The following is a 72,089-nucleotide window of genomic DNA, read 5'->3' as shown; positions in this document are numbered from 1 at the left end:
ATGGCTGCTTATTCTAGACAAGCAGCTTATGCACCAGATGAGTTGTGGAAGATTGATCAGTTCCTTATGGGGCTGAATGCTGATATTGTACACAGTGTGTCTCAGAGGGAGTTTACCACTTATGCTGAGTGTTGAGGCAATGCTATGTTGCTGAAAACACATTGAAGAGGGTTCAGGAAGAGAAAGAGCAGAACAAGCCGGTTCGTAGGGATCAAGGGAGATCGGGACAGCATTTGAAACCCCGCAATTCTCCATCTATGAAGAAACCAATTTGCGGGGATCGCTCTAATCCACCTCTACAATGTGGGAAGTGCAACAGGAAACATTTTGGGCATTGTAGACCGGATGCTGGGGTCTGTTTCAGGTGTCATCAGCCAGGACATATCGCGAGGGATTGTACTGCCCCAAATGTTCCTGAGAAGACTAAGGGTCGTGTCTTTACCTTGGATGCTAGGAAGGCTCAAGGAAACACTAATCTAGTTGCTGGTACGTATTATGTTAATGATCAGCCCTTGTTTGTGCTATTTGATTGTGGAGCAACACATTCTTTTATTTCTTATCCTTGTGTGCGGAGGCTTGGTTTTGAAACGAGTCTTCTTCCTAATCCTATGATTATCTCGTCGGCTACGGATGATGTAGTAGAAGCTCGAGAAATTTGCAGGGAGTGTTCTATTACCTTCAATGGTCGTAGATTCGTGATTGATCTCATTTGTCTACCTCTTAATAAGATCGATGTAGTACTTGGAATGGACTGGTTGTCAGCTAACTCAGTGTACATCGGTTGTAAAGAGAAGGCTATCTTCATTCCTGCTGAGGAGACTACACCAACCGATGCCATTGAACATCTTCTTGAAGGTACAATTAACATGATCAATTACCTTTTTGCTCAAGAGAAGTCTTTCCTTTTGGTTCTTACGTCGGACTCCAAAGATAAGAGGAGTATTTTGGAGATTCCGATTGTGTGTGAATTTTCCGATGTATTTCCGGAGGATGTTACTTCTCTTCCGCCGGAGAGGGAAGTTGAATTCTCTATTGATCTTGTTCCGGGTACCGCTCCAGTTTCTATTGCCCCTTATAGGATGTCTCATGTAGAGCTAAGAGAGTTGAAGAGTCAGCTAGAAGAGTTGTTGGCGAAACACTTCATTCGTCCTAGTGTTTCTCCATGGGGAGCTCCAGTTTTGTTAGTGAAGAAGAAGGATGGTAGTATGCGTTTGTGCATCGATTATCGTCAGCTGAACAAGGTGACCATAAAGAATAAGTACCCTCTACCGCGGATTGATGACCTTCTGGATCAATTGAAAGGAGCCTGTGTGTTCTCGAAGATTGACCTAAGGTCGGGATATCATCAAATTCGGGTTAAGAGTTCGGATGTATCTAAGACTGCTTTTAGGACGAGATACGGTCATTATGAGTTCTTGGTTATTCCATTCGGGGTAACCAATGCTCCTGCTGTCTTTATGGATTACATGAACCGGGTGTTTCAACCATATTTGGATCAGTTCGTGGTAATCTTTATAGACGACATATTGATATACTCTCGGACTATCGAAGAGCACATGGAGCATTTGAGGATTGTGTTGTCGGTTCTCAGAGAAAAGCAGTTGTTTGCAAAGTTTAGCAAGTGTGAGTTCTGGATGTCCGAAGTCAAGTTTCTTGGACATGTCATATCAGGCGGCGGCGTAGCTGTAGACCCTTCAAAGGTAGAAGCAGTGATAAATTGGGAACGACCCAAGAATGCAACTGAGGTCCGTAGTTTCCTAGGCTTGGCAGGCTACTATCGGAGGTTCATTATGGGATTTTCCAAATTGGCATTACCTTTGACCAGACTTACAAGGAAGGAAGTTTCTTTCGATTGGAATTTAGAATGTGAGAAGAGTTTTCAGAAACTCAAGGAGAAACTGACTACTGCTCCAGTGTTGGTGATTCCAGATCCAAACCGATCTTACGAAGTGTTCTGTGATGCTTCTAAGAAAGGCTTGGGTGGAGTGTTGATGCAAGATGGACAGGTTGTAGCTTATGCATCTAGACAGTTGAGATCTCATGAAGAGAATTATCCTACTCATGACCTTGAACTCGCTGCAATTGTGTTCGCGCTCAAGGTGTGGCGACATTATTTGTACGGAGTTCACTTTGAGATGTTTAGCGATCATAAGAGTTTAAAGTACCTCTTTGATCAGAAGGAACTCAACATGCGTCAGAGGAGATGGATGGAATATCTTAAGGACTTTGACTTTGATTTGAAGTACCATCCCGGTAAAGCTAATAAGGTAGCGGATGCCTTGAGTAGAAAAGAGATAAAAGTTGCAGAACTGATGATGTTGGAGTTTGGCCTTATGGAGAAGTTTAGAAATTTGGATTTACAATTTGAGTGGGCGCCAACGAGTGTGTTGATTAGTAACTTGTGTATTGAGAATGAGTTGCGTGAAAGGATCCGTCAAGCACAGTGGAATGATGTAGAATTGCAGGCTAAAGCAAACCTTCCAGAATTCGTTCGTACATCTGATAGACTCATTCTTTTTGGACGAAGGATGTGTGTGCCAAATGACGCGGAATTAAAGATTAATTTTGGACGAGGCTCACAAGAGCAAATTCACCATCCATCCCGGATCGATCAAGATGTATCAAGACTTGAAAGGGAATTTTTGGTGGCCTGGTATGAAGAGAGATGTGGCTGATTATGTAGAGCAGTGTGTGATTTGCCAACAAGTGAAGATAGAGCACCAAAGGCCCGGTGGTATGCTGCAACCATTGGATATTCCTGTTTGGAAATGGGACAGTATATCCATGGACTTCATTGTGGGACTACCGCGGGTATTAGGTGGGCATGACTCGATATGGGTGATAGTGGATCGTTTGACTAAGTCCGCGCATTTCTTACCGGTTAAGACAACTCACAAGGTTTCTCACCTTGCGAGGCTTTTTGTAGTAGAGATTGTAAGATTGCATGGTGTACCTTCAAGCATTGTGTCGGATAGGGATCCGAAGTTCACTTCCCGATTTTGGAAAGCTTTTCATCAAGAGATGGGTACAGATCTGAATTTGAGCACTTCTAACCACCCTCAGACAGATGGACAAACAGAAAGGACTATTCAGACCATTGAGGATATGCTGAGGGCATGTATCTTGGAAATTGGTGGAAGTTGGAAAGATAACTTACCTTTGATAGAATTTGCATATAACAACAGTTATCATGCGAGTATCGGTATGGCCCCATACGAAGCCTTGTATGGAAGGAAGTGTCGATCACCGTTGTGTTGGTCTGAAGTTGGTGAGAAGGGAATCCTTGGACCGGAGATAATTCAAGAAACCACGGAGAAAGTTAAGATGATCCGAGATAAGATGAAACAAGCTCAAGATCGACAGAAGAGTTATACGGATAAACGAAGGAGACCGTTGGAGTTTGATGTAGGAGATCATGTTTTCTTGAAGGTGACTCCGAGGTTGAGGTTGAAAGGACCGTTTAAGACGCGCAAGCTTAGCCCGAGATACGTAGGACCTTATCAGATCATGAGACGGATAGGTGAAGTCGCATACCAGTTAGCGCTGCCTCCTTCACTATCCGGGCTGCATGACGTTTTCCATGTGTCTCAGTTGCGGAAGTTTGTGCCGGATTCATTTCATCCTATCCTACCAGATACGATTGAAGTAGAGCCAGATCTTTCTTTCCAACCGAAACCTTGTCGTATCTTGGAGTATGCTAGCAAGTCGTTGAGAAGCAAAGAGATACCTCTTGTGAAGGTATTGTGGGAAGAGTCACGTCCTGACGAAGCAACATGGGAGCTCGAATCAGAGATGCGGGAGTTGTATCCTCACTTATTCTGGTAAGTTTTCGAATTCGAGGACGAATTCTATTTAAGGGGGGGAGAATGTAATATTCTAATTTTTCATTAAGAGATTAAATGATAAGAATTTCATTTAGTTGAGATGGAACCAAGTGGCATTGTGGTAAATAAAGTCTACTTGGGGGATATTGTGGTCATTACACCTAACACTAAGACTTAAGGGGTTGTTTGGCTGAGTTCATTTTCTTGTCTTTGGAACAAAACAGAATTTTGGGAGAAAGAAAAGGAAAGAAACGTGAAACAAGAAGGAAGAGGAGGAAGACCCACATCACAACTTCACCTTCTACCTTGCATGCTCCTTTGATTCAGCAATATCCTTCATCTTCTTCTGATTTTCGCAGCTTCTTCTTCAGCTTAGTCAGGTGAGTCTCATAGATAGAACCTTGGGGTATTTTATGGGGTTAATGCCATGATTGGGGTTAAGGGTTTTTGAGAGTAAATGTTCAATGATCTTACAAATTGCATGTCTAACCCTTCATCCTAGTAATAATGAGTATATGTATGTTTACTATAGCTTGTTATTTGATCATCCATGGCTACATGTAGAAATTTGGGGATTGGGGACCCCAAATGCGTTTCTGCATTTTGCTGATTTTGCAGAGTTCGCTGCAGCAAACTTTCATTCGCTGTAGCGAATGATTCGCTGTAGCGAACTGTGTAGCGAATAAACCTGGGAGTTGAATTGATTTATTCGCTGTAGCGAACTTTCCTTCGCTGTAGCGAATCGGGGCTTCGCTGGAGTTCGCTGTAGCGAACTGACCTGGGTTTGAAGAAGTTTAGCTTCTGTTTGAGTTCGCTGTAGCGAACAGAAGTTCGCTGTAGCGAACTAGTCTGATGCAGAATTGATATTTCTCCCATTTGAGTGCAGTTTCGTTTTGTATCGGAATCGAAGGCCTCTTATGACTTGTATGGCATTCTAATATGTGTTTTAATTATATAAGACCATGATATGACTAAAATCCCTTGGATATGCTTGTATGTGTGAAATACAAATTGTGTGGATTATATTGTGGTATTATTATTATTATTATTATTATTTATTTCGTTTGTTCCGGTTGAACATTCGAATGTGTTTGCCTGTGTGATGGCTGATACCGTGCTATGTGATCTCGGTGATGTGTGATTATGCTTGAATCGGAGTAGGCCTATACTATTAGGGGGTAAATCGCATAGAACATTATTACCGTTGCGATGTGCTTGTGAGGGCCGTAGGGGGCATTTCCACACTTGCGTTACACATCAGCGTTCTCGGTATGTTCTACACACCTGAGCTACCATTGCAATGTGCTTGTGAGGGCCGTAGGGGGCACTTCCACACTTGCGTTACACATCAGCGTGCTTGGTATGGTGGAGAAGTAATGCCATGTAGGCGACATTACTTCCGATTCACCTCTAGTGATGCCACGTAGGCAAGATCACTAGGCTTTCGCCCGGTGGGCTTGTATTGTCAAGAAGGCGTGTTTGCACTCGGCGTAACTCATCTGCGTGTGGACAATGATGGGGCCGGACGCCATTTAGGCAATGTCACGGTGACAACTCATCTCGGATGGATTCCATTTAGGAAGAGTATCCGATTGGTCTTGCGATGTGCTTGTGCAAGTCTCTTGACGCTATGTACTTGGTTACTCACCGAGGGTGTGGATGGCGTGGCCTAATGAGTGGGACGTAAACTTACTCCTGGATTCCTCGTACCTGGGTACGGGTCTGCATACCTGTTTGTGATGGCGTTAAGCCTAATGTTGTTGATGCCTCATTGGATAGTTATGGGACTTCCATTGATGGTGTAATCTTGTTTGTGCTTGTACCTAGCCGCGAGGACAACCCGGATTCTCGATGAATCCGTTGATTGCATGTTCCCTGTAGAACCGAGTGAACCCGTAAGATAGGGAGACTCACTGAGATTTAGTAATCTCACCCCATTCCAATTATTCTTTTTCCAGGTGGTTCGAGGCAGGATCGAGGCAAGGGTAAGATGGCTTAGCTTCGAGTTGATGCTTCTTGGCGATGCGTTCTTTTGTAGTTCATGATCTTTTGTACTATCATCTTTTGTACCATGGATATGTATTTGTACTAGTTGGAACTCATGTATTTTGGCCATGACAGTTTGGGCTTTTGTACTTGTACTTATACATTATCTATTCCGCTGCTTATGTTTATGATTTTCGAGTACCATTTTAATGTCATATACGTATATCCTAGGCAATGTATGTATGGGGTGTTACAAGTATAGTGATGGTTAAGAAAGTATATAAAAGATATATAAATTAAGTAATCTCGACCCGTAAAAAAATGTATAGTTTAGTTTAAAAATAAATAAAATAATTAATTAGTCATCTCCACGTGTGTTCGTACAGGTCGCACAATATTGTAAGAAATATTAAATAAATATAGTGCTTTGATGGTTAAAAAAATATAATATTTGAAATTCTAAACGTCATAGAAACATAACATTAATTTTAAAGTGTTTAAAAAAAATTCACTTTGATTTCATATTCTTGTATTTTATTTTATAAGTTAGTTGTTTAAAAAATTTTGATTTTTAATTATAAACAAATTGAGTTAAATGTTTTAAAAAATTCAAAAAAATTAATATATGGATTAAAACCTATATTTTGTCGGCCCGTTACAACATATGATATATAATATTTGTTCAATTTAAGTCAATATTTTGTCGGCCCGTTAGAAAAATAGGTTCGGCCCATCGGACATGCCTATAATTTTTAAATTTTTTTGAATTGTAAATTTATGGATTCTATTGATATTATATGATTTTATGATCATATATTAATTAAATATTTAATGATATGTTTTAAAAATAATCATAATGATTGTGACAATGAATTTAATTTATAAATAATAAATAAATATATAACGATGGTTAATAAATATATATAAAAGATACGCAAATTAAAAAGAAAAAATATTTGAAATTATAGTTTTCATATAAATATTAATTTAATCTACTTAGAAATATATACTGTAGAAAAAATAAATGAAATAATTAAGCAGTCATTTACCTGTGCGTTCGCATGAATCATTTTTTTTTGAAGAAGCTAAAAAATATATTACCAACAACCGAAAATTCCTTCAAGCACAAGACGTTCGCATGAATCATTCACCATCGTTATAAATCTACCATGAGTAATCATCTACCAGTGTATTCACATGGATTGTACAATGCTATAAATAATAAATAAATATAATGTATGTGATTATATTGATTTGGTAACAAGTATTAAATGATCTAATTTTTTAAGTATAAAAACAAATTGTCATCGTTAAGAATAAATATATTATCTTTCCCAAAATAAATATATTATACTTATAATTATTAAAAGTCAAGATATTTTAAATCATAGGCTAGTTTATATATTAATAAGTGTAAATATGATTTGCATATTGTTAAGACCAAATCAAAATATAAAATTAAATACTAAAAAGTAATTTGAATAAAATAATTTGAATAAAGTAATTGGAATAAATTAATTTGAATAAAATAACTTATACTACATATTTTATCGTTATTTTATTCGTCAGAAAAAGCATTTGGGACTGTAATTAATGATGGTTAAAAAAATTTAAAATATTCAAAACATTCAAATTTTTGTTTTTGCAAAAAGAATAATAAATGTTTGTTTTTGCACTTCTTAACATTTAAGACCACTATAAATACAACAAATACACCATTTCTTAATGATTTACTATTCTTGTATCGGGTGGTCGAAAATGTATATTTTAGTAGAACAAATAAATGATATAATTAAGTAATTATTTATCCGTCGTTCGAACGGGTCACATAATGTCGTTATAAATAGTAAATAAATATAGTATAGTGATGGTTAAGAAATGTATATACAATATTTAAAAATTAAGTAGTTTCGGCCCGTAGAAAATGTATATTTTTGTAGAAAAAATAAATGAAATAATAAAGTATTCACCTATTCGTACGTTCAGACGGTTAGCGTAATATCGTTATAAATAGTAAATAAATATGGTATAGTGATGATTAAGAAATACATATAAAAGATATATAAATTAAGTAATCTCGACTCGTCGAAAAATTTATTTTTAATATAAAAAATAAAGAAAATAAAGATATATGCCACTTTCAAATCAAAGTCAACATTAAAAAATTGAACACCTTTTTAAACAAATATGCATTAAAACTAATATGAATTAAAATTTATAGGAATCAATTCAGATAAATTGTAATAAAAGAAAATACATCAAAATAGTCTGGAAAACAAAATCAAATTCATGAATGCCATCAATATTTTACCTTTCAAAGCTATCAATAAATTTGTACAAACTTGTATATGACACACAGTAAAATCTTAAACAATTATATAAAAGTAATGAATATTGGGTAAATCAATAGTCTAAAATATTAATAAAATCTGATAATTAATATACACTATTAATTATATTGCAATTCAGATGAATATTATATTAAAAAAAGTTTTAAAATAAAGAGAATAAAATTTATGTAATTGAAATGAATATTATAATTAAAAAAATTATATTAAATAAATCACTTATCTTAATCTTTATTAAAAATAAGATAATTATTTTATAATAAAAAGTACATATTTTTTCATTTTTTTTTAAACTAGTTGAAAAATAGTAGTACTAATGAATAGTCTAATCTAATTTTTAGATTAAAAATTATATAATAACACATAAAATTAACTTTCTTAAAGCATAGTTTTTTTAGATAAATAAAACTTTGTAAAATTATTTTTATTGTTATTGAAATAATTTTCTTGTTTTTTGTTGAATAGTATTTTATTTTTGGAGAATATAAAAAATAAATTTACCTAATAATTTTATAATTTTTTATATATAATGTATATTGTTTTGTAAATAAATCAATAATTTTATTAAAATGTTTAGTTGTAAATAAAAATTCAAAGCGCATGGTGACTTTTCCTTTTCCTCCATCTTACCTTTTCCTGACTTTTCCTTCTCCCCGCGTGACTTTTCCTTATGTATCTCATTTTCCCTTATGTATCTCATTTTCTCCTAATCTCCTTGTACGTTTGATATTATAATCCATTGTACAATAATTATAAAAATATGTTAGAATACACTTTAATGTGTGAAGAAATTTCAAATGTCATAAAATATTGTTGGAATCAATGAATACTTTGGTTAATGTGTGAAAGAAATATGAAAAGGCATAGAAATGGTTGGAACCACAAAAATTTAATCGTGGAATTGGTTAAAAGTTAAGTCTCTACGTTTTCCACTGCAATAATAATTATGCAGGCCATGTGGGAAAATGTAAAGATCAATATGGCTTAATAGTATTTGCCCAATAAATTCGTGTACCTGCATGGGTAACATTACAAAAATCTGAATTTATTTGCACTATTAATTAGCCTGCCATTTTAATAATGATTATAGCAGATTTTTTAAATTAATTTAATCTTTAACATAAAATGACATTTAAGGGTACTAAACGAGGCTATTAAACTATATTAATTAAGTTAATTACGTAAATTGGTAGTATACTATTTTATTATTAAATTTGAAGATTTGATATAATAATAAAATATTAATTATTAGTTTTTCATAAATATTAAGTACATAATAAAATATAGAATATAATTTATGCAATTCACATGAATCATTATTGTTGTGTAAACAAAAATGATATAGTTAATGAAAAATGGGATAAGTCATTATGCAATTCAAATGAATCATTATTGCATTATAAACCAAATATATATTAGGCGGGTATAGGAAACATCTGATAAACAACATATCATAACCAAAACATTTTTTTAATCATAATTTCATCATTTAAAAATAACAAGTGAAATGTAGTTAATTCGAATTTGCACTTTTTCAATCACATCCTCATATAGCTATAACTTATCTAATTTAACATGCACTAATCAAAATATTATATTTTATATTATATACAAAGAAACAATTAAAATTTAAAAATGACATAATATTAAAAATGACATATTAAAAATGAAAAAATAATTCATTAATAATTCGTCTTAGACATGAATTCTATTAATATTATATGATTTTATGATCATATATTAAATAAATATTTAATAATCTGTTTTAAAAATAATCATAATGAATGTGAGAATGAATTTAATTTAATTTCTTATTTTTTAATTTAAAAATGTTTTAAAAGTAGTAATCATCACTGTTGCATAAGAACTATAAATTAAAGTTAATAAATGAGGATTTAATTAAAATATTTAGGGTTTAGAGTTTAAAATAAAATATATCATAAATATTAAAATTTTCGATTTTAAAATTCAAAAAATTAAATATTAATAATATTAATAATAGCATATTATTATTATTGAATAATAAGGATTAATAGTAATAAAAAATAGATATTAAACTTGATTATTATTTACTCACAATATTGATATTAATAGTGTATCGTTATTATTGTCACATTCACAATATCGATATTGATAGCATATTGTTATTATTGTCACTTTACTCAATTACATATTAGTTAAAAATTAAATCTAAATAATTTAAACAATATTTTTCCTTTTATAAAAATAAGGATCCACGTAAATAAATTTCTTAAATCAAATGATCCATTATTAAGGAAGGTTTATAACTTTGTATTAAAAATCTAAATAGATATTATTGTTCATTATTATCCACATATCACATAGATTAATAGTTATAGATAAATTTAAAGAATAAATTAGTATAAAAAGGTATGTTATAAATGAATTGTTATATAGTATTTTTATTGTAATTGTGAGTGAATATTATGTGAATTATTTTAGAATTTTATTGCTACTATATAATATACCGAAGAATCAAGATAGAAACAAATTCACATTAAAAATAATTCAATTGCATTAGAAATTAAAGTAATAACAATCATTATACAAATATTTAATATATCGTTTTACTATGTTTTTACACAATATCTCTTTCACACATAGATCATTTGATGAGTTAAGAAAACAAAATCCTTCAACTAAGGAACAAAAATCAACTTCATAAACAAATTTACACTCAGTCACATTTGGTTTCAAAGAGAACCTATAATTAACTAACTATAGTCTCTCCCTCCATTAGATACTAAAGTTACATAACATAGAAATCATGAAGATAAATTCCTGCACTTTCAGAAAACCAAAGAAACAAAATTTACAAAAGTTATTCAACTTGGAAAGGTTGGAACTTTTAAAAATGTTTATAACAAACAATCTATAACATGGCGGAAAGAATTGAATTGGAAATTATGGTCCAATTTCTTGGAGAAAACAATCTCAAGAACTTGAAAATGGAAACATCAATACAGTATAAAAACATAAAAAATATGAAAGAATGAAAAAAAAAAGTTTCATTAACGTTCTGAACTTGAAAACGAAAAAAGTGCTTGGATCATTCACAATATTATTTGATTGTAGACTTCTCTTTAAGCTCAACCTTCACAAAAAAATAAAGCAATTTCAACAAATATATTAATAAACAACCAAATTTCTGATTAGAAATAAATAAATTATCAAATGTTGTCAAAGATCTGGTTATTCTATAATTACCATCATTATTCTATAACAAAGATCACACCCACCAATAAAATTTTCAAAATACCAACAAAAAATGAAAAGAGTGAAATCTAGTAGATTTCAACTACCATCATTAAAGTTCGCAGTATTTGAGTTCATATCACTCAAATACGGTACTCATCGTCTCCAAAAGAAACTTCCACATTCTCTGTTCAATTCATAATCAACAACAAAAAATCAATTTCTTCCAAATCTATAATAATAATCACCAAATTCAGAAAACAGAAACATAAATAAAGTTAGAATCATTGAGAGAGATTAAAGAAAGAACAAAAAATTCAAAAAGATCTCACCCTGTTTTGAAGATGCAGAACTGGTTTCAAGAATGTAACATCATCATCTTCATATGACGATTCAACCTCAGCGATTCAAACCCACATCGAAGGCTATCGTTGCATGTTCATGAGAAAGTGAAGAAGAGTTGTGAATCGGACCAGAATCAAATTACAAAGGCTACCGTTCGGATCGGAGCGAGGAGATGGCCTGCGTTTTGAAGACGGGGCTTCCGTTTGACGGTGAGAAGAAGAAATTGAAAGAGGACGGTATATGCAAGGGTTTAGAAATGTTGGAATATTGGGGAGGGAAATGTTTCTTTCGAGTCATCAATATCACCAACGAAATCGGTTCTGCAAGACATGTTGCTGGGAAATGTTGGAATATTGGGGAGGGAGGGCGATGGCATATGTATGGGTTTGGGAATTTTTGAATTAATATAGATGAAATGCAGAGATCAAAGGTTTTGTATGAATTGAATACACCCACCTCTATGAATGTGCAGAGCCGCAAGCATGAATGAGTTTGCTTCATTGGAAAGTGCATTTTTTTCAAAAGCATAATTTGACGTGAATAGGGGAGATGTAGGTTTGTATCAAATTATTAATATGGGATATCTGAAAGAAGGTTGGGTATTGGAAAAGCCTATGTGATGATTGTATTAGCATTAATAATAACATAAATAATTAATAAAAATGTAATTAACCCGTAATGACTGTTTTAACCTTAAAATATCATTAATCTATGGATTATTATGGGATTAGAATGTAAATAAATGAGGCATTAGTTTTCTTAGTATAGTATTGATTCCTAGTTGGAAAATTAACAGAGCTACAGTATCATCGTTAAACCTAACCCCAATTTTCAATTTTCTTCTATGAATCTTCTTGCTCCCTAAATCGAAAACATAAATCAAACCCAGTCCAAATTTTCAATCTTTTTCCATGAATCTTATTCTCCCTTGAATCGAAAGCTGAAATTGAACCCAGCCCCAATTTTTCAAACGTATTTCCATTAATTTTCTTCTCGAACTTTAAAATTCACTCATCTTGAACGCACCGATAGTTCATTTTCGCCGTCGATAATTTCTCAAACCGCTTCTAAAGCTATAGTGTGGTTGTTGTAACGAGGAGAAAGACGAATTCGACAACGCATCACTGTTATTTCCTCAACATCAAGAAGAATTTAACCGATCAACTACAATTTCACGCCACCTTCGCTTCGACCTCAGTTTTAGAGTTATTTTGTATTTGTAGATCTGCACTTGCAGATGTGTTGTTGTTATATATTTACTTGTAAAAAAATATGAATATTAGACGGACTAGAGAGAAACAAAACTTGTCAATGACATTGGTTAAGGACTTGTTCAAATGTTTGTTGACATCTATTCTTATTATGTTTTAAAGGATTGATGATGCTACTACTTGGTAGTTTTTATTCTTAATAACACCAACACAATGGTGGTGAAGATAAAAGTTTAGTAGAGCCTATTAATTTTCAAAGTATATGTGATGTATATATTTTTTGTAATTTTATTATGGTCCAAAATTTGTTTGTGTATCATATGAGATGCATAGATTCTTATAAATAATAACTTATCTTTTTGAGTTATGGTGCTACTGTCAACTATTGGAAACTCAGTATTGTGATGTTACTGTCAAGGTCTCATATATTGCTGTTTTTTTCTATGAAATATTGTATATTTAGAGAGACCATGCTTCTTGTTATATTTTTTCATGGGAATGATGGGATATTTGTCCTTACTTATCTATTTCTAGTCCCTGTCTCTTGTATTGTTGCCTTAAATCAAGGCCGTCTCAATTTTTTGGAGGCCCTGTGTAGATTTGTCATGGTTCAACCATGACAAAATAATTAGAGGCTTTATTTACCACCATTTTAATAGTGGCAAAGATTTATGAGACCCTATTTAGTTACGATTTAATCGTAAAAAATTTGAGGCCCTGTGCGGTAGCCCGCCTTGCACGCCCTCAAAGACGGCCCTGCCTTAAATAAACAATTTAGTTAAAGTTTCAAATTGTGATTCTGTTTTTTTATCTTTTTGGTTATTTGATAGGTTCATGGGAGTTGTAATCCTAACTATAAAGTAAAACTTTATGAAAACTTAGAAATAAAATTTAACTATCAAATAAACAAAAAAATCAATATTATATTATTTACATAATGAATATCAATATCAAAATTCACTATTATATAATCTTCCTGTGCACAGTTAAAAGGATCGTATAAGTTTTATTAAACTTAAACTTTCTAGTCCAATTGAAAACTTGTTGCAAGTTTTAATCATTATTTAGGCTATTTTTTAAATTAACTAGACACATTACATATGCTTTAGATAAAAAACAAGATTCTGTGTATAGTAATTGACAAGTACTGTGTCATAGCATTGAAATATCACTCTTTAATATGAGAGCATGGTTCATTATAACTAAAAAGTTAGCAATTGATCACAAACAACAATCCTTCTGTTCATCCTATATCACGATATTTTACTTCTCTTTCAACAGCAATATGTATTACAATTACAACAATCCTGCAACCACTTATACAATAACAAAATAACTTCGATATCAGTCACTGCCACTTGCATTTAGTGATAGGAAACATAAATAAACTCCTGAATTCCTTCCAGAAAGCAACTTCGTAAACAAATTGATGATGTCTTCCATTGAATACAATGACAATTGCAATGCAATTATATTTGAAATGACGCTCACAAACAGCTTCCATTAAAAAGCGGTTCCTGATGTAAAGTGTTCTAGATAGTCCTTCCTACAAATTTTTGATTCAAGCTTTAGTCAAGCAATAATGTTGAAAAATAAATTAAACAAGAGAACAATTGAGAACACAAAAAATAGAAAAAATAAACCATCCAATATAACAGACAAAAACACCAACAAGACCAATCACCAAACTATAAAACACCATAAAGACATCACAATTCAAGACATTACTGCTACCAAGCTACATCTCTCGATCACTCCCCCATCTACGCAACAAAAACAAGTGATACAGGGGCCAAAACTTGATATGGAAGGCATAGTGAAAGCTGTAATGACAATCTTGATGGGAAAATAATTCTCAAAAGCACCAACTTCTCTAAGTCTTAAAGATACTAGGTTCTAGCTATGAAACAACACAAAACGAAAATGCCGGCCAAGAACAAATTATAACACAACTACAACAAAAAGTATAACAAAGAAAAAGCAAGAGCACATAACAGCTCCGCAAAAAGCAAACAACACCACACCAAGCCGCCCTTAACTCCCAAAGAATAAGGGATTGATAATCCACACCTCCCAATCTAAACAACCTATACCTCTAAACTTAATAGCTAATCAGTCCCAAGCCAAAGTTTGGACTAGAGAAATAACATCCTCCATCCTCTTCTTCCTATTATTGAACATCGCGTCGTTCCTAGTTATCCACACACTCCAGCAAACACAAAAAACGGATAACCAGAACAAATAGGGGGAATTCTAATTTACCAATCTAAACAGACTGCATTTGAATTACTGCAGGCAACCATTAATCAAATCAGATGCAGCAGGAACTGAGATTCCAAGCTAGTCTGTTATTCCCTTCCAAACCTGCACCATAAATGACATTAAAAAAAAAGAAAGAAATTGTGGCCTAGTTTTGTTTGTTATAGTCAAAGTTACATAAGTTGAACATAATTACCTTTCCGAAAAGGGATATGAATCAACCCTTTAGCATAAATAAATTGTAAAAGCTCCATATGTGTCTTCAACAAATTCTACAGTCATTTAAATCTTATATGAATAAGAACATCACAAAGTCAAATGATATGATTGTAAATCTCCCAAAAAAGAAAGAAATTATAATGCATTTTACCAATAAAATTAGGAAGAGATTTTTGTGGGACAATTTCTACTGTCATGGTATGCATATTGCTTACAAACTCTACAAAGTCTTGTTTTCTTTTGTTGTTGTTCCATTGCCATCTCTTTTCCGCCTTTAATTCGTTTTCCACACCCTTTAGTATTTGAAGGTTCAGGGGGAAGAACTTGAATTTCCTTAGGGACATTGGAACCAATAAAAGCCTCTACTTCATCTATAGTTATTGAAATAAGCTCATTGTTCATATTAGCCAATTTCAATTCCATCATAGAACCTTCATTTATTATGAAATTTAGCTTGGTTTAAATAACTGTGCCCATGCATCTGAAACCAACTTACTCTCACTTCCAGTTCTAGAACATCCCTCTAATACATTTCCATCACAATCGAAGATTGGTTTACTAGTTGCCAATTTCGTCCATCTATTAATAATGTAACCACTAGGAATCTCATTTAATCCTTTCCCCTTTAATACAAAAAGGATATGTCGGCATGGCATACCTTCAGATTCAAACATTTTACATGAACAACGTGCAATGTCATCAGAAAAATGACAAATCACTTTTCTATGTTTACTCACTTTGTTGTTATTGATCATATTATTGTCAAGTATGTAGAATACAAATCTGTCACTTTTCTCTTTTGTTCCTTCAATCCCACAATCCACACACGCACTCCACATTTCCTTTTGAAATATGTAAAAATTTTCATGAGTATAAACTTCTCTACCATGCTTTTCTAAATCCATATGCAACTTCAACTCCGGAATAGAATGAAGTGTATCATTATCCGCCAGAAGCTCTTTATATCTTTGTGAATCTATTGCAGAATCATAACGAATCCAAAATTCAACCAAACTAAGGTTTTTATTTAAATAGTTACCAAAAAAAGAATTTTCACTTTCAGATCTTGACGTCGTTCTCAAAATTCCACCCAAAAAAATATCATTAAAATAGGCCGGTATCCACTTATTGCGAATATCGTACATTTGACATAGCCAACCATTTTCCTCTAATCCAAATTCATTAATAATAGTCTTCCATCTTGATTTAAATTCTTTTGAAGAATCTGAATTCCAAACACACGACATGAAACGACTATTAAAATCAACATTACCATTTAAGGAAGCACCCACCTTTTCTGAAAGTTTTTTCAATATATGCCACATGCAAAATCTATGTGAAGAACCAGTAAAAACTTTTTCTATAGCAATCTTCATAGCAGGATCTTGATCAGTTATAACAACTATAGGTTTGTGACCTCCTATTGCTTTTAAAAATGATTCAAACAACCAAACAAATGAATCAACTTTTTCATCAGCTAAAAGAGCAGCCCCAAAGGTTATACTTTGTCGATGATGATTTACACCCGTAAATGGGGCAAAAATCATATGATACTTATTTGTATTGTAAGTCGTGTCAAATGAAATAACATCTCCAAATAAAGAGTAATTTTTTCGAGAAATACCATCAGCCCAAAATACATATTTCAACCTTCATTCTTTATCAACCTCAAAATCATAGTAAAATGAATGGCTAGTCTCTTTTTTTCTTCTAAAATTATCAATAAAAATATGAGCATCAGAGTCTTTGATCAACTCTTTCAAATTCCTAGAATAATTTTGGATATCTCTTTTAGTGCATCCTATATTGTCATAACTCCCGACTTGTTCTTTTAGTAATTGATATACTTTTGAAGTCCCCACATTTGCTCTATTACATGAAAACAATAAGTTCTTATGAACATTGCTTACACTCCTAGTTGATCTCAAAAATTGTTTCTTCCTAGGTGTGACTAAAGCATGTGTATGACCTTCGAAAATTTTGCAACTTCATATCTACCATCTATTGTTATCTTGAAAGCAATCCTTGCATTACACCCCTCCCTTGTCATTTTTCTTTTTCTAGTTTTAGGCAAACTATTTTCACTGACAATCAATTCAGGCGAGAAAACCATTTTTTCTACTTTGAAACCCTCTTTTGAGCAAAGAAAATACTTCCATTTCACACCATCTTTATCTTTCGTTTTAGATGAATTACGCACACTAAAACCAACACAATGTGCATACCTTTTATAAAAGTTCCCTCCTTCTTCTAATGTATCAAATACTTTTCCAATTGCGGGCTTGAACTCATCATGACACGTAGGATTCCATTCTCTTATTGAATTTTCTAGATTATTGATGTCTTGTGATGGGGAGGATAAACCTATTTCAGTATCACCAACTTCCATATATACAATGATTTCTGACAAAAATTGTAAAGAGTCCATAAGTAAGGTTTAAAACCACAAAAAAATTAATTAAAACATAAAAAGGCATGTCAATATTGCATCTTAATATAATTGGAGGAAATTAAAACTCAAGATTTGTAATATGAGTGAAATAAGTAACAAAAAAGCATACCAGCTGCTATAGAAAGCAGGTTCCTTGTATATATTGGAAATAACAGAGAAATCGAAACACACTTCGGCAGGAAAGAAATAACTCCTTTTCGTATGGGAAACGAATAAAGAAAATTACGACTCTTTCAATGTCGAAGCAAAGGTGGCATGAAATTGTAGTTGATCGGTTAAATTCTTCTTGATGTTGAGGAAATAACAGTGATGCGTTGTCGAATTCGTCTTTCTCCTCGTTACAACAACCACACTATAGCTTCAGAAGCGGTTTGAGAAATTACCGACGGCGAAAATGAACTATCAGTGCGTTCAAGATGAGTGAGTTTTAAAGTTCGAGAAGAAAATTAATGGAAATACGTTTGAAAAATTGGGGCTGGGTTCAATTTCAGTTTTCGATTCAAGGGAGAATAAGATTCATGGAAAAAGATTGAAAATTTGGACTGGGTTTGATTTATGTTTTCGATTTAGGGAGCAAGAAGATTCATAGAAGAAAATTGAAAATTGGGGTTAGGTTTAACGATGATACTGTAGCTCTGTTAATTTTCCAACTAGGAATTAATGAAATTAAAAGTCACGTGTTTCATTTAATCCATGTTATAATCCTAGCCATTCATTTTAATCTAAAGGATACAATTAGACCCTCTCACTCTCATATAAGAAGTATCATTCTCACTAAATACATTCCATATATATATATATATATATATATATATATATATATATATATATATATATATACTTCAAAAGAGAAAAACTATGTTTGTTTAGTAATTGTGTAAGTTTTATAATAATAAATACCTTATAAATTAAATCAATTACATGAACTTAAACACAAATAATAATAGATTGGACACAACGGTATCAGTACAAATGCACATGTATTCATATAAAAATTCGTGCGAACTTATGAGTTATTAATTTTTTTGTACGATTTAAAAACATATGCGTGCAATGGGTAAGTACCCGCATGTTGGGTAAGTACCTGTACACACGTGCAGATGGCCAGATCATAATTTCTACAAATTTACGGATTATTACATTTTTTGTACAATTAAATATTGTACGAAACCAAACAAGAGAAAAATGTTTTGTTTTTTTTAACTATTTATATTATCAATTGTTTTAAATTTAAAATATAATATTTATTAAGATAATATATCAAATTTTGAAATATATTATATTGATGTAAAACAATTTTTTTTTTTTTTAAATTGATAAAACAATGTTGTTTTTCTTATTTACATTTTTATTACAATTAAAAAACAAAAACATACATATCACACCACTCATTGACGGATCCACCTTTAGTCTTGGGGGTGCAACTACACCCCCTTAAATTTGAAATTTTTGTTCAAATTAGGGATTGGATCATCTCCTTCTATTATTTCTCTCCAATTATCTCATTCACAAATTTGTCTCTATCTCTCACTAACATTTTCCCTCTCTTCTTTTTTATATATTATATTTTATTAATGTTTATTATTATTACACTTGTTTGATTGAAAGAAAGGGATGTATGGAAGGAGGTGATCCAATGTGCTCTCAGTGTAAGTCTTATATTTTATTTTGTCTCTTTAACTTTGGTCTCTTTATTTTGTCGTTTTTTTTCATTTTAATTTCTCCATTTTAAAAATTATTATTTTAGTCTCTTTTTAAGTTTTCTGTTGAAAAGAGGACAAAATTAGGGACTAAAATTGTAGAAAAAAATCAAATAGGAGGACGAAAATTACACGACACACTTAAAAAAAAGACTAAAATAATAATTTTTAAAATAAAGAGATCAAAATCAAGAAAATACAAAATAGAAAACCAAAATTGCAATTAAGTTTTTTTTTCTTTCAAATAGTCTATTAGACTATTATACTCTCTTTCTCTCACATCTAAGTTTTCACTTTTCTTACGTATTATAATAAATTAACATTTCCATATAAATGTTAAAGCCAAAAAAATAGTGATATTTTAAATTAAAAAAATTAAACATTAACCATTAAGTTGATACATTATATATTATGTAATTTTGCATATTAAATATATATATATATATATATATATATATATTATTTTAATTAATAAAAATTATATATATATATATATATATATATATATATATAAATTTCGTAAAAAAAATCTTGCACCCCTGCCTTGAGGCTCCGCCACTGACCCGTGCGTTCACACGGGTAACACACCAGTACTCGTGCGAATGCAAGGATAACATACATCAGTACCGTGTGAACGCAAGGATAACCATATTAGAATTAGTGCGAATTCACAAGTTTTTTTTTAGAATCAAAGAAAATGAAAATAAATATATTTAAAATAATGTATGAATCCAAATACGGATAAAATGTATTATTTTTTAATTATTTATATTACTAATTTTTTTGTTTTGACATTTTTTTTAATTTAGGATACAATACTTTCTAAAATAATATATGAAAATTTGAAATATATATTATTGATGTAAAATAATTTTGTTTTTATTTTAAAAATATGTCGTTTTTATAAAAATAATAAACTTTTTAGGTAAAATAATTTTATTTTTCTTACTTATATTTTATTACATTTGAATTTTATAATATGAATTTTATTAAGTCCATTTTTTAAAAATTGAATTAATTCCAACTACCTTACAAGAGTAACTAGTAAGTAACCCAAGAGTAACCAAACATTCTAGGTGAGATAATCTCTATAAATACATCCCACTCTCCCCTTTTCTCTTCGTCCATTTTCTCTCATTTCCTTTCTCCTTTCATCTTCTCTGCACTCAACTCATTCACAATGTCAGTTTACACAAACCAGGATCCTCGTCTTCACGGTATCAAAACCAAAATCCGTGTCGTCCCCAACTTTCCTAAATCCGGTTAATTTCTTCTCTTCCCTTCTCTCTCACCCTTTCTATTTTCATTATTCTTTTAACCATGAAACTTTTTTATTCATTGTTTTTTTCTTCTGCAATGACAGGTATCATGTTCCAAGACATTACCACGTTGTTACTGGATCCCAAAGCTTTCAAAGACACAATTGATTTGTTCGTTGAACGTTACAAAGGCAAAAACATTTCTGTTGTTGCAGGTAAATTTTAAAACCATAAAAAAGATGAACAAAGTTGTTTCTTATTCTTTATTTTTTAATGTTGATGATGATGGTGTCATTATCGTCATCACTATGGTTAAGCTTGAAGGTGGTGGTGGTGGTGGGGGTCCATAGCTAGAAAAAAAAAGTTGGGTAGGAGTAGGACTATATATATAGAGTATAATATTATTGCATAAGTTTATTTGTTTGTGCTAGTGTTTTTAAGTGCTTTTAAGAGACACCATGCAATGGATGTTACTGTGTTTTGTGAATGATTTTTTTGTTTGACTATGAGGTCTTTGTATTTTATGGTTAGTGGTTAGTGGGTGGTGCCATTGATTGTTTTTCTCTAGTTTTTGTTCAGTGGTTCTCGTTTCTTGACATGGACCCACTTAAACGCATGTTCCAAACTCCATTATTATAGTATAATTTGTGGGTTTCACCATTTTGCTGTTTGGTTACTGTTTCTAAATGAAAATTAACAACAACAATAACAACACAGTTGGTAGTGTGTGACTTTGTCCTTTTGTGTGTTGTACTTATTTGGCTTGTGGGATTGTCATTATTATGTTAATGTTTCTTTTGTGACACTTACATACATACTAGGAAGCTTCTCTTCAATTATAGATTCCAATGTTGTATCAAGAGTTTATCTCTGTACAATCATTTTCCAAGTATTGTTTAGGTTTTTTTTTTTATGGGTCTATTTGAGTTTATATATTTATCTTGTGAAACACAAACACTTTTATAATTAAGCGCGTGCCGAACTATTTGACACGCATTGGTGTCTGACATTTCACACACGTTAAGAGTTTAACTGACCAGAACATGTACTTATAAGTGAAGACAATAGTCATTCCTATAAATGCATATGCAAAATTGTTAAATCTCGTGTTATGGTAAATTAATCTTCTTTTGCATATTCTTTAGGAATTGAAGCTCGAGGTTTCATTTTTGGTCCTCCCATTGCCCTGGCAATAGGAGCAAAGTTTGTACCACTGAGAAAACCAAATAAGTTGCCCGGTAAACAACATTTGTCATTCAATTTCTCTGGCTTTTGTTTATTTATTTATCGCCTAGTGAAATAAAAAATGTCATAAATTATGAGCCTTGAAGTGAGAACATTGTTACATAAATTTTGTGTCAGAGGCAAAATCTTATGGCAAAAAAAATCTTTTGTCAGAGAAAAGATATAACCAAAATCAACTTTCTGGCATGACCATAATGGTAACAAAATCTTGTGTGTCAGGCAAAGTTATATCCCAAGAATATATTCTGGAATATGGTAGCGATTGTCTTGAAATGCATGTTGGAGCTGTTGAAGCTGATGAACGTGCTATTGTTGTTGATGATTTGATTGCAACCGGTGGAACACTCTGTGCAGCTATGGATTTACTTGGTAAGAAAAATTCTACCATAAATTACACTCTGAATTTTCCTTCATTCATGTTAACGTTTTTTGTATTTTTATAGAACGTGTTGGAGCTGAGGTAGTGGAGTGTGCATGTGTTATTGAATTGCCAGAACTAAAGGTATATCTATTTCTCCACTTCATAGGATCAATATCTTTGAATAAAGATGTGTCTGATAACTAATTCATATGTGTCTAATGGACACGTATATGTGTCTGATGTCTGATATATCTATCTTTGATTAAAGATGTGTCAGATATCTATGTGTCTGATGTCTGATATCTATTTTTGATTAAAAATGTGTTTGATGTTTGATACTTATATGTATATGTGACACTGACATCTCTGAACAAAGACGTGGTTGGTACTATGTGAGGAGTAATGGACTAATGGTTGATATTAATGTGACTGACAGGGTCGTGAGCGATTAAATGGGAAGCAATTGTACGTGTTGGTGGAATACTTTTGATGATATATGAGATGAGGCTGAAGTGCATGGACCCATACAAATCAAATTTGTGGATTTTGGATATGTCATTTTGTGGACACAGTTTAGTCCCATCCTAGCTAGCTTGTAGTATGAACAATCAAATCAAATTAATTAATTAATCAATTTGCCTTTCACTCTTTCTATGACATCACAGCAACGAAAACTGGGTCCAGGACAGAGGTGCCTTATAATGTTTTTTTGTATGGGAAGTTAGTGCAGTAGAATGCATTTACTAGTAGGATCTTTAGTATATTAATGTCATGTAGGTTTGTTAGATACACATATTTATGGCTGGATACAGGTTGGGTTTGGGCCCAATACCTCTATCTGGCCCAATCTGCGAGTGAGACCTTGTGGTCTAATTTAAAGCAATTTCTCATAGCATCTTTGCTATTTCTTCTATTTTCCTATGTGAAATTTCTAAAATGGTATTCTATTTTCTGAGATCCAGTCGCACCAAATTCTATTTTTTTTTAAAATAAAATTTAGAGATATATTTCCGAAGTCTTTTGAAGAGATATTGTTTTTAGAGATATATTTTCGAAGTCTTTTGAAGAGATATTGTTTTTTAAAGTAAAAGTAAATTTATTTTATGTAACACCAAATTACAAGCCTCTACCCAGACTTCAACAGATTTGGCAGAGGCAGCTCGGGCTACTTTATACTTCACCAAATTCAAATTTTTTGCATTAAATTATATTATTTTGAATCATGTTTTATATATTTTTTTTTACTAAAAATGAATTATTTAATATAAAAAACCTAAAATGTAATTAATTTTACAAGCTTAAAATGAGGTTAAATAAGAGTTAAATTATTAGTCTATATAAGAAAACATTTTTTTTAGAAGGGTCAATATTTATGGCCATATTCTATTACAGTTAACGACAATAATATATGAATTATATATTAGTAAAATAAATAAATAAATAAATGGAAGAATACATGATTAAACAATAGTTTTATTGAGAAATTGATGGTAATTGAAATAAATGTGTCACTTTAAAAAAATTTAGAGATATATTTACGAACTAAATTTTTATAAAGGTATAAAAGTGTAAAGAGAAATTATTAAATTTTTAGAAGCATAACAAATAGGGGTGGAAATAGGCCAAACCGATAACAGGGACTTACAGAGGCCAGACTACACATTATTTTTAAATAGAAAAGGCTTAGGGTTTTTTTCCGAAAAGGCCAGACTCAAACCTAAAAAATAAACCTACGTCAGGCTACAGGCCAAACTTAGGCTTCCGTTTTTTTGACAGGTCAGGCTTAGGCTTGGCAAAGCCTAGCTCGGCCCAACCTATTTCCACCCCTAATAACAAAGGGTGATATTCAAATGTAATTAGTGATTGAGTCATGAAATAATATTTAGCATCAAATTTATACAATTAATGTAAGGTGTATTCTTAAAAATACTGTGTTATATTGATTTTGCCGGTTTGATTAAATATAGTTAATGATTTAAAAATTTGTTTAAATTTTTTATAATGTGTACATTTTTGGAGATGTATCTCCGAATTTATTTAAAAAAATCAGAGATACATCTATGAATTAAAATTTTACAAAAAAAATAAGAGTTACTATGTTTAGAGATGTATCTTTAAAAACATGAGATATTTTAAAAATTTTGCTAGGAACTTGAAAGAAAATGTAAAAACGTAAAGGGAAATTGTCATGTTTTTAGAAGCAGAACAAGAGGTGATATTCAAATTTAATTAGTTATAGGGTGATGAACTTATCTTTAGCATCAAATTTATACCATTAATGTAAGGTGTAATCTTTTTTTTTGTGTAAGCAAGATTCATTAATAATGGAGAACTAAATGTTCTCAATATCCAATTTAAGGTGTAATCTTAAAGATACTGTGTTATATCACCTATTCAAATTTAATTAGTTATTGGGAGATGAACTTATCTTTAGCATCAAATTTATACGATTTATATAAGGTGAGTTATATGTATTATATTGGTTCTACATGTCTATTTAAATATAGTTAATGATCTAAAAATTGGTTTAAATTTGTTTAGAATGTGCTTAATTTTAAAAATACATCTTTGAATTCATTTTAAAAAATTCGATGATACATTTATAAACTAAATTTTACAAAAAAAATGAAATTTAGTACGTATAAAGATGTATCTTCAAAACATGAGATAATTTATAAATTTTGCTAGAAATTTAGTAGAAGGTATAAAGATATAAAAAAAAATTAATTACATTTTTTAAAAGAGAATAATGTGTGATATTCAAATTTAATTAGTGATCGCGTCATAAACTTATTATCTTTAACATCAAATTTATAAGATTAATATAAGATGTATTCTTAAAATTTCGTGTTATATTGATTTTTCATGTCTATTTAAATATAGTCAATGATTGAAAAATTTGATCAATTATTTTTAGAATGTGCTCACTTTCACATCCACAAAGGTCTATTGAGAAATTCTTATAGCTAAGTACTCTATTTTATGCTGTGTTTTTTAAACAATGTGAAAACAATCCACTTTAAGACGTCTATTTAAGATAAACTATTAAGATAAACTATTAAGATAAACTATTAAATAATATTGTGCTTATAACGTATTTGTCATCTCTTATTGCTGTAGTAAAGACTCTCATTTTTTTAATAGTTGTGGTATAATTATTGGATCAGCACACATGTCATTGATTTTTCTCATAAAAGGATCTAGGTTTACTAGCAAACATCTCATCCAACTCATTTTTTCATTAGTGATTACAAGTTTCTATCAATTTGTTGCTATCAATTTTGACTTTGTCATACCCCAAAATTTACCAATTATATTTCCAAATATTTTGGCTCAAGCGCGAAGAAATAAGCCTGACTATCTCTCTCTTAGGCAGTCAACCCACAACTAGGGTTTTGATTCTCTCCAAGTAAAATCAACTTCTGATACTTCAAATGGGTCCCATGGCCTCTCATATGCCTTAAAGAATCCTCACATCAAGTTTCAAGCTCTGATTCACAAGATTGCCCAGACAAAAGCTCAAATAGTCAACAGTCGACTAGTTTGACCTAAAAGTCAACTGTGATCAAAATACAGTCAAAATTCCTGATTTTTGGTCAACATCCTTATTTTGAAGTAACATTCATCATTTGATCAAGGTTTGATCATGATTCATCAAGGAAATTCCAGAAATCAACAAAACTCAAAGTTTCTAAATTAGGGTTTTGACCTAAAAGTCAATTGAACTTTGACCAGCCATAAATTTCACATGGAATATCAGAAATTTCCCAACCAAAAACTATTTTGAAGGAAATTGAATTCTCTACAACTTTGTCTCTCTAATGCTAAGGCCAAAAATGCTTCATTTGGAAAATATGAGCCAAAATATTAGAGGTCCTTTTTGAAAGTCAACCAAAAGCGGTTTTTTGTCAAAACCCATATCATCAAGATAAAATCTCCAAATGCAAAAAAGATTCCAAAGTGGCTTGTAGAGGACATCTTGAGCTTTTCCAAAAAGTCCTAGAACTCTTTCATATCTTAAAAATTGAGGGAGATATGCCTTGTCAAAGTTGGACAAATTTGGGTGGAAAATGTGAAACAAATATGGTTCAAAATGAGTTTTCTTGCAAATGGGCCCCATATTTTATGATTCAATCTTTCTCCCCAAGTCATCAAAGATATCCAATCCAATTGCCACGAATTTATGAGATTTATTTGATTTTATATGGATTTTTTATTCATTTAAAAGTGATATAATTCATATAAATCAAATAAAAATCAAAGATTTTGATTAGGATATCTTTAAACCAATTTCAATCATCAATTATATCACATGGTCAATCAAATTTCGTGCATAATTGAATTGGAGAGACTGGATCGAATTTTGGCCAAGAATAGAAAGATTTAACACATATGTGAATCAAATTTTCTTTCTCTCAAAATACATGAAGCCCAAGTCCAAGATTAGACCTAATACACTCTATTATATATGCTCATCACATTCAGCCCTAGGAGAGGACGAAAATTAGGAGTAGGTGACAAGAGTTTCTAAGTTGCAAAAGGTTCAAAGAACTAGGGCACGATACCCAACTCTCTCCTGCAGGTTTTAACGAATTTCAATCGTCCCATTGCCTTCCTGAAGATCCAAGGAGCTTGGTCCAATCATTCTCGAAGCCATTGGCGAACCACAACTCCCTCATCCATCATCACCGGTTACCTCTTTTTTTTTTCTAACTTCTTCATTCATGCATCATGACTCGATTATTAGTCTATATCTCAAAAACAATTGTTTTTTAAAATTAGTCTGTTTAAAATTAGTCCGTTTTTTTAAAATATTATAAATTTTTTATATTCGTTTTTTTTTAAATTGAAACATTACTTTTGACATTCTATAACATAAAGTAACATTATTAAAGACCAAAACATAATCAATATCACATTTTTTTTTAAAAAGTGGTATTTCAAAATTGATTTTTTATGAAAATCTATTTAAAATAACTTCAAAATAAAATGGTTTTTTAAAATTTTGATATTTAATTTTTTTTAATTAAAAAGACGAAATACTTAAAATAACTATTTAAACTAAATTTTTATTTGAAGCTTATGAAAACTTTCTTTGTAAAATTTTTTTAAAAAAAATTATGTAACACATAAAAATCATCTATAATATAATAAAAATTGTTGTTTTGGAAATCACAAAAATACCCTTGTGTTATCTTTGTATAAATTAATAATTTGAGGGTAAAAAATGTCTTTTGCTAATTTTTTCCAACTCACTTTTCACTTCTTCACTTTTCACCTTTTCACATTTCACTTTTTACTTTTTCATTTTTCACTTTTTATTACTTTATTATTATTTTTAATAAATTATTAATTAAAATATTCCAATAAATTATTTTTTAATAAAAATATTATTATGATCATTTTAAATAATTGCTAATTTATATTTAAAATAGTATTTATTTTTTAAAAATTAACTTTAGTAATTGGATATTATTAACGAAGAAATATAATTTGAAATAATTTTTATTTTAAAATAAAATATGTTTTAGAAAAATAATAATAATTTTAATTTTAAAAAAATTATTTCAATTAAAATGAACTTAAAAACATACTTGAAAATGCGTTTTATAGGATAAAATACAAAAATGTATGTCACTTATCATTAATTTTAATTTATATGATTTAAAATATTATTATATTCTGTCAAAAAAAAAATTATTATATTAATATATTTCATTAATAAAGTTTATACAATTAAAATAATGTTTGTACAATTAAATATTAGAAAAATTATTTGTTATTGATGTCATTTCACAAATATAAGTTATCAATATAATTAGGAGAAATATATATATATATATATATCCACGGGAAAAAAGTGTATTACTTATTCAATTGTAACATATTACTATTATTTACAGTCAAATTCTATTAGTATCAAATTTTATTGATTCAGATACTTTTGTAAATGATATCTAAACAAAACTAATATTTGTATACTGGAAGAAATCTATTATAGTTCTAAATATATTTATATACGAAAAATGGTATTTATGATCCAAAAATTTTTATTCAAAAAAGTTATACGGGAAAAAAATTATTATTGATCTAAATATTTGTATGTAAACGATACCTAAATATAAATAATATTTTCATATGGAAAAAATCTATTAATGATCTAAATATTTTTATATATGAAAAATGATATTTATGATCCAAAAAAATTTTATATGGTAAGATTGTACTGTTCATTGTATACTTGCTTGATATTTGAAATGCGATCCGATTTTTTTCTCTTCAAATCCACAAGTATGTTTCTCGGCGCAACTTTGATTGTCGATAATTCAGAAATAACATCCTTCACTTCCCGAGACAACCGACACGCACTTGGTTTCCCGTGTAGATTAGTTTCCAATGCATGATTAGGAATTCCACATATGACGCTAATACGCCACAATCCATCAATCCTACAAGTTACACGCAACTTAAAAAGACACGCACACTTTCTCGATCCCGTGTCATCGTGTTTTAACACCCGATTTCTTCCTACATACTTCCCACCCCTCTCGCAATTCAACAAAACAAAGGCTTTCCTTCTACTACTTCCATTGTCGGGCCTTAATATCACAATGCCAAATCCAAGTTTACTAGCTTCATTTCGGATCCAATCTAGCACATGTTCACGACAAACGAAAATCATATCATTTGTAAATTATGGTCGAACATCCACCGCAATGGTGATGGTTTTAACATCGTTAACCGGCTCGTTGGGCTTAGCATCTACGTTGACCTATTTCGGGACTACTAACTCATCCCCGACAATGTTGTCCGGATGCACCATACCAAACATATGCAAAATACATCAATGTTGTTAAAAAAGTTTTTTCAAACTCTGCATCAGAGCATATTTCGGAAGTGCACTTCCAAAATTTGTTAGGTGGTCTATTTCGGAAGTGCATTTCCGAACTGACGCAGTCTTCTTCATCAACAAATCAGCAACAATGTAATGGAATAAGAGATGAAATGAAGATTATTTACCTCAAATTGTAGCTTTCTATGCCTCTTTAGTATGATCAACCACTTGAAACTTGATTTGGAGACGAAAAAATTGATTGAAAATGATAGAGGTTTTGGAGAGGGTTTGAGTTGTTGTTTGAAGGAAAATGAATGAAATAGTGAAAGAGGGAAAAAGTATATGAAGGGTGTTTTCAGAGATGCATCTCCGAAAAAAATACCTGACAGTTTAAATCCAACGTTTAAATTGAAATATAAGCGCTTTCGGAGATGCATCTCCAAAAATACTCATTTTTTGGGTTTTCAAAAATGCATATCCGAATTATGAGAAAATAGTGGAAACAAAATGACTTCGGAGATGCATTTTCGAAGTCAGGAGTATTATGGAGTTTTAAGCAGGAATTCTCACTAGTGAGAGGATGGATAAAGAAATCGTCAATTATTATAGCTAAGTACTCCATTTCATGCGGTGTATAGATTACATTAGTTTTTTAAACAATGTGAAAACAATCCACTCTAAAACCTCTTTTTAAGATAAACTTTCAAAAAATATTGTGCTTATAACGTATATGTCATCTCTTATTGCTGTAGTAGAGACTCTCATTTTTTTCCAAAAGTTGTGGTATTATTATTGGATCAACACACATGTCTGAGTTTTCTCATAAAAGGGTCTCGGTTAACTAGCAAACATCTCAACCAAGTTGTTTTTTTCATTAGTGATTAGTTTCTATCAATTTTGTTGCTATCAATTTTGACTTTGTAATGGATTGAGAAAGCTTTGTTGATTTTTTAATTTTTCAAAAGAGTGCTCCTACAACTTTACTAGTTATATACCCACTAGTTGTTTTAGATCATTTGACACAATGTTTCAATAAGCAACATTGTATCCTTCAAAAACAACATGTTTTTTGTTAATATAATTAAAAGGTCACGGTCCTTTTTAAGAATCTTATAACTCTCCTTTGTTTCAGTAAGCAACATTGTATCCTTCAAAGACAATAAATTTTTTTATAATATAATTAAAAGGTCACGGTCCTTTTTACGAATCTTACAACTCTAAATAGCATATAAATGTTTTATACCAAGTCACCTAGTTAACCTGCACATCAATCTTACGATAAAGGATTGTATATTAAGATTGTCTTACATTTTTATTAGCGTTCTTAAAGAGTTTCCAGTCAAAATAATTATATTTCTTTAAGATTTTTTCAACATAGTAAAATTGATCAAAAGAGTCTGCCGTCTATTATGGTCCTACAAGACTCGAGGAATTAGTCTTTGTAATTGCGCGCAGAAAATTGAGATCAAGTATCAAAATTACATAAGTTTTTGAAATCGAATGGTGGAATCATGAAGATTAAGGTGCCAGTGGCATTTCATTTGTGTATATTTGTTAGGTGCTCAAACATTTTCATCTAAATCATTCCTAATATTTTTACATGCATTGTTTCTAAGTGTTACATTCTTTAAGGATGACAGTGGGCAGTACCCGTTCCCATACCCACATTTTAAAAAAATCTCCTTACTTGAGCCCATACTCGTGTGAGCACCAATATTCAAACCTGTACATGTATCCGTTGGGCACATCAATATCCATACTCGTACTCGTTTACCCGCATTTGTAGTAAAATTTAATCGCTTAATTTACAAAATATCATATAATTTTAAGTTTTTTTAACAATATTAAAATAATTATGAATGTTATTGTTGAGTTAAGAAATAAATAAATATTTTTAATAAAATGTGCAATAGTTCAATAGCGATATATTTTTTTAAAATTGATAAACGTGCATTTTTATATAATAATATAATTGACATTATATAAATATGTAGTGCAGGTATGAGAGACGGGGTGGGATACCCGTGCCCGCACCCATATCCACTTATTTTAATGGGTAATTACTCCTTGAGTAAAGCGATTTATATTGGTTTTGCAAAACGAAAATTTGAAAAACAAAAGAGGTAAATCTATTTACCTCCTAGAGTAAATTGATTTACTTAGTTAATTTTCTTCAAGTTTTTGAACTTTGAGGATAGGTCAATTGATTTACTTTCTTGAGTAAATCGATTTACCTCTATAACATATGAAAAATTCTGAATTAATGTCATACCTCTTCATCACAATGATCATGATACCTTTTCAAAACATTGTAGATTCTCATGATTATTTTCTCAAACATTGTTACTAACTTCTAGAGGTATCTTTTGACTTATAAACTGGAGAATTTTTTATAGTTCAAATTACCTCTCCCCATTTTATTTTTCAAATAATTCATTTACCATTTCTATGTGTTCATGACTTGTTTTGACATAAATTTTGTGTGCATAAATTTCACACATCAGATAAAAGTTTCTTAAACATATTGAGCACTTAACTTATACACACACATATATATTCTTGAATTATATTCAAATGGAAGAGAAGATCAAAATTGTTATATCTTAGAATTCAAGCCAAGTTGAAAATATTATTCAAATTTGTATTCATAATTTATATTTGTTCACCAAGTGTGTGGTGACATTGTTTGTAAGGTAAGTGGTTTTACTTTCCACAAGTTTTACAAATAGGAAGGGGTGTTCTTTTTGTTTGTTGAAATAAGGTTCTTTGAATTGGTTTGATTCAAAATCTACAATAGGTTTGATGTTTATGTTAGAAGATTGTAGAGAGATCTTGGTATAAGGCTTGTACAAAGATCTAACATAGTGAAATTTTTCACGGGGTATGAGGGGACTAGAGTACTCTTGTTCGGAAAGGGGAACTAGGATATATCTTGTGTCAACTTTCTTTAGTGGACTTTACTTTTCCTGCTTTATTGTTCATCTATTCATCATAACTTTCTAGAAAAATAAAAGATCCATAACATCTTTAAAATAACCGAAAAAGTCTTAAAACTTAATTTATCCATTCTTAGGTTGCACTATTGTTGAATGCAGTATAAGGCAAGCAACAAAAACGATTTGGAAATATTGATCCGGGAATTATCATCCTCAGAGATGAAGAGATGTCATTCAATAGTTTCTATGGTTTCGAGCTCGAGATTGAATGAGCAAAAAGTAAACAAAGATATAGACGAGAAAAGAATAAACACATTCTTAGAAGAGAAATAACTTATCAGGAATGTAAATATATTCACTCTTCACAAACATACACTTACCAACCCGTTATACTCAACCCACGATACTCATCTATGTCATCACGTATCTCTCACATAAGCGTCCATCTCTGGAGCACAAACGAGATCATCTCACAACTAAGGTTATCTCTAACGCGAAGTCACGAGAACATCCATATTCTCGCGTCGGCGATCTCTCGCGCGCCGCTCAAACACGAAAGCATTACGTACAGATACAAACGGTGAATGCTAGCTCTAAATCTATCTCTAGAGTTCAGATCCAACAGATAATCATCCTAGATAAGGATTCAAGAAGTTTATCTCTAAAGCACCCCAAATCCCCAACATAGAGCAAAAATCCAGGATAATATCAACACAGATTTGTAAAGCAAGTTAAACATAACATTATAATCGGTAAATATACATAAGATTCAAGTAAATATACAAACAAACCCAACCAAAGAGAAATACACAAAGAAGAAGAGAAATGAACCGAAGATCTCCCGGTTTGTCAGCTCCGTTCGACGCTCAATCCACCCCCGATCATCCTTATGCAACCTCCGAAGTTGTTTTCTAAGCCAATTCTACTCTAAGATTGAAGTTGATGGTGTTGGGACTCAAAAATACCCAACCCATAACCTAAAAATGTGATTTCCCCCTTTTTAACAAGTCTGAAAATCCACAGGTCCGCTGAGCGGAACAGAGTCCGCTTAGCGGAGTCTGCTAAAAATCAGATTTTGTTTTCGCCATAACTCGAGAACCGTAACTCCGAATTGCGCCCGGTTCGAAGCGTTGGAAAGCTTATTCAATGCTATATCCAATAATGAATGAGTGGAAACCAAAATGATGATTTTGGTCATCCTTATTTTGAGTCTTTGGAAGTCCGCTTGATGGTGGCTAAGCGGGCTTTCACCGAAATTGTGAAATCGAAGCCGTGCCTTTGACACTTTATTCCTCAAGGCTCCAATAAGCATGAATACCTATAAAAACAAAGGAAAAACTATCAAATGGTATAAAAGTATATGAAAATACAACTATTCACAAAGTATACGTATTTATACACAAAACGGGGAATTACTCAAACGGTATTAACAAAAGTATCGATAAGTGCCACTATTTACATACTCAAAACATCGACATTTTGGCACTTATCAAACTCTCCCCAACTTGAAACTTTGTTTGTCCTCAAACAATGTCAAATAAATCAAAGAATCAAAAGTAATAAACCGAAGAATTGTGAATCAACAAGTTTTGAAAACCAAAAACAAATGTATGGCTCAATAGAAAAACGTATAAACAAAGTAAATACTTACCACTATCCTACAACGACAACATGTAAATGAAACGCATCTTAAGTACAAAAAGCATACAAAACATTCTAACACAATACATGCTCACTTCATGAATCACACCTAGCAAAAATTCATCAATGGATGAATAACACACAAAGGTGAAGGACTTTTAACACTCATCCAACAATCTTGCAAACAAAAGATTAAATTATGCATTCATCCAAAAATCACATTGAAGATACAAAAGCAAGAATCACAAGGACTTTTCAAGGTTGTAATGTGGCTTGGTTAACAAACAAGGGATATGTCCTAAGGCTAATCAAAACAAAAACTTGCCTAAACCTAAGGGAGTGATCAATCCACAAAGTTCCAAGCAACAAAATCTCGATTAAACTTCTTCCATAACCACAAGTTTGTCAAACCAATCACAATACTTATTAGCACAATTATTCATTTCTCTTTTCTTTTTCTTTTTCAAAACTTTTTCACTTTTTTCTATCTTTTTCTTTTCATGTTTTTTTCTTTCTTTTCAACCTCATAGCAACAACCACATAAGTAGCAACAATTTATCTCCCCAACTTGAATTCAACCACACCATCATATGAATACTCCCTACTTTATAGGCAAGGTAAAAATTCATACCAAAAATCATGGTTGAGGGTTCAAGAAAACAAAGAATCAATCATCCATGCAAAAATGAGAACTAAACACTCAAAGATAAGCATTTAGCAAAAACAACATGGACATTGACAAAAAGGCTCAAAAGGGTTAACAAATGATCACACACTCACAAGGTGAATTGACTATTTGGTTTTGGTAGTTGTGCTCAAAATGAAACAAAATGCCTTGATCCTTTTCATGCTTTCATAAAATCAACATAAACAAAAGATTAAGCATAATAAAATCCAGTTAAAACAAAGATTGTGGCCTCCAGCATATGTAAACAATGGAAAGCTTCCTCACATTTATGGTTTGGGAACTAAAGTGATTCAATCAACAAACAAGTAATGCAAAAGAATGAATGGTATGGTAATTGTACAAATGAAAAGTTTCTTAAACATGTTATGCTATAGAAAGCGATAAATGAGTACCTTGAATTACACACTTCAAAAACAATATCCTACCATACATCCACAAGTTGAAACACTCAAGCTTTGGAAAATCACCTCAAAAATCTTCGAATTACCGGACAAAATTTGAATCCAAACAACCAACAAAAGAATTAGAAAAACAAAACTATTATATACTACTAATTAGCCTTGGTGAAAGTGGGAAAAATGATTGAACCAGGTGGAATGGAAACCCTACTGGTACAGAGCAAGAAAGCAAAATTCGGCTATGCTCGCTTAGCGGACACAGGAAAAAACCAGAAAAACCAGAACAGAATTAGGTGTTCCAGCGCTCTCCACTTCACTTAAATACCTCAAATACTGAAATATAGACAAAAATTTACAACCGTTGGGGTGCCTCCCAACAAGCGCTTGTTTTACGTCGTTAGCTCGACGCCTTTATTGTTTTGGTGTTTGGAAAGTAGCTTCCTTCTGTCATGCCGTGGTGACGTCTCACCGCACAAGCCTAAAGAAAGTGTCCTAACCAAAGCACTCAACAAACGTTATAGGTACAAATATATACAAAAACTATACGAACATAAAAGAGAACGCAAGTATACAATTATGTACACAAACCAACACATATACACAAGTATGGAACACAAACAACTATTATCATACAAAAAGATAAAAGTTAATGAATGTTGGATTCACAAGTTGAAAAGTGAAGATTTGTTATTAAAGAGCTCATCCGAGATCAACATGTTTCACCAACACTCACCAATAAAAGTATAGTTATATGTAACATATACAAGTAAACTTATATGGTGAACATAAACAAGTAAACATGTACAAGAAAATATATATACAAGTGAAACTATACAATATATACGATATATACAAAGCTCAAAACCACGAAAACTATTGCGATACAATCATAACCAGAGATGGAGAGATGCCATTCAATAGTTTCTATGCGATACAATCATAAGCCAATTCCCCGGCAACGGCGCCATTTTGTTGAATGCAGTATAGGGCAAGCAACAAAAACGATTTGGAAATATTGATCCGGGAATTATCGTCCTCAGAGATGGAGAGATGCCATTCAATAGTTTCTATGGTTTCGAGCTTGGGATTGAATGAGCAAAAAGTAAACAAAGATATAGACAGTAAAAGAATAAACACATTCTTAGAAGAGAAATAACTTATCAGGAATGTAAATATATTCACTCTTCACAAACATACACTTACCAACCCGTTATACTCAACCCACGATACTCATCTATGTCATCACGTATCTCTCACATAAACGTCCATCTCTGGAGCACAAACGATATCATCTCACAACTAAGGTTATCTCTAACGCGAAGTCACGAGAACATCCATATTCTCGCGTCGGCGATCTCTCGCGCGCCGCTCAAACACGAAAGCATTACGTACAGATACAAACGGTGAATGCTAGCTCTAAATCTATCTCTAGAGTTCAGATCCAACAGATAATCATCCTAGATAAGGATTCAAGAAGTTTATCTCTAAAGCACCCCAAATCCCCAACATAGAGCAAAAATCCAGGATAATATCAACACAGATTTGTAAAGCAAGTTAAACATAACATTATAATCGGTAAATATACATAAGATTCAAGTAAATATACAAACAAACACAACCAAAGAGAAATACACAAAGAAGAAGAGAAATGAACCGAAGATCTCCCGGTTTGTCAGCTCCGTTCGACGCTCAATCCACCCCCGATCATCCTTATGCAACCTCCGAAGTTGTTTTCTAAGCCAATTCTACTCTAAGATTGAAGTTGATGGTGTTGGGACTCAAAAATACCCAACCCATAACCTAAAAATGTGATTTTCCCCCTTTTTAACAAGTCTGAAAATCCGCAGGTCCGCTGAGCGGAACAGAGTCCGCTTAGCGGAGTCTGCTAAAAATCAAATTTTGTTTTCGCCATAACTCGAGAACCGTAACTCCGAATTGCGCCCGGTTCGAAGCGTTGGAAAGCTTATTCAATGCTATATCCAATAATGAATGAGTGGAAACCAAAATGATGATTTTGGTCATCCTTATTTTGAGTCTTTGGAAGTCCGCTTGATGGTGGCTAAGCGGGCTTTCACCGAAATTGCGAAATCGAAGCCGTGCCTTTGACACTTTATTCCTCAAGGCTCCAATAAGCATGAATACCTATAAAAACAAAGGAAAAACTATCAAATGGTATAAAAGTATATGAAAATACAACTATTCACAAAGTATACGTATTTATACACAAAACGGGGAATTACTCAAACAGTATTAACAAAAGTATCGATAAGTGCCACTATTTACATACTCAAAACATCGACATTTTGGCACTTATCAACTATATACTTACATTTGGCATTAGAGCAGATTAAGATAACTTGCTTGGCTCCTCAATTAAGAAATTTGATTCATGCTAATCTTGTTTTTAGAGATGACGATAATAACAACGAACTTCCATGTTTCGCCAGTGAATATTATGACATCTCGAAAATTCGCATGCAAATATATCTAGAAGCACAAAGAGAATGAATATGGAATGTTTTTGAAAATGATCCCTGCATTCCTAAGACGGTCATGAATAATGTAGAACAAGAAAAAGTGAACGGCTTTTGGAATGACAAGAAGAAAGTTCGATTTAATAAAAAGGAAAATAACGTTTTTCAATCAGAAAGGCTTTTGTATGGATGGATTCTTTTGTATATCACATTGTAAAACAAAAAAATAGAATTGGAATACTTTGGAAGTGACTAATGAAGGTACAATAGAAGTAAAGAGATCCAAACAAAACACTCTATCATAAGAATACAAGATGTTTATAATCCAACCTGAAGAAACAATTTTTGACTTGCAATAGAGATTTTCACATTTGACAAATCATTTGATGGCTCTTAGAAAAATATTCACAAATGATGATTTGAGTCTCAATACACTAGTGATGAATATGATGCATTAATCAAGAAATTTGAAAAATTCTTGAGAAAGAAAAGGACAAAGGAAACTAGTAAAAAAGAAGCAACTTCAAAAAGGAAGGTTACTTGTTTTGAATATGGAAGAAGAAGACATGTCAAAAGTGAATGCCCTACACTTATAAATAAAAAAATTCAATAGAAAGATGGACAAAAGGCCAAAGAAAGCATATGTGGCATGGGAAGACAATATGATAAGTTCATATTCAGATGAAAAGCAAGGAAATTTGACATTAATGACTTCACATCATTGTGATGATTAAGAAAATGAGGTTAGTGATTTTGAAATTAATGATATACCTTGATATAATGAATAACAAATGTGTTCCATGAATTAAAGGAAAATCATTTTATCTCTAGAAAATAAGGATAATGACACTAATAATGTGAAATTAGAAAAGGTAAAAAAATTATACATCTAATAAATGTCAAGAATATGAGTCCAACATTGTTGAACTAAACCAAGTTATGAAGAAATATGAAAATGGTCAAATTGGTTTAGAAGATGTGCTAAGTAGACAAAAATATTCAAATAACAAATGTGGACTTGGCTTTTTTAATTTTGAAAAATCAAGCACAAGTAAAACTATTTTTGTTAAAGCTAACACACAATTCAACAATGTAAGACCAAAGAAAGTGCATGGTGTAATTTGTCATAAAAGGTCTTATGATATAAATTATTCCTATGTCTATAAAAGGAATCATATTTTTAGACCTACATGCTTTTATTATAATAAAAAAGTCCATACTCCTTATGCTTACTACATAAGAAACTATGGTGTTCCTTACGTTGAATATGTATGGTTAAAGAAAAGAACTAACCCAAGAGGATCCAAAAAATATTAGGTACCTAGAAAGTACTATTAATTGTTTTCGTAGGTACTTGAAAATCATAAGCTAATTTTTTCATATTAAGATTGGTTTTTCAAGATACAAGACCATATTATATGGTAGGATTAGACTATCTTTTGATTAAAGATGATTTGAAAAACATCAAAATTGATATCATCATTGGCATCAAATCATTATGAAGAAGATAAATATTTTTATCTAATGTATCATTTTCTTTATATTATGATTCTTTGAATTTTACTCACTGCCATAGCATATTTCAAGTCTCATTTGAAGATGTTGCTTATGAGATTTTATCAAATACCTTTGTATTGAACATTAAATAAAGCTTTTTGATATTTCTTCTTTTATTTTTTAAATGTCACTTTGAGTTTTTGTTGGATTTTCAACCAACGGTTGAAAACCTTCATTTATATGTTCACTCACATCTCGAACATTGATTTCCACCTCCGTCTGCTTACATCATCTGTCCTAATTCTTGAAAATATTTTGTTCTCTAGAGGGAATAATTGAGTAAAAGTGTTTTTGTATTGATTAAGAAGCAAGGTGTGTGTGTGTATATATATATATATATATATATATATATATATATATATATATATATATATATATATATATATATATATATATATTGTGAATTCAATGCCAATAACAAAGTATAAAATAAGAAAGAGTAAAGGACAAGGAAGAAGAACACAAGAATTGGTTATAACTGCTATTCTTTTACTTTCTCTTAGAAAACAAGATTACAAGTTTACAAGAATAACAAATAACCTCTCTCACCCTAAATTAGGATTTGTTGTATGCAATAATGAGATACTAGTATGCTATTTATAATAAAACCTAACATACTAACTAATGGGATTTTTCCACAAGGCCCATTACACAAGCCAACTCAATAAACAAGCTAACTTAACAAATTAGTGTTAAATACTAAACCTAATTTAACATGCTAACAACCCTAGCATCTTCGACACCAGCATGTGAACAACCTTCGACTTCATGCTTAATCCTGTCGAACCAAGAAGCTACCCTTCGACCATACTAGAGTTCGATCCAATATCTCACAAATCTCCACCTTGGACCTAATTCTACAACATAAAGGGAACAAACTAGCTTTCTTCATGCAGCTTTATCAACTGCATACAGTGGAAAAACTTGAAACTTGGCAAAGACTTGGTGATCATATCAGCAGCATTGTGATCTGTCAAAATCTTCAGCACTTGGACTTCTCCACACTCGATTACACCTCTGACGAAATGCAACCTCACATCGATGTGGTTAGTTCGCTCATGATGTGCTGAGTTCTTCGACAGGTGTACTGTACTTTGACTATCACATTTAATAGTGATACCTTCACCTTGAAGTTTCAGCTCCTTAGAAAAACCTTCAAGCCACAATGCTTCTTTCACAGCTTCAGTTAGGGCAATATACTCTGCTTCAGTGGTTGATAGAGCAACAACCTTCTGGAGTGTTGCTTTCTAACTAATTTTTGTGTCAAACATAGTGAAAACATATCCAGAAATAATTTTTTTGGAATTCATACAACCTGCATAATCAGAGTCGACATATCCTTCGATTGCTGCTTTACTATCTTCACCCAAGGCTCCACCATAAATTAGGACCCTGTTCAGAGACCCATTTTTGTACCTTAAAATCCACTTCAATGCTAGCCAGTGAGCCTTTCTAGGATTCGCCATGTACCTGCTTACAAGACTTACTGCATATGCTATGTCGCGTCTAGTACATACCATAACATACATCAATGAACCAACTATATTAGCATATGGGATGCTATTCATATGGGCTCTTTCGACATTTGTACACTGATCAATAATCAGTTTGAATTGAGGGTTTGTCGGAGTCACAAGTGGCTTCGAATTCGACATACCAAACCTTTCGAGAATCTTTCGTAGATACGCCTCTTGAGATAAGCATAACTTCGACTTATTTCTATCTCTTTGAATGTCAATTCCAAGAATCCTAGAAGCAGCTCCCAAATCCTTCATATTAAACTCCTTATTGAGTTCATCCTTCACCCTCATTACATCTTCGACATTGTCGCTTGCTATGAGAATATCATCCACATAAAGCAACAAAATAACAAATGAATTACCAGGTCGAAATCTGAAGTAAACATAGTGGTCGAACTAACTTCTAATGAAACTTATGCGTGCCATGAACTTGTCGAATCTCCTATTCCACTGTCGAGGAGACTGTTTCAGCCCATATAAAGATCTCTTTAGCTTGCACACATAATCTTCCTTCCCCTTTTCGACATACCCTTCAGGTTGCCTCATCATGATTATTTCATCTAGATCACCATACAAGAATGCAGTCTTCACATCCATCTGTTCCAGTTCATGGTCGAACTGTGCCACCATGGCAAGCAACATTCGAATGGACCTATGCTTCATAACAGGAGAAAACACATCATTAAAGTCGACACCTTCTTTATGAGTGAAACCTCTTGCAACCAACCTTTCCTTGTATCTTTTTGACGCCACTCCTTCGATTCCTTCCTTAACTTTGAAAATCCATTTACAACTGACTAACCTGGATCCAACAGGTTTCTTGATCAGTTCCCAAGTGTGGTTATCATGAAGAGATTTCATCTCGTCATCCATGGCCTTCAGCCATTCAGTCTTATTTCGACTCCTCATAACTTCCTTATAATCTCTATGTTCATCATCAAGAACCTCACTGGCGAGATTATTGTATAAGCTATAAGATCTGCATACCCAAGTCTCTGAGGTGGCTTGATGACTCTTCTCGACCTATCTCTCGACAATAGGTAGTCATTGACAGTCTCCTCAAATTCCTCAGCATCTTCTGCTTCTTCTTCAACTTCAACTGGAATATGCAATTCAACATCAACTTGCTCCACCTCAACAGGAATCTCTACCTGTTCCAACTCTTCTGCACTTCGACCATCATCATCATCAGTTTTCTTGAAAGCCATCTCAGCTTCATTGAAAACTACATCTCGACTTGTGATACACCTCCTGTGACCTAGCTCTAGGCACTATAGCCTATAAGCTTTGACTCCTTCAGGATATCCCATGAACATGCATTTCTGAGCTCTAGGTTCGACCTTGTCTTGCCTAATGTGAGCATAAACTACGCAGCCAAATACTTCCAGTTTGTCGAGATCTGGTGGATATCCCGACCAAACTTCTTCAGGTGTCTTTATATCTAACGATGTCGAAGGACATCTGTTTATCAGATATGTTGCTTTCGAAACGGCCTCAGCCCAAAACACCTTCTTTAATCGAGCACTAGTCAACATGCATCTGACTCTCTCCAAAATAGTTCGATTAAACCTTTCATCCAAACCATTTTACTGTGGAGTACCTGCAGTAGATCTATGTCTTGCAATACCAGAGACAACACAAAAATTGTCGAACGCCTCATTGCAAAATTCAAGGCCATTATCGGTTCTCAATCTCTTGACCTTCATGCCAGTCTCATTTTCGACGAGAGTCTTCCAACTTTTGAAATTCTCAAAAGTTTCATCCTTAGTTTTCTGGATGAATACCCATAACTTCCTGGAATAATCATCAACTATGGATAGAAAATACCTTGCTCCTGAATGTGATGGACACCTTGCAGACCCCTAAAGATCAGCATGGATATAATCAAGGGATCCATGTGTTCTTTGTTTTCCTTTACAAAACTTTAGCTTTTCGACTTTATCTCCACCAAGCAGATTTTGTTTCCCTAATTCGACCAGACCCCTTTCACTGACATGGCCCAATCTCATGTGCCAGATTTCTGTCTTCGATAAAGGTTTTGTGGATGCAACATTTGTCGAACCACTTACAACTTCAGCCTCAAGGGTATACAAGCCTTTTTTCTTCACGCCTCTCAAGACTTCCTTCGACCCCTTCATGACTCTTAGGATACTTTTCTCTCCTTGGAAAACATATTCTTTCTTGTCGAATTCACCAAGAGAAAGCAGATTTCTCTTCAAATCAGGAACATACCAAACTTCAATCAACAACCTTATTGACTCATCATGGAGTTTGAATCTCACAGATCCAACACCTGCAATCTTGCAAGCTTTGTTGTTTCCCAGCAGTATTGATCCACCATCTTGATTACATAATTCCTCGAACAAGTCTTTGTTTGGAGTCATGTGCCTAGTGCAACCTGAATCCATAATTCACTCCTTCCTAGAGTCATTGCTTGAAACCACAAGAACATCAGATGATTCGAAATCATCTTGAACAATGGCAGCGTTGCCATTATCCTTACCTCCATGATATTTCAAGCGTTCAGGGCACACCTTTCTTGTGTGACCCTACTTCTTTGTTCTTACCATCCTTTCGCAAGAATTTTCCTTTAACGGCCAAACCTAAACCTTCACCAACAACCGAAGATTTATGCTCCTTTTATTCATTCAAGTCCTTAGATTACATGGCTGATTGAACTTCTTCAAAGGTCAGAGACTCCCTTCCATACAAGAGAGTTTCTTTGAAGTGAGCATGTGATCGAGGCAAAGCGCACAATAATAACAGCGCTTGATCTTCATCATCGATCTTCACATCAATATTTTCAAGATCAAGAATTAGCTTGTTGAACATATCCAACTGCTCAACCAACACTTTGTCTTCAATCATCTTGAATGAATACAAAGCTTGCTTCAGGTAGAGTCGATTTACCAGCGATTTGGTCATGCACTAACTTTCAAGTTTCACCAATAACCCTGATGTCGTCGTCTCCTTTGATACCTGTCTGAGAACCTTATCACCTAGGCTAAACAAAATTGCGCTGTGTGCTTTTTCGATCATAGTCGTCTTCTCCACTGCCGTTAATTCAGCATTCATGGCTGCCTCTCCCTTCAACGCTTCCAAACAACTCTGCTGAACCAGTAGGGCTTTCATCTTCAAGCGCCACAGACCGAAATCATTCATTCCGGTGAAATTTTCCATCCCATACTTTGCTGAAGGCATCTTCTCCACGCTCACCGCACCAATTTGTTGTGAATTCAATGCCAAGAACAAAGTATAAAATAAGGAAAGAGTAAAGGACAAGGAAGAAGAAGAACACAAGAATTGGTTATAACTGTTATTCTTTTACTTTCTCTTAGAAAACAAGATTACAAGTTTACAAGAATAAGAAATAACCCCTCTCACCCTAAATTAGGATTTGCTGTATGCAATAATGAGAGACTAGTATGCTATTTATAATAAAACCTAACATACTAACTAATGGGCTTTTTCCACAAGGCCCCTTAATAAACAAGCTAACTTAACAAATTAGGGTTAAATACTAAATCTAATTTAACATGCTAACAACCCTAGCATCTTCGACACCAGCATGTGAACAACCTTCGACTTCATGCTTAATCCTGTCGAATCAAGAAGCTACCCTTCGACCATACTATATATATATATATATATATATATATATATATATATATATATATATATATATATATATATATATATATATATATATATATATATATATATATATATATATATATATATATATATATATATATATATATATAGGGAGCATATCAAGTGAGAACAATTCTAAATGAGAGGATGAGAGGAATAAATATCAACCTTTGGATTCATCAAGAGCGAGAAATTAATAGCCACATTAATGTATTAACATTCTCTCTCTTGATGAATCTAAAGGTTGATATTTATTCCTCTCATCTCTCATTTAAAAATGCTCTCACTTGGCTCCCTATATATATATATATATATATATATATATATATATATATATATATATATATATATATATATATATATATATATATATATATATATATATATATATATATATATATATATATATATATATATATATATATATATATATATATATATATATATATATATATATATATATATATATATATATATATATATATATAAGAAAAGCCAATAAACTAAAGACATCAATTTATATAAGCTCATGTGCGTTGCAAAACATATACATTGCCAGTCCGGTTTAAACCACACAAAAAATTCATGTGTTAAACATATTCATATTCTATATTCTGACTGTACCTCATATGCATATTCAAATTATAGAATTGAAATTTGTAATTTTACAACAAATTACATGTTTTTCTTATATTTTATATTTTAAACAAAGTCACCCACTTAAATGGGCTATTGAAAAAAACAAATTAAATGGGCTAATGTGTTAGTAGTTAGAGTTTGGCCTACAATTCGATAGAGGACCCCCACATTATGACGCCATGAGAATAAATAACATGAAGCCCCAAACAAAATAGGAAAAATTAGTTGTACGATCCAAAGACACAATGAACTCATAAAGGGAAAGTTTTTCTCGTATTGGAAAAACACACAAGGGAAATCTAACTAATAAAAGAAATGAAAATTGGAAATGGAATGAAGAAAGCAAAAGGAAAGAAAAACTTAGTAAACTAGCAACTTAGAATCTAATTTTAAGTCTTAGATTGTGATATGAATTTGTGTCAAAGATAGTGACTCATATAGTTAGTTAATGTGTCATCTAATTTTATCGTATTCTTTTATTATTAGACAAGTTAAGATTAGGGCCTCTTTTGAACCCTTTGCGTGACTTGCGCTATAGTACTTCCTTGGACACTTTTGAAGATTTTTTTATTTTAGTATGTTATTAATTTAAGTGCTGCGAATTTGTTTATTTATTTAGTTAATTTATATGGTTTTCTATGTATTATTCTTTACTTTAAACAAAACAAAAAAGGAACCCTTGAAGTTGAGAGTGCTTTAACTTTGATTATCAATCCTTAGTCTTTACTCTACTTCCTTAACCTTTAATTAACTTCATACTTTTTCAGACGGAACTTAAAAGAGAATGCTTTTCTGTTTTTATTTATTTTATCTTTTTAAGGAAAAGCAAAGCACACGAAACAATATTACTACCTATGGCCTTTTATATAAGAAGAAGAAAAATAGTTAAGATCAATACTAGTTAAAATGACTAACATGTCATAAACAAAATAAATTTGGATTGTCATAAATATCGTAGTCCATATAGGTGTATAAATTTAAACGGAATCAAATAAAAATTATAAATTGATCAAATAAAAAAATCAAATACTGCAAAAAATCAAATATTATTAAACGTGTTTGGATGTTATTTTGTAAAAGCCGATCAATTTAGATCTTATTTCGGATGGACTTTTTAAAACCAATCCAAATCGAACTGAATCGTATACTAATTTTATTTATTATTAATATGATATGTTGGGTTAATTTACTATTCGATGATATTGATGTTTATTTTTATTATTTCATTTATTTCGATCATTCTCATTTTCTAATAATAATTTTTAATGTAATATATGTTATTTATTATATTAAATCTATTATTATTATATTTTTTTTATAATCTAAATAAAAAATATAATTTGTAATTTAGATATTCAAAAACTAACTCAAATTAAACCAAATGAAAAAATTGAATCGGATCAGATCAAATCAAATCAATTTTTTTAGTGAAAATAAAAGTTTTATAAAGTGTGTATTAGAGTTCAATCGTTCAATTAAGTGATATCTTCTAGCACAATGTTTTACTTTATCATCAAAATGATTTTTGTTATACAATGTTCTCATTTAGAAAAAGAGTGATACACAAAACATGCGAGGAGGTTGAAACATTGCATTAAAGAAGAGAAAAAAGAAATTTGAATTATATGTCTCTAAAAACATTTAATTTTAAAACTTGGTTGAAATAAAATAAGAAAAAAAGGTAATACATCGACAATATAAATTAATTTTATACTGTCAAACAATCATCATCATCATGCATTCGGCCACAGATAAAAACATTAAATAAAAACATTAAGTAAAGATGTAAGAGAAAGAAGGAGCCACAAGGTATTCAACATGAATCACAATCATAACTCACTTCCCATGTTAAATCCCTTTATTCTTGAAGAATATTTCACTATAACCAAAGTTGACTACAATCTCTAAGGTATATAGCTGTCCAACTATAAAAATTTCTTATATTTCTCACACAAAGAATCTTACTTAACTATGTCTTGTTATCTTCTCAAAGGTACATGGTTCAACTAAACTCTCTAAGGATTTACAGTTGGTAATGAAAAGATATTTGAATGTTTATAAAATCACTATGAAATTATTACTATACAAGAGAATATGAAATTATCACTATACAAGTGTTTAACTTTCAACAAAAAGAGGTTTTTGATAAGAAGTCCAGTTGTGACATATAACTTTCGCTTTGAATTTCTTTCTTCTTGTAATGTTTAGATAGCTTCATATATTTATGAAAATTCACACCCTTATAGCTCCAGATTCTTGAGGGAAAAAAAGGAGGAAGCTTCCCGAAGATGTGAGACATCAAAGTCCAAATTTCATGGACATGAAGAACAAACTAGAGAAAACAAAAGGGGGGATAGAGACAATTAGCTGAAATGTTCATCTCAAGGTTAAAAACCTTAATCTAGTCATGTACTTACCTATAGTAGTAACATGTCTCAAATAATATATAATAGATATCCACAAAACAATCATGAATGAGGAGGAGGTTAGAACGTTCGAGGAAGAGGGAAAATGTGAGAATAATCGTCTAATGACACTACGATAATAGTGAAGATCAGAAGTATTTTTCAAATAAGCATGTAACTATAGGCTCATCAACTTACATAAATAATGGAATAACAAAAGCTGAAAAATATTTAGATAGACACAACCATAACACATAGGTTTACACAACCAATCACAATTTTTTATTAATTAAATAATAAAAATAAAATTGTCTCTCACCTCCATTATCACAACTACTCCATGTTATCAATTAAAATTGAAATTAAATTTTAAATAAATTTAAATTTTCTCTCTTCTTATTGATTGTTCTTAAATATATGGATTTAAGTTTGTTTCCATACAAAGTATTTCTCCATAAGGATCAACCGGTTCTCCCACTCTAGATATTGGAACACCCTGACTTTATATTAATATTGTTATTTAATTATTTGAGTGTTTTTCTGTGTGTTGTTTGATTTATTTAAATTATTCAGTTTGATTTGAGTTATTTTGGTATTTTGAGACAACTAAGAGTATTTTAGTAATTTAATACTTATTAAGAATATAGAGACCGAGAGAGGAAAAATAAAATAGGATTTATTTAAATAATTATAAATAATTAGATATTTTTAATTATTTACAAATAATTATTAGAAATAATTTACAGTATTATATAGGACCCGTTTGTTTTGGCTTTTTTTAAAATGATTTTTATAGTGTTACCAAATTTTGCGAAAAATTTTTTTACAAAGAAACTTTTTATAAAAACTTCAAATGAAAAATCTGTTTGAATAGTTATTCTTAAAATGTGATTATAGGTATTTCATTTATTTATGGGGAAAAAATTTGGATATCAAAATTTCAAAAAATCACTTAATTTTGAAGCTATTTCAAATAGATTTTCATAAAAATCATTTTTGAAATACAACTTTTTGAAAAAATTATGATTTTGACTAAGTTTTGGTCTTCAATTATGTATGTTGATGTTATAGGATGTCAAACTAAGTGTTTCATTTTAGAAAAATCGAATATAAAAAAACTTTTAATATTTTGAAAAACGGTTTTAGAAAATCTATTTTCAAAAATACAAAGAAAAAATCCATTTTTTTAAAGCTGAAACAAACTGGCCCATAATAGTATAGATTTTTATTAAGTATTTAATTATGTGAAATTTTTATTTAAATAAAATAAAAGTGTTACATTTTATTTAGAATAAAATTTTATATGTTGATGTAAATTGGGATAGTATGATTAATGTGTTGTTTTGGGATGTTTGGAAGAATGGATTTCTGGGAATTTTGTAATATCGTTAATTTGTTCGATATGCGATTATGGCTAATTTTTTCCGATTGCTATAAAATAAAGTTAATTCTTTAAAAAATATAAGAAATTGGAATTTTTCTCAAAAAAAAAAAATCAGGTAGAAAAAAATCAGGCCAAAAAATCCACCGAAAATAGAAAAACTAGGTCGTGCAAGGGGCGGGTCCGGGCGTTTTTTGGAAATTTTGAATTCGGGGGTCGTTTCGCTAATTTTTGACATCAGTGACCTTTTTGTTATCATGGGATAATTTTTGAGAATTTTTTTTTAAACTTCCAGCTCTTAGGATTTAGTAGAGTTATCAACCGTCAAAGTTGTTGATATGACACTTTTAAGTAATTTGAGTACTTAAAAGTCACCCTAGAGTTGTTAAGTCTTGTTGGTGAAATGTTAGAGTTCCCTTGTGAATAATATAAAATATTATTCAATTATTTTTGGGGTTGAGAGTATATAATATAAAAGGGTTAATAGACATTTGCCCCCTGCTATATAGGCGAGTTTCAGTTTACCCCCTATTAATTTTTTTTTTTGGATTACCCTCCTGTATTTTTAGGGTACCCCCTTAAGCGTGTAAAAAACAGTGAAAAACCAGGGGGTAAATCAAAAAAATAAGTTTACAGGGGGGTCCTAGGGGGTAAATCATAGAGTTTTTTATATTTCAAGGGGGCAATCCAAAAAAAAATATAATAGGGGGGTAAACCGAAACTCGCCTATATGGCAGGATGTCTATTAACCCAATATAAAATATACCCTTTTGTGATGTTTTTGAGTTAAGGTAAATTATGAGTAACAACACAATTTTACTCTATGGTTGATTAATTTGAGAAAATATATAAATATAATATATATTTTAGAGTTGAGTAATTCGGTGGAAATACAGTGATGCCTGATTATTGAAAAAACTATGGTTCAAGAGTGGAACCTATTTTTGAGTATGATTTTTGAGAAGGATTTTGATGAATGTTTGAGTTATATGCTTGCTTGTTGTACATAATCATGCATGCATATATATTAGAGTTAGGTAGGACTTCGGTTCAGTGAGGTCAGGTTGAGCTAGAAACCACGACAATCTCATGTCCAGAAAGGGACACAGTTCAGAAAGGAATCGGAGACATGGGTAAATCAGTAACATACCTCTGATGTCCAAAAACCCGGTACCACATGCACATTGAAGGAGAAGTTGGTGCATTTGGCATTTGCATTATAAATTCATTTGTGTTTGTTGTTTTATGAGAATAATCTTTGTTATCGTTTCGTTTACCATCCTGCTGTTAATTTTCTTCATTAAACTTGTAAGGTGTACTCTCGCCCCTTTTCTATTTTTTGTGTGGTTTTATACGTATGTTGGAGATTCAGGTAGCGCGTAGTGCTATTTAGTTGGGGAATGGAAATCACTGCCTTCTTCTTTATTTTTTGCTTGTTTTTTGTATCCTTTGTGTCGCTCTAGTATTGTAACACAGGGAATGGGACGATATTTAATGTTTGGATGATTTTTCAGCTGTTGTCATAAGCTCATGTTATTTTGAGTATTTTCGATGTATCAGACTATGTGTTGATTTTGCAAAAAGTTTTTATTTCCGCTGTAAATTGTTTCATTCAATAACATGTGTATTTAAATTAATTGAAATATATGTCGAGTCGAGAATAGGATGTTTATAGTTTGTATCAAAGCAGGTCCGTCTGGCCAAATTTGTGTGATTTAATTTGTTCCCTAGTATGCGACATGTGTGTGAAACACTATTAATATTCGTTTCTTTTATTTTTCTAACTACTTGCCAATAGGAGCTGGATTGAAACAAGTGGGGGAGAATCTTCTCTTGGTTCAACGTCGCTGATTTCAGAAATGCGGGTTTATGGATGAGGCTGTGTTGTTCCCTGAGTTTGATGAAGAGGAAGATTTGTTTATAACTTATAATCAAGTGGAGAAATTCGTGAAATACGAAGCTCAAAGGTTTGCAATGTTCGCTTCTTTTAAAGTCGATAGTAAAGCGATGATTATTGACCTCCCTGTTGTATGTGAGTTTCCATATGTGCTTCTTGATGACATCTTTGATCTATCACTAGACATAGAAGTTGAGTTCGCCATAGATTTCGTACCTGGTACTAGACTTGTGTCGATGGCACCTTACTGAATGTCTCCAGCAGAATTGGTGGAACTGAATAAGCAATTAGAGGAACTGCTTGAGAAGAAATTTGTCAAACCAAATGTATCATTGTGGGGAACTCTAATGTTGTTAGTGAAGAAGAAAGACGACAATATGAGGTTGTGTGTTGATTATCGTCGACTGAACAAAAGTTTCTATCAAGAACAAGTATCTTCTTCCTAGAATTTACGACCTTATGGATTAATTGGTTGGAGCCTATGGATTCAGCAAGATTGATTTGAGATCAGGCTATCATCAGATTCGAGTGAAGGATGACGATATTCTGAAGACTGGTTTTAGAACTCAATATAGTAACTATGAGTACTCAGTGATGTCGTTCGGTGTATCTAATTTCCTGCTGTGTTTATGGAGTATATGAATAGGACCTTTCATTCCTACTTGAATAAATTTGTTGTCATTTTCATAGGCGATATCCTAGTGTATTCTAAATTAGATGAAGATCATTCAGAACATCTTTATGTTATGTTTCACGTTTTGAAAGAGAAAATTTATATGCCAAATTGTCAAAATGCGAGTTCTGGTTGCGAGAAGTGAGTTTTCTTAGTTATGTGATTTCTAGTGTTGGTATATCGGTTGATCCTTCTAAGGTAGATGCAGTACTACAGTGTGAGGCTCCGAAGACATTTACTGAGATCAAAATTTTCCCATGATTGGATGGTTACGACCGAATATTTATCGAAGGTTTTTCGAAGTAAGCTCTCCCTTTGACTCGGGTCAAGATTTTGTATGGGATGCCTAGTGCGAAGAAAGTTTCTGAGAATTGAAGAAGAAGTTGACAACATTACTAGTTTTTTATCTTGCTAGATCCGAACAAACCTTTTGTAGTGTATTGTGATGCATCTAAGATGGCTTTAGGTGGAGTACTTAGGCAAAATGGTCAGGTGGTAGCTTATACTTTACGACAACTGAAGATTCTTGAGAGGAACCACCCTACCCATGATTTAGAGTTAGCGACTTTAATGTTTGTTCTGGAGATATGGAGACACTATTTGTATGGTTCAAGGTTTGAAATGTTTAGTGATCATAAGATTTTGAGATACCTGTTTAACTAGAAGGAGCTATTTATGAGTCATAGGTGAAGATTAGAATTTTTTAAGGACTATAAGTTTGGTTTGAATTACCACCTCAGTAAAGTCAATATTATAGCAGATGCTTTGAGTCAGAAATCTTGCTTTGAGATCAGAGAGAGTCAGAAGCTGAATGTGGCTTTGGTTAATCATTTGTCATCAATTAACCAAAGTGAGGATGAAGACTTTAGAATTGATGAGAATGGAATCTTAAAGTATCAGAATAGAGTTTATGTACCTGATGCGCCAGAACTTAAGACGATGATTTTGGAGGAAAGTCATAGAGGTAGTGTGAGTATTCATCCCGGGACTACTAAAATGTATCAAGATCTTAAGAAGATGTTTTGGTTGCCAGGCATAAAGAAAGACATTGCATAATTTGTTTACGCTTTTTTAGCTTTCCAGAAGTCAGAGATTAAGCATCATAAGCCATATAGAGATATGTACCCATTGGATATTCTTGAACGAAAATGGGACAATGTCTTTACGGATTTCGTGATTGGATTGCTAAATACTCCTAAGGGAAGTTGTGCAATTTTGGTGATTGTGGATAGGCTGACTAAATCGACTCATTTCATTCTGACTAAGATTGAATTTTCATTGCAAAAGCTGGCTGAGATCTATTTTAGTGTGGCTGTGAAGTTGCATGGTATTCCATCGAGTATTATTTTTAACAGAGATATGAGATTCACATCCAGATTTTGGGTTTCATGAGGCTTTGTGCACTAGAATAAGGTTGATTTATGCGTATCATCCGCAAACAATGGTAAAACTAAGAGGACTATTCAGTGTTTGGAGGACTTGTTGAGAGCTTGTGTCTTAGAGAAAGGAGATGCTTGGGACATTTATCTGACATTATCGAGTGTACATACAATAAGAACTACCATTCTAGTATTTGAATGGCACCATTTGAGGCTTTGTATGGTACGAGGTGTAGGAAACCTCTGTGCTGGTATGAGTTTGGAGAGAGTGTTATGTTTGGACCACATATTATTCAGCAGGCTATTGAGGAGGTGAAGATGGTCCAAGAGAAGATGAAGGCATTGTATATTATGCATAAGAGTTACCATGATAAGCGGAGGAAGGCTCTTGAGTTCCGAGAGGGTGATCATTATTTCTAAGAGTCACTCATGTGACTGGTGTTAGTCATGTATTGAAGTCTAAGAAACCTACTCCTCGTTTCATTGGATCGTAACAGATTACTTAGAGGGGCAGAGTTGTCAACTACATAGTGGCTTAGCTTTACCATCCTCTCTTTCGAATATCCATGATGCTTTTTAGTATCCCAGCTTCGAAAGTACATTCTCGGTCCATCTCATGTAATCCAAAAGGATGATGTGCAAGTGAGAGATAACTTAACTAATGAGGCATCACCTATGAGGATTGAGGATCGAGAAGTGAAGCAACTCATAGGTAAAGAGACTGCTCTTGTGAAGGTTTTTGGGAGAGGACCTGCTAAAGGGAGCATGACGTGGGAGCTAGAGAGCCGGATAAATAAGTCTTATGCGAAGTTATTTTCACCAGGTAATTTTTTAAGGCGAAAATATTTCTAAGTAGCAGAGAGTTGTAAGACCCCGACTTTAGATGAATAATTTTATTTAATTATTTAAATGTTTTTATGTGTGTTGCTTAATTTATTTAATTATTCTATGCGATTTGAGTTATTTTGGTGTTTTGGAGAACTAAGGATATTTTAGTAATTAATAATTATTGGAAATATAGAGTTTGAGAGTGAATAATTTAATTATAATTTAAATAAATTACTAGAAATAATTAGACATTTTTAATTATTTAGAGATAATTGGAATAATCAAAATTATTAGAAATAATTTATAGTATTATATAATATGAATTTTTATTAAATATTTAATTATGTGGAATTTTTATTTAAATAAAATAAAAGTGTTACATTTTATTTAAAAAATAAAACTTTATGTAATAAAATAAAAATTGGAATTTTATCGTTAGAAATGCTCAAAGTCAAAGTTTTAGATGGTGGTGTGAGTGAGAGGATGTATAGACCAATTGGGAATTTAGGGTTGTATATATTCTATCGTGAGGGGCTGATATAGGTTACGAGAAAAGAAAATTTTGGGAAGCGGACGATCATAAAGTGAGAATTTGGAATAAGTAGGGCTTTGGGGAGCGATCGTGAGGACCGTGAAGAATTTGTCAAAGCTTCAACTTGAGCTAAGGGGGAATTGTTTACCTATGGGTGATTGTTAGACATTAAGGATGGTGAGGAGTCCTTACCCTTCCATCTGTGTCATTTACATTATTTTGTAAATTCTTCTGTAATCTGTTTGGCCAAATGGGGTTTGGGCAAAACCCTTTTGGCATCGATCGATAAATAGTTTAGTTTTTTTGTGTTTGCCTGTTGTGACCAAGAGGATTTTGGATAAATCTTATGTGGCCACCATATGATGGCTTATCCTAGTTCATTTTTGCATTATTTTTTCCAGGAGCTTTGAATATCAACAGTGTATTACTTTTGTAAAGTGTATTCGCGAGCCATGACAATTCACCTACTTAACCAAAAACTAGTTGAGGTGTTGTAAAACTCAGTGAAGGTGGTATAAGTGCATTATGTTGTGGTAGATATGTTAAGGGATAAGTCCATATAGGTGTCATACTCGCCCTTGTCTTCTCAATTGGATAATCTCAAACTAGTCTTAGAATTCATGTTGTTAAGCAAAAAATGTCTCCTCTAACATACAAATTATTATTCCCATGCATAGTATTTCCATAAGGCGATACTCGTGACATTCCAATTTTCCTTACTACTTAAGGTTACCTCTTTTTCATATGTGTCTATCTAATTTGAAAATTATCATGGTTATACATATCATTCACCACTAGGTACCCCTTAGGGTTATCCATGGAAAAGTATTGGGTTGGGAATAGTAATGTGTTAAAGGTACATGTTTTATAACACTTGGATAGAGGTAATAAGGCCACACTGGTGTATATGTTGTCTGGATTTAATTAACAATAAATGCTTGACTATGGTTTCCTTGAACTCCTTACATAGTCAACATGACAAAATTGTCACCCCGAGTTGCCTTGTTTAGTCTCAACTCTCTAGATTTTTGAAACTCATTATGAATCATAGGTTGCACAATATCAATATGTTGTTAAGAAATTTGATGCAAGATGTCATGTATCCACATATCTAATTGTTATATAATAAAATATGTAGTCATTTCCATTAGTTCCTTAGATGAAGCAACCATTACAACTCCATAAAAAAAAGGGAGAGGCACGGTTGTTGGAATGACTGATGATTGTAGTCATCAAATATCTTAAAATGGCGTATTCATCGATCACGAGTGACATTTTATTTATTTTTAAGTATAAACAATATTATATGCTTTGTTTGACAAAAAATAACTAATAAGTTATAAGTTATAAGTTAGCTTTTAACAAGTGTACTTATAGCTAAAACCTTTTAAGCTAGCTAAGGATGTGAATTAGCTAGGGCTACTAACAATAACCTACAACCTAGTTTACAAAGGCATGGATCAGATTGAACTTTTTTTTAAAATAGAAAAGGTATAGGCTTTTTTATACACCTATATAATTAAAAAATTATATCAGACCAACCTATTTAAACAAGAATGAAGAATTTTATTATTATTATTACTATTATTATTATTATTATTATATTATATTTCATAAGTTATTTTCATAAGTTTTCCTAAACAAAATAGTCTCTCAAAACTTATACTATTAGGTAAGCTCAAATAAGTCAATGCAACAAACTCTTAGTATCATTGGTATTTTTGTTTGTTAGTCTATTTAAATATTAATTAATTTGCTTATTTACATATGCTCAAATAAAGTATGTTTTTAAGTATGCTAAAAAATCAATCAAGCCTTAAAAAAATCAAACTCATACCTTAAAATAAGCATATGAGAGACTACAAGTTTGGATTAGGCTTTGATTTTTTTAGTAGGCCACACATATGCTTGATATCAAATAAGTTTGCTGATTGAATTTATAGTTTTTGAATTAATTCTTGCTAATTAAGATAATACAAATAGAATTGAGATAAAAATTGAAAAACTAAAAATTTTAAGTTTTAGGTTACTTAAATAAAGTTATTAAAAAAGTTATAAATCAATAAAAATATACTATAAACTCATGAAAAAAATAATGTTACGAAACATAATTTTTTTTAAGGATATATACAAATCATAAGCCATAAGCTATAAATTTAAATAAAGTCTTATCAAATGGAACCATGATAGTATAAAGTTTAAGTTATAAACTATGTCTAAATATGAGTAACAAGCATTACTAAAATATGACGTTCTAAACTAGTTACTGTATGAACTAAGAAGCATTAAAGTTAAAACTTGTATCCGATTTTCTTGTATTGATTGGTTTAGTTCGTTACATTGTATACAGATGGATGAAAAGTATATATACAAGTATAGAGTTAGTTACAAGCCACGAAACAAGTTATTTGAACTAACCAACTTAACTACTTTTGGACCTTCCAAACTGGCCCCAAATTTCTTGGAACAAGCTAGTTGGCAATAACTTTGTGGGAGCATATGCTATTTGTGCTGGCCTAGGAAGATGTTGAATTTGTTGTTTGTTTTTTTACAACTCTTTCGCAGTCAAAATGAATATCAAGTTCTATGTGTTTGGTTCTAGAATGAAGAATGAAATTGGGAGACAGGGTGACTATACTTAAGTTGTCACATAGAAAGTTGGTACAAGGTAGTTTATATCTAGTTTTGAAAAGAGATATTCAAGCCACAAAAATTTAGAGGTTGTATGAGCCAAAGCACTATATTGTGCTTTAGTACTCAACCATGCCACCAAACACTACTTTTTTGAGCTCTAAGGAACCAAATTGGACCAAAGTAAACACAATATCGTAATGTTGATCTTCTATCATCAGGGTTGTTAACCTAGTCTGAATCACTAGAAGCCTTTAAGGAAAATTTATAAAGAGGGTGACCTGGTGAAGGGATCAAACCATGACTAGTTGTACCACTTAAGTATCTAAGAATTCTTTTGACAAGACACCAATGAGACTCATGAGGTTTTACCATGAATTGATAAGCTTTGTTGACATGATAAGAAATTGCAGGTCTAGTTAATGTAACATATTGAAGAGCTCCATTTGTAGACCGGTATAAAGAAGGGTCGGTCAATGTATTGGTGCCATGCTTTCTCAGCTTGAAATGGGTGAACATTGGGGTACTTACCCCCAATTGCATCAGCCATATAGGCCTTGGACAAGAAACCTTTGAAGTATTCAGTTTGTGTTAGAAATATAGATCCATTGGACTAATGCACCTTAATTCCAAGAAAATATTTTGGTATGCCAAGCTTTTTCAATTCAAACTTATCATGGAGTTTGGTGTTAAGATCGTGAATTAGTTTAGAAGATGTACCATTGAGAAGTATGACATCAACATAAACCAATGCATATATGGTAATGTCTTTATGCTTATCAGCAAAAAGTGAATGATCATATTTACTGGAGGAAAAACCAAACTGAATCAAGACTTGATGGATTTTTTTATATCATGCCCTTGAAGCCTACCTTATATACCATTGAGTTGGTGTCGACAAATCCAAGGTGTTACTGCATATGCACATCTTCTTGGAGTTCACCATTGTGGAAGGATTTATTGATGTCAATTTACTGGATTTACCATTTATATGTGAGGTCCAAGAACAAGATAACTCTAATGGTGTTACGCTTTAATACAGGTTTCATGAAATTCAAAGCCTCGTTCTTGGTGAAATCCTCTTGCTACATGACTTGATCTGTACTTGTTAATGCTCCCATATGGATTTTCCTTGACCTTGAAAACCCAGTTGCACCCTATAGACTTTATGTGAGTTGGAAGATTTGTGAAAGTCCAAATTTCATTCTTTAGAAGTGAGTTTTACTCAAATTTCATAGCTTCAAACCACTCAAGCTAAGATAAGGCGTGCTTTATGGTGTTGGGTTCTGAGTGAACAAGGAAGATATTTGATTTGGATTTACCATTTTTGGCTCTTCTAAGCATAAAATGATTATTGACAAGTAACGAGGTGTTGGGAGGTTGATTGTGAGAAGAAAGAGATAGAGACTTAGTGGACTGAGATATGTACTGGAGAGAGAAAGAGGTAGTACTTTCACTTTCCTCGAGTGACTTGAAAGCTAGGCTATAAGCAGACCAAGATGGTTTGTGATTTTGTACAAGACTATTATTATGAATAGATGTACTTGTGACATGTTGAGAGTTATTTGGAATATTTGATGATTCATATGTTTTTTCAATAGGTAAATCTTGGTTTGAAATAGTTAGGTCAGTTTAGGATAAGTTTGGACCAGTTGACTCAATTTTAGAAACTAATTTTAGTAGGTTTTACTACATGTGATAAGGGTTCATGAAATTCAAAGCCTTATTGTTGGTCAAATCCTTTTTCTACAAGATTTGCTTTGTCTTATACTTGTTAATGCACCCATTTGGATTTTCCTTTACCTTAAAAACCTACTTGCTGCCTATAGACTTTCTGTGAGATGAGAGAGTTATAAGAGTCCAAGTGTCATTCTTTATATGTGAGTTATACTAAACTTGCATAACTTCAAATCACTCAGGCTTAGATAGGGCCTGCTCTGTGGTGTTGGGTTATGAGTGAACAGGGAAGATATTGGTTTGGATTTATTAGTTTTTGATCTTGTAAGCATAGAATGATTATTGACGAATAATGAGGCATTGAGATATTGTCTATGAAAAATAAGGAAATAATGATATATATACTAGTGAGAGAAAAATGTACTTTCACTTTCTTGAGGTGACTTGTGAGCTAGAATATATGCAAACCAAGATGTGTTGTGACTTTGTACAAGGCTATCATTGTCGATAGATATACTTGTTGTTGAGATTTATTTAGAAGGTTTAGTGGTTTATAAGTTTCTTCAGCATGTAAATCTTTGTTTGAAACAATTGGCTTAGTGGTTTATAAGTTTAGTGGTTTATAAGTTTCTTCCATGATAAGGAAACACAATTTCGTTGAACATCACATCTTTTGAGACAAAGAATTTTCTTCCTTGTTCATACTCTTAAAATATTTGTGTGTAAGAGATACCCCTAGAAAAACACACATTGAGAGCTTCTAAATTGCATCTTGTGTTGGTTATAAAGCCTTGGAAGTAGAAAGCATGCACAAACAAACACCTTGAGTGAAATATAGTCAACTATCTTCTTGTGCAAGGTAAAGAAATGTGATGAGAACTCATGCAGGGAAGTTGTAGGACCTACTAATAAGATAAACGGTTGTTGTGAAGCTATGATCCCAAAATTTGAATAGCAAGGATGCACGAGCAAGCAAGGTGAGGTCCATTTTTAACTAATTGTCTGTGTTTTCTCTTCATTGTTCCATTTTGACGAGAAGTCTGAGGACAAGCCTATGCACAATGCCAAGTTCATTAAAATACTTGGTAAGAGGCATGAATTCTCCCCCATGATCAAATTGGACTGTTTTGATATTGGCATTGAAATGAGTCTTGGCATGGATTTGAAACAACTTGAAGGCATATAAAGCACCACCTTTCTGTTTAGGAGATAAATTCAAGTATATCTTCTAAAAGAAACTACAAAAGTAATATAGTAGGAATAGCCTCTACTAGAGGGAGTAAATGATGGACCCCACAAGTCAGTATAAATTATCAAAGGAAAAAGTGTACTTAGTTTGAGACAAATGAGCATATAGTCTATGTGATCTTCCATGACAACAAGAGTTGCAAAAATTAATAGAATTCTCATTACTCAAATGTATATTACACAAGTCAAGTATGTTACAAATGGCTCAAGGATTAGCATGCCCTAACCTTGAGTGCCAAATGGCAACATTATTAGGGGGAAATGCATTATCATATTTAAGACTAACAGTAGTATTATTAACAACATAATTCAAGTTTGGAAACTCAGTGCACATGAGATTATTTGAGGGTATTAAAGCTAGATTGTTGGAAAAATATAATTCACTATCATCAAGAAACCCTTCAAGAAACACCAAGTTAGATGCCTGAGATTTAACATAGCATTTGTTAGAGTAAATTCAAAGCAAAAATTATTATCTTTAGAAAATTTAGATACAAATATTAGATTTCTAGTGATTCTAGGCACATGAAGCAAGTTATTCAACTTTAACATAGAATTCGACACGGATTTTTACCTAAATTATGAGGAACTAACTAACTTGACTACTAAGCTATAACCATTATCAACTAAACTTCTCGTGGATATGCACACGTATAGCTATTTTCTAAATTTGACAGACTAGAAGTAAGATAAGACTCTAGACCTGAGACTCTGAGACCTTGTGGAACATGAAGATTGTCTTGATGAGTTAAGAGAGCAGTTGCTTGGGCAGTAGTAGAGGCCAGCTTCTTCTGATTGTCATGAGCATCAATAAGACTATTTTAGGAAGAGGCATGTGCTTGAGGCTTCAGTCTTGAAGGTTCTAAGTACTCATCATATCTATGCCAACAATCAACAACTAAATGTCCATACTTGTTACAGAGTTGGTAAGTAGGTTTATTACTGGAGCTATGAACCTATCTCCCACGCCCTACCTCAAATAGCGTGTGCTCTATCAAGAAAATGTTGATAGGAACCTGATGAACCGCCAATTTTGCTAAGGAAAAATGCTGGTTATAGCCAAATCAACATCGGCAGTTGCACTTGAAGTCAAAACTTTTTGGCAAAATTTGTCCAATTGTACTTTTTGATATATATATATATATATATATATATATATATATATATATGGAGTTTGCTAACGTATACCCACTTATTTTTTTGAAGGTCTATTTTAGCAAACATTAACTAAAAATGCACCTTAAGATGCATGTTGCTAAAACACACCTTCACAAAAAAAAAATGATGGTATGGGGTTTGCTAAAATACACCCACTTAATTTTATGAATGCGTGTTTTAGCAAGGTTTAATTAAAAAAATTAAATGCACTCTAAAATTAATGTTGCTAAAATAGACCTTCATAAAATCAAGTTAGTCTACACACAACCCACACATATTAGTTCAACCTTGCCACGAATCATCACAGTGAAAGGATTATATTTTTCAGGCAACTTTGAAGAATTACATATATTTGATCTTTTTCAGATATAGGATCACCAACATCTAGCAATGAACCAATTATAGCTCAAATTCTAAGAACATATTTAGAGAGTGAACAATTACCTTCTTGTTAGTCTTCAATTATGATCTTAATTGGTGAACTCGAATTTTCATTTGTGAATAAAGTGTATGTGCACTTTGAATTATACTTCTTAAGCATGTTTGCATGTGAGCACACGAGGTAGCACAATCTTTGAATCAAAGACAACAACCAAGTGAACAAAGTTTCGTCTTGAACAATCTAAGACTCATGGTCTTCGGATACAATGTTAGTCATCCTATCATTGTCAATTTTGAAAATATGAAAAATATGAAGATTTTACTACTACTTTGTGGAGTTTGTGAGATAGAATAACATCTTCTACTTGTTGATTTTGTAGTAGAAAATTGTTTTTTTGAAGTTTTATTGATAGCTTTGGTGCAAACATGTTTTTCGAGCTTGAATGTACAAATCGCGATAAGAAAGCTTGCAAAGATCGAATCACATGTTATGAATCTCGGGGAGAGCTTTCTTGATCTGCCATTGGAGCTCCTATAAAAATTGATGCAGAATTTGATTTGCAGAAAAATTGAACAAAGTAAAGAAGCTTCTATGAAGCTTGGATCTTCAATCACGAACTCAAAAGATAAAGATGAATGGGATGCGAAAGAGGTTACTTCTAAAACGTATGATACATATTGAATAAAGTAAGAAGCATTAGAGAGAAAGCTTGTACAACTACAATATTATGTTGTATTGATGGGCTTAATTCATTACTATACATGGATGGTTGAAGAATATATACAAGTCATAGAGTGAGTTACAAGTTATATAATTAATTACCTTAACTACTTTCACAACCACCCTAACAGACTCTCTACAAATAATTATACTACTTTAAGTTTTCTCCAATACTTAATTATAAAAAAAAAATCAGACTTTCTCTTTTTTTTGTTATCAGCAAAAATTAATTTTTATAATTATTGAATATAAAGTATATATAAATGGAACACATTAATTATTCATTACATTAAAAATTTTGCTTACAAAAAAACAAAAATTGATATTTGAAAACATGGGTTAAAGAACAGTTTGTATTATTTAAATTATATATCCATTCTGAGATTCACTAATCAAATTGTTTCTTAATTCACCTCAAAATTGAAATATAAAATTAAGGGAAAAGCTAACATGTGCCCCAAGGGCACAAGTTAATGAGATATTTATAAAAAAAAATTCTTGAAACGCGTGCATTTATTATATCGAAACTTTAAATATGATTTTAGGGCACATGTTAGCATGACCCTAAAATTAAAGCATGGGTGAAAAGAAGCTGGAAAGTGTTAAAACCAAATTAAAATAAAAAAAATAAAAGCATGGGTGAAAAGAAGCTGGAAAGTGTTAAAACCAAATTAAAATAAAAAAAATAATAATGGTTTGATTAACAAATGCAAGGGAAAAAAAAGCTGTTTTGAAACACCTCAACTTAACAATCAACAGCATTCATAAACACATCCCAAACAAAAATAAATCAGGAAAAAGTATTTTCCTAAAAAAAACTAAAACTACTAAAATCAAATATTAAAATTCAAAAATAAGAACGGTAAATAATTTTTTTTACAATTTATAAATGATAAGAAAACAAGGTAACACAGCACGCGAGTCAAAAACTAATAACTCGCCGTTGTCCCCACTCACCGAGTCAAACCCAACTCGCCCATCCAACAACGAATCCATAAACCCGGCTTGCTTCGAAACCCGACCCGCTATGACCCGACAAACCAACATCGCCCTTCTTCCCCTACCACAACCAGAGCTCTCATGCGCCCCACTGCTGCCGGAAAATGTGCAGATCGCCGTACCTTTCCCACCTGGAAACAGCCCCACACTAGCTCCACCGTAGGGACCACCGCCAGAAGTGGGACCCAAACAATGAAACCTCATCACTTCGTTCCCATCCGCAACACACCGCGCATTCTCCTCATGATTATCCTCTGAATCCGAGTTAACTGAACCGGAACCGGACCGGGCTTTCACCGATTCACGATACTCCTCGAACCGTGAAACCGTTCGCGAACCGTTGTGAACCTTGAAAATCATTTCAACCCGACCCGAAAACGGTTTCGGCCCCCAGCTAGTGTGGAAGATTATCTCCACCACGTTGCGTGAAGGATGACCTTCTGTAAGCTCTGTGAGAGAAGAGAAACGTGGGTCCGGCGCCGGTTGGTGACGGCTGGTGGTTGTGGCTGTGGTTGCGTTTGTGCTACGTGAACGGTTCATGGTGGATTCGGATTCGAAATCGGGTTTGGTGGAGGAAGTTGGATATCTTGAACTATGATGTTTTTGAAGCGGTTTTTTGGGTTTTGGTTTTGGTTTGGGTTTGTGTTTTGTTGTTTCAACAACAACATCTTTGATGTTCTGAACACTCATTTTACAGCTTGTGTTGTGTATTCTGTTTTTCGTGTTTGGATTGTAAACATCTTCAAAAGCTTTGGATTTGCATTGCAATGATTTGACCCAACCACCAGCCATTACAAAAGAATAAGAACAAAGGAAAAAACAAGAACCTGGGATTTTTTCAAGAACTTTTTTGGGGAGGTTGAGGATTTGTTTGTAGTGACAAATGGGGTTTCAATTTCATAATGCTGCGCTGTTGCGAAAGTCGTACGACAGAGAAGAATGAATGAGAGGAGAAAGAGGAGAGAAGAAGTGGAAGCGACATGGCGCCATAATAAATGGATTTTACTACCGTATGGTTATGCGAAAGTACTGTTATGCCCTTTTGATGATTTTGGAATTACACATGGGGATGTGGTTTGTGTGTGTTTTAGTATAAGCTCCCTCGTGAATGAACAAAGTCCATTTATTTTGGAAACAAAAAAAATCTTGATCAAACCGTTGAGGTTGGTTTGATTTGATTTGGTGTTATGTGGGAGATTGGTGTTGAATCGTGGCCGTAAATGTTAAATCGGGTGCACGAGATTATAATTTTATGGGGTCATTTTCATTGTAGGGTTGAGTTTTTACCGCAGACTTATGCACTCATTACTTTAACAGGGTCATTAATTAAACACCATACAGGGTTATTAATTACTCTATACTTCTACTGCACTATACTCCATCTGTATTTGATTAAAGAAAGTTAATATTTAATTTATATTTTGAACTTACATATACTTTTCTTTGCTTTTTTATTACAAATTTTAGTAAATATCATGTAACGATTGTACCAGAAAAAGAAAATCGTGTAACTAACCACCGTATTTGATGATTTCACATAATAATGAAAGAATAAAAATAAGAAAGTAAAATATTTTTTCAGTCTTAAATTAAAATTTATTTTTATATATTTGTTATAAAATATAATTTCTTTTATATTATTAATATAATATTAATGATCATTTTATATTATCTTTTATTTTTTATTTTTTAAATTTTTTTATAAAAATTATATGTTTTTCTATTTATTTAATAACCAACACTACTAAGTACTCATTTATAATAAATATTTTTAAAAAATATAATTTTTTATATAAAATTTAATACATCTTTTAAATTAAATAAAGTTATCAAAATGTTATTGAATTTAGGACGAAGTAGTGTATTCACACTAAATTCTAACATCGTAATTTGGGTGGTGCTTATAGTGTAAATTTTGATTCTTTTTATGTTTGCACGTCTTATTGGCAACTCTGACTTTGAACTAGTAGTTATTATGGTTAATAAAGGTGTCATCTAAAATTTATGTTTTTAGATGGCGCTTTATCATAAATTGTCTTCCTACATTAGTGATCAATTGGAGGATTGGAACATTATTCATGACTCACATAGTAGAGTTTGTGATTTATAGTTTAACGAGAATGAGAATTTCAATCACTTGTTACTTTGATGTTCCATATCGACATAATTTAAAATCATATTATGACTTGACTTGAAAAAATGAAAACATTATTGATGACAAATTAGATCATTAATTTTGTTTCTCTTCTCTTTTAAAAGGGTGTGTGCCTCGAAATATAGAATTGATCGTTTAGTTTATAATTTATGTTGGAAATTGTAATATATTATTTTGTAAAAAGTTATTCATTAAAGAATTAAGTATTGCAGCTTAAAACAAGAAGTTTTAATGAAAAGTACTAGTATATTCAAAGTAGTAATACTTAATTCTTTAATGAATAATTTTTTATTTAAATTTTTCAAAGAGTGCTTCTTTCTTTAAATGACTATTTTTAAAATTAAATTTTAATATTTTTTTATCGAACTCGGTATCTGAGGTGAAGATTAAGCGGATAATAGTGACCCTATTGAAGTCAAAGACTTTGAAAATGCAAGCCCTTCGCTTTTATGGATGTCAGTTTAAAAAATTCAAAAATATAAATGTTGGCAGGCTATTCATTGATTCATTTGCAGGAAGAATGGACTATATCATCTGTACTAAATAAAGACAATTTTTGTTTTTAAATTTTATCTTAATACAATGGAGTACTTTTTTCTATAAAATTCATCGTGTATTTATAATTTCTTTATTAAAAAAAATTTAATTTAATTTAAGATTAGAAAATGTAAATATGTTTTGTCGTTTCAAGGTGAAAAAGCTTTAATTTATTTCTTTTTATTTCTTTTAATTTATTTTTAATATTAACCGACATATAATTTAATATTACGAGCAAAATTTAAAGCGACATGTGTCTATCGTACAATATTAAACCCTATAATTTATTATCGAGTACAACACATTAACACATTATGTGTGTAGTTCTATGAGTTGTGTGAGTAATATTGTCTAATGGTTTTGATGATGACAACTGTCAAATGATTGTGTCGATGACTATTGTCAAATGGTGTTAATTACAACGACTCTTCAAAAGTATCTGATGATGACATTTGAACAAGAAAGAAACATATCAAGTCACATCTCTCAAATGTGTCAAGTTTCAGTTGAAGGTGTTAGACTATGATCAAGCAAATAAACTTGAAGTCTTGAAGTTGTGAAAGTTCGTTTGGCCATGGGCTTAATGTTTTACCTAGTTCTGATCAATAAATTGTATTAAAAGGAACATGAGTGTCTTTTGAGGTGCTAAGACAATACACACACTTACATGCGCACATAAAATGTATTTCAAACTTCACGCAGTCGAAAACTCGAAAGGAGTAACAAACATTAAGCCTAGAACAAAACACAAGGTTGCAAGCGCAAAACCTGTCAGATAAAGTTAGAATCCACCAGAAAAAGAAAACTTTGGATTTTATTATAATGAAAGATAATCGTTTTGATCACGTCAAAGGTCTTTAAATACAAAAAACAAAGAAACCATAATGGTCCTTATGGGCCTTTAATCCAAAACAAAATTAAATAAATAAAACAGATAAAACAGAAATTGTGGAAAATAGTAAAATTGCTTAAATATTAAAATGTTTTCTGACGCACAATTTCTTCTTCGATACACGCATCCAGCCTTCTGACATCATTTTCTTCCACCTTTGAAGAACTCGACCCCGAGTTCTCTTCTTGTATTGCATATGTTTTCTTCCACCTTTGTATAACATGAATGTGTCATTTTTATCTTTATCGCATATGTTTTTGTTTATCTTGTATGAATAGTATTTATAAAAGTGATCGCGAATTTATGAGTCTATCGGGATACTAACTGCAAGCGTACAGTCTAATTGTGTAGTTTTAAAAAGGTATCGAACCCACAAGGACTGATAAACAAACTAGTGCTATCTAACGTTACTATGTAAGCTAAATCTAATATTTCTTTGGTTTTTTAGGGAAACGAGAATTAAATAAATTTTTAATTGAATAATCAAGGGCAGGACGCCGATATGTAATAGTCGGACTTCAGGGATTCAATAAGTCATCGATATTACTTTAAGTATAAAAACACTTTTCAGCAGAAGTTATTGAGTTAAAAACCTTTACCTCACACTCTCGTGTTTATTGATTCACATAATATTACTAGTCCTAAATGGTTGCTATCGCTGTCTCATTTAAAACTGAAAACACTTTTTGAAAAACAAATAAAATCTAATTAACCCTAAAGCACTCTCTCTGTATTTAAAGTTAATGTTTGGTTCCCACTATCTGGTTAAAGCCTCAAACTCTCGTTGTGTTGATTTTAAACCTTAGTTTGTATTTTACTCTCGTAACAAAACAATTTAGTATTAATTATAGAAACCAGAACCAGAAAAAAATTTAATTAATATTTATGCCAAATTATTATTGAACCCTTCGGATCTGTGACTTTACATACCGGTATCAGGAATTTAGCCGAGCATAATTTCGGGTACAGACATGCAATAACAATATAGAGATATAAATTCAGGCATGATTGATAAATAATAAAACGATAAAAGCATATAAATAGAACATGGAATTTAAATAAAGTAAATTGAATTAGAGTAGTCTTCAGATGCCAAAGTTTCCTTCAGCAGAACGTACAGATTCTTCTTCGATTACAAATTGAATTAGGAAACATAAACCTAAATCTACAGTTGCAATAGTTTCCCAATGTAGGAAACTATTGCTTTGAAATGTATTTAACTGCTTAAAACTTAGAACGGAAACAAAAGGAAATTAACAGAGAAAGCAAAAACTTGCCGGAAACTAAAATCTAGAAGAATGACGAGAGAGACCATTGTTGGTAACTGACTGCCTTGCCATGACCTAATCTCCCTAAGATATAGGAGCAGTAACGTGTGTAGCTGGAGAATTGGTCTTCAGGAAATATAGGAGGTGGGTTTCTCTTTCTGACGTGGGAATCTGGTTTAATGAAATAAACATGTGTGTCCTTCGTAACATGTTTGTGTTCCGAGGGGCACACTTTGGCCTTCTGTGCCGGTCGGGGTGGTAGGTTATGTCGGGCGGTACAATCTTCTGGTTTATAATTTTGCTGCTACTTTAGCAGATGTGTGATATTTAAGACATTTTTCTTCCCATTTATTCCTTTTCTCTCATGCAGACATAGATGAGTGTAGTTACCTGAAACATACTAAAAATACCAACGTAAAGCAATATAATGAATAAAAACGGTAAAGTAATTAATGTAAATCAAGCCTAATACACGATGTATTTTCGTGTTATCAAAAGGGAAAAGTTTTAAAAACCCAATTCAAACCCCCATTTCTTGTGTTTTTCTCTACCTTCAATATTGTCTGAATAGGGATTATATATGTGGTTGAAAGCTAAACCTGTAAAAGTTTATGGTTTGGAATTATGTGATTAGTTTATATATTTATATATATATATATATATATATATATATATATATATATATATATATATATATATATATATATATATAGGATTGTATGGCTTTGATAATCTTCCCTTGTTTCTTGGTTGGTTGAAGATTAGCCGATATAAAAATCTTCAAAATTTTGAGATTAGTATGGTTAAAATCTCTGAGGTTGTTTGGTTATCCTATTAAACCAATATTGAGCTCAGATATATTTTAGAACTTGAATACTAACCTTTACAAGGATCGTGTTCGTGGAGAGAAAACTAACTGCTTAAATCTACAGTTCGGAAGGAATCTTGGTCACTTCAGTTTCAACAAGTTATTAGAGAAAAGATGCAAATGATCATATCATTCATCTTATAATAGTATGGTTGTAGGACAACAGCCATTTCCTTGTATAAGGGGTTTCGTGAGCCTTTCCTACTAAAAACTCTCAAGTGTTAATGAAAAATCTCAAGATCAAATCTTGGGGACAGGACTAAGTCATTTTTTACTGAACCTGTATAATCCTTGGTGTACGTTCTCCTTCTTCCCTCAACTCTTTAATTTCTGCCCTTTAATTTTGAATATTTACTTTCCGCTGCTTAGAATTAAAAAATGTGTTCAAACTATGATTTAACTTCCCAAAATTTTTCAAAACCATGTTTTTCCAAATCACACAATTCAACGTCCCCTCTTGTGTGTAAAGTCTCAAGTCTAATAAGTGGCATCAAAGTTTAACTCATGTTGAAGGACTAATTATCTCAGGAGGAAGATGACTCCGAACTCAAGATCATTTTTAAAAACACCACCACCTTTTGAAAAAGATAGTTTTGTCATTTGGAAAATGAGATTTAAAATTTTTCTTCAAAGTATAATTGATGATTTATGGAAAATTATAATCAAAGGTCAACTTTACCCTACTCATCGAGTAAATAATGAAGTTGATAAACCCTATTCTCTTTGGACTAAAGAAGAAAAGACAAAATTAAATTTAGATCCCAAATCCAAAAATTTCATAATAATGTCTTTAGATGATAATAACCTTTTTGATGTTCATCATTGTAAAACCACCAAGGAAATGTAGGATACTCTAAAAAAGATATATGAAGCTTCTCCAAATATCAAGCTAGATAAGATGAACACACGAGGGGAAGATATTAACTGTAAATATTTTCCTAGCACTAGACTCATAGGAAACCTTATCAGGAATTATTTTACTAACGTATATCTAAGAATTAAGAATTGGAGATTTTATCCAACTCTTTAATCTATAGATGAAAACCTTCATGAATTTCAGGAAAAATCAAGAAAGACGAAAATCCTAAAGAAGATGGGCGAGCTGATTCAACTACTCAAATATGAATAAAACCAAATTGAAGAATCATCTTGTTCATATCATGCAACTCCAGTTCAATCCTTCAAAAGAACATATTCTATCATTGAATGATCAGTATCAGACAAAGGATTCTTTTGTTTAAAGAACAACAAAGAATATGAAGAAGTTTATTCAATAGTTGAACAAAGAAAAGGAAATATATCAACCTTAGGGAGAAACGTAAATGAATCATCTTCCAACGAAGAAGATAAGATTTGCTCAAAGGCACCCTACAAGGAAGATATAGTCTGGATAGAATAGGGAAAGCGTCCAGCATACAAATGTACCTACTATAAGAAAGCAGGACACTAAGAATATTTTTTGTTTTAAACTGAAAAGATATAGAGGTAAGAACCTTAGATCTTTTGGGACTAATGCACCTGGGCCATGGAAGATGATGTGCGCACCAAAGGTAAAATCTTATGTGCTTTGCAGCTTAAAAGTTCTAAGAAGAGATTATTTGATGATATTGTACAAAGCAAAAGTATACTCTAGAAGTATACATGTTTCAAGTCTTTGATCCTAAAGAAGAACGATGAAGGCAAATGTCAACCGTTGTGATCAAAGCAGCATTTTTTTTTACTTTTTCTCAAAGATTAATGATCTGAGATGACCAGTAGAATGAATAAAGCTTGTGATGGACTTATTCATTGTTGTGATTTTACCAACTCGCACATCTAACGATGTCTGGAGAAGGACACACCATTGAGGTATTTTTCCTAAGGAAATTTCATCAAGAAATTTCTTGATAAAATAGGTAAAATTATTTTAAGGTTTAAATGATTAGTTAAATCTGATTACAACCCTTAAAATAATTATTTTAATTATTTTTTATCGTGTTTATAAAATTCATTTTTCAATTCAATTATTTCTAACCCATAAAATTGAGTTTACCCAAGTATCTTAAGCTTAGGGGTACTAAAAGCATCAATTGGAGGTGTTGAGGAAGCAACAAAGCCCAACAAAACAATCAAATCACAAAGAAGGCCTGAACAAATGATTATAACCGACTAGCACAAATTTCTAAACGATTATAATTGTTTGAAATGCACAATTTCAAATCAAATTCAAGTCAACCTGACGCACCAAGAAGATCAAATCTCAGCATTAATGAAAATCTCATCAAAATCTAAAAGATTGACAAAACCAACCCGTTAACACAAAATCCAACTGATAAGAAGACCAACATTTGGATATAATTTTTGGAAAGCACAATCCTTATTCAATGCTTACTCCGAATACAAGCCCAAATCCATCAGAATGCACGCTATAAATAGATCAGATTTCTCACTTTTCTTGCATCTCATATTTTCTTGCATTATCTCATATGTAAGTTCTCTCTTCTACCTAGAAATCATCCATGATCTCTTCAAACCAAAAACCCAGAAACTCATACTTTCCCTTAGAAATTATCAAACAAAAACAAGAGGAAAAATTGACAATCCTTTCCAGATTAGTCATCCAACCATGGTATCTAGATCCAAGCCTTCTAAAAAGTCATAGACCTAGCACCAAATATGTCAGGCCTCACTGAAAGAATTCTTCATAGAAATACTAGATAAAATCTTTCCAAAATTAGTACGAGAATTCTACCTAAACCAAAAAATTGTAGTATCCTCTCTAGTACCATATGTGAAAGGAGTAGAGATTGTCGTTCATAAGGACCACTTTGGAAGAACCTTTGAGCTACCCTTTGATGGGATGACTTACACCCTTGATAAACCTTTTGGCTTCAAAAACTTAAAACACACAACTGTCATAAATTACCTAGTAATCAATCCAATGGAAAAGAAGAAAGTACCCTTTAGAGCCACTCACCTTAAACCAAAATTCAGGATCCTTCACTGTCTATTCACCAGAATATTTTTCCCACAATGATAAATAACAACTATGTAATCCGAGAAGATGTAGTACCCTTATGGCTGTTAACCCAAGAAATTCCAACAAACTGGGTGAAAAGCATTTTTAGGCACATGATCCGCTGTAAGGAAAATCCAGCTGCAAAATTATCCTATGGGCCACTAGTCACAAAACTTATTACCATCTTCGATGTTGACGGAACCAGTGAGGTAGAAGACCCAAGTAATCATAGGATTACCCTTAGCATCCTTAGATGAATAAGAGTTCACATTAGACATAGAGAGATAAAAGAGGACTCACACTTCAAAGAAGAAGAAGAGGAAGAAGAAGAAGAAGAAGAAGAAGAAGAAGAAGAACCAAATGCAAATGAAAACACCAAAATGGATAAAATTCTGAATCTTTGCCAAATCATAGCTGAAAAAATACAGAAACTCACAGCTAAGAGAGATGAAGATCTCGCTATAGAATAAGCACAACTAGGCTTAAGATTTTCAATTTATGCACTTTCCATCTCTGCACTTTAAATTTTGTGCTTTCCTTTTCATTGCATTTCCCTTTTGTACTTCAAATTTAATAACATGTTTTCCTTTCCTAAATTTTTTTTAGTGCCTTTGTTTATATAAACCTTCAAAAGATCACTCTTGAATTGCATTTCCCTTGTTTATTATAATTACCCTTGTTTGACATATTTTAA

At 32.0% G+C, this 72,089-nt stretch overlaps 4 protein-coding genes and 1 pseudogene across 4 annotated transcripts; 2 read left to right on the top strand and 3 right to left on the bottom strand.

Annotated features, from left to right (window-relative positions):
- Positions 1–15,567: 15,567 nt before the first annotated feature.
- Positions 15,568–17,797, bottom strand: LOC131650270 (protein FAR1-RELATED SEQUENCE 5-like; annotated as a pseudogene).
- A 2,857-nt stretch (positions 17,798–20,654) lies between these two features.
- On the top strand, positions 20,655–23,070 carry LOC131652383 (adenine phosphoribosyltransferase 3-like). Its single transcript, XM_058922229.1, has 6 exons — positions 20,655–20,822; positions 20,924–21,034; positions 21,965–22,057; positions 22,284–22,433; positions 22,508–22,566; positions 22,862–23,070. The coding sequence occupies exons 1-6, from the start codon at positions 20,741–20,743 to the stop codon at positions 22,913–22,915; spliced, it is 549 nt and encodes a 182-aa protein (XP_058778212.1). The 5' UTR covers positions 20,655–20,740; the 3' UTR covers positions 22,916–23,070.
- A 5,563-nt stretch (positions 23,071–28,633) lies between these two features.
- LOC131650269 (uncharacterized) lies at positions 28,634–29,107 on the bottom strand. Its single transcript, XM_058919987.1, has one exon. The coding sequence runs from the start codon at positions 29,105–29,107 to the stop codon at positions 28,634–28,636; it is 474 nt and encodes a 157-aa protein (XP_058775970.1).
- A 22,472-nt stretch (positions 29,108–51,579) lies between these two features.
- On the top strand, positions 51,580–53,540 carry LOC131650268 (uncharacterized). The gene is made up of 5 exons (XM_058919986.1): positions 51,580–51,737; positions 51,864–52,087; positions 52,199–52,450; positions 53,083–53,325; positions 53,524–53,540. Exons 1-5 carry the CDS (start codon positions 51,580–51,582, stop codon positions 53,538–53,540), a joined length of 894 nt encoding a protein of 297 aa, XP_058775969.1.
- An 8,769-nt stretch (positions 53,541–62,309) lies between these two features.
- LOC131646999 (uncharacterized) lies at positions 62,310–63,694 on the bottom strand. The gene has a single exon (XM_058916915.1). It carries the CDS (start codon positions 63,467–63,469, stop codon positions 62,555–62,557), a length of 915 nt encoding a protein of 304 aa, XP_058772898.1. The 5' UTR covers positions 63,470–63,694; the 3' UTR covers positions 62,310–62,554.
- Positions 63,695–72,089: the final 8,395 nt, after the last annotated feature.

The sequence above is a fragment of the Vicia villosa genome, linkage group LG2 (assembly GCF_029867415.1).
Source record: "Vicia villosa cultivar HV-30 ecotype Madison, WI linkage group LG2, Vvil1.0, whole genome shotgun sequence".
NCBI classification, from domain to species: domain Eukaryota; kingdom Viridiplantae; phylum Streptophyta; class Magnoliopsida; order Fabales; family Fabaceae; genus Vicia; species Vicia villosa.
Note: the sequence above shows the minus strand (reverse complement) of the source record. Positions and strands in the feature narration are given on the sequence as shown.

Coding starts and splice junctions, on each gene's coding strand:
- LOC131652383 (XM_058922229.1), top strand. CDS start 20,741: ATGTCAGTTTACACAAACCAGGATCCTCGTCTTCACGGTATCAAAACC. Junction 20,823..20,923: donor CCCCAACTTTCCTAAATCCG/GTTAATTTCTTC, acceptor CTGCAATGACAG/GTATCATGTTCCAAGACATT. Junction 22,058..22,283: donor AAAACCAAATAAGTTGCCCG/GTAAACAACATT, acceptor CTTGTGTGTCAG/GCAAAGTTATATCCCAAGAA.
- LOC131650269 (XM_058919987.1), bottom strand. CDS start 29,107: ATGATTTTCGTTTGTCGTGAACATGTGCTAGATTGGATCCGAAATGAA.
- LOC131650268 (XM_058919986.1), top strand. CDS start 51,580: ATGGCTTTAGGTGGAGTACTTAGGCAAAATGGTCAGGTGGTAGCTTAT. Junction 52,088..52,198: donor TTTGGAGGAAAGTCATAGAG/GTAGTGTGAGTA, acceptor ACGCTTTTTTAG/CTTTCCAGAAGTCAGAGATT. Junction 52,451..53,082: donor TGTGGCTGTGAAGTTGCATG/GTATTCCATCGA, acceptor GATGCTTTTTAG/TATCCCAGCTTCGAAAGTAC.
- LOC131646999 (XM_058916915.1), bottom strand. CDS start 63,469: ATGGCTGGTGGTTGGGTCAAATCATTGCAATGCAAATCCAAAGCTTTT.